This window comes from Magnolia sinica, chromosome 18 (genome assembly GCF_029962835.1).
Source record: "Magnolia sinica isolate HGM2019 chromosome 18, MsV1, whole genome shotgun sequence".
NCBI classification, from domain to species: domain Eukaryota; kingdom Viridiplantae; phylum Streptophyta; class Magnoliopsida; order Magnoliales; family Magnoliaceae; genus Magnolia; species Magnolia sinica.
Window position 1 is genome coordinate 7,182,515 of NC_080590.1, and position 62,130 is coordinate 7,244,644.

The window sequence follows — 62,130 nt, forward strand, 5'->3', positions numbered from 1 at the left end:
AAGCCCAAAATTCTGGCAAACCTGAAACTCAGGTGGGTCTCTCATGTAAAATCATGACCAAAAACTCTATAATTATGTGGTGTGGCCCACCTGAGTACCCGAATGGCATGATACCTGGGGTTGCCATTCACCTTGGAAGGCAAATGCAGAAAACATTGGGACCCATGCACAATTGGAATGTTTAATGGTGGGTATCCCCATCACAATATATAATCTCCATTAACGTTGTGACCCACTTTTTCTTTTTGTTGAGTTTTGGCTGCGAGTTGAAGTTTAAGGGTTGCACCTAATGAACAGATTGCATGTGGCCCTCAATCATGGTGGGCCCCACAAACTGCCTTGTAGGATAAGCCTATTCAAAGCATGTTGTAGGGGAAGCATCATCTAGAAAATATGTTAGAATCTCCTCCATTTTGCTTGCTTTTCCACCACGAGGCTTCGATGAGGAAGCGTACAATAATAGAAGAAGAAGGTTCGATATCTGAGTGGAGAAGATGTCCGGAGATTTTGAGTTTTATGTTTTTTAAGAAACTTCACAACAGCTATGATATGCTTATTAGAGTGGGCCCATAATTTATAATCCGTATTCTAAAATTCAATCCAGTGTGATTATTATGTGGGCCATGCATGTCGTCATTAGTCTCACTGAAGTGTGATTATGGGATTGTGGCATATTTATGGTTATATTCCAAAGATGGACGGTTAAAATCATCTGAGTAGCTGCAAAGGCAAAGGAACTCTTCCATGTAGTGTAATAGTTCATGCTAATGGACAACTTTTTTCAAGTGTGTAATACCCAAATTAAACTTTCATGTTGTGAAGCACGTTGAAGAGATAATTTAATTATACACTAAAATACACATTGAAGATAAGTTATAGACTAAAATATGAACATATCCTAACATGTTTTGCTTATTTAATTTGCAATCTTAATCATATTTTACTTAATATGTGTACGAGTCCACAAATCAAGAAATACATTTGATCTGAATTTTTGGTTGATGACTTATCTAAAGTGGGTCCCAACATTCTAGCTGTGGAAATTGACTTATGCAGTTCCACGTACGTGCATAAATTTTATGTACATGCGTATGAATTATCTTACTCTTTTTTCTCATCTATCATGTCCTGTGTATAATTGCCAGCAACATTCCAGATAATGGATATCAACTGTGTCTTATATATGATCTGTCCAAACTTTTCTTAGTGCACTTCGTATGTCCCCTTCTATGTTAATAGTTGTTAGAATAAAATTAAAATAAATGAGATTTGAAAATTCTAGAAAAATATTTTTTCTTATTATTTACTTATCCTAATTAATTATATATATATTTTTTCTTACATTGAAATATAGTTAGAAAAATTAAGCTTTTATATTAAAACAATTTAGTGATTCTTTGTATTGAAAATTAAAGAAGTAGCCATGAAGGCAAGCAAACTCTTTCATAGAGGGTAATAGTTTATGTTAATGCAAACCTTTTTCAAGTATATAATAGTAAAATTAAACTATCCAATTGTAAGGTATATTGAGGATAAGCTCCAGATTAAAGTAATATTAATGATAAGTAATTAACTACAATACATTGTAAACATATAATCAATGTATATTTGATTGTGTTAATTTGCAATGTTGATCACGCTTCACCTAATGTGTATATGTGTCCATAAATCAACAAATTAAGAAATACATTTGGTCTAATTTTTTGGTTGATAACTTATCTAAAGTGGGTCCCAGGATTCTAACGATGGAAATTGACTTATGTGGTTCATGTTCACAATTTTCCTGTGCATGTGTACGAATTATCTTACGTTTTTTTTTTTTTTTTTTCTCTTTGATTTCTTCATGTATATAACTGCCAGCAACATCCCATGTAATGGTAAATGGATTATTACTGGGTTTTAGAAAGTAGATATCAACTGCATGTTATGGTTTATTCAAACTTTTCTTAGTGCACCGTGTGTGTGCTTCTATGTTACAAACTGTACACAAATGACACTTCTTGCCATAGGTTCGAGGCATCTGATATGCTCATTGGAGTGGGCCATAATTTATAATCCTTATTCTAAAATTCAATCAGGTGTGCTGATTATGTGGGCCATGCATGAACAAACTAAAGTTAACTGTCGGATGAATTTGGTTAATTATAAGTTTAAAGTTTAAAGCATATGTTTATCATGAAAATGTCAGATTCCCAACCTTATGTTCGTTGAAAGAAATATATTCAATGGGCCCTTTCTGTTTTACTTGGCATTTCTCTTAGGAAACCTTGGCAAATAGGCAAAAGGGTTTTGATAGGAGATGGTGCACTCTACTACAGTAACGTGCAGGGTTGGTTTTCACCTATGATGCATCTCATATAATGATATGAACCGTTAATATTAAAAAAAAAAAAGCCTTATATAAGCTGTGATTTTATTATAATATGCTATATATAATCTTAACATTTATACACTTAAATTGAATATGAGCAATTTTAACTTTACTTTTCAATGTTTCAGATTGATTGTCATTGTTGATATTCCGTTCAAAAAATGTTCCTTAGGATGACCCTTTTATCATAAATTCCAGAATATGAACAGCTCAGATCAACATTTAAGATGCAATCTATCTGGGTGACAACCCACGTCCATACAGTAGCTATGGTGCGGTGCGCACCCAATCCTATTAAAACCCCACGCATGGTGGCGTATTCCAAAATTTGTGGGGCCATTAAAGTTGAATCACATGTCGTTTACGGTACGAATACTAACAATATTATGGAAGTATTTTCTTCTCTCGATAAATACGTATCTTTTCTAATCTTATAAAGTGGGGTACATGTTTAAGTAATCATAACCGTTGATCTTTGGCTCCTACCCCGAAAAACTACCCAGATGGAAGATACCATTGACCAATCTTTGGACATTTTTCTTTTACTGTACAACATCTCTTTTCAGCCGTCCATCTTTATGACGTCCATCTTTATGACATAAATAGAAAGGTTCATATTATTCTATTTATGTTTATCTCGACTCTCTTTCATGTATCATGCATGATTTGGCACAATAGATGAATGGGCTGAGTCAACGAGCCTTGGTTCCAGCTACCAGTGTGCACTGCGTCCCCCGGTTTATAAAAAAGCAGAAGAGTGGATGGCATATCCGATATTTCCGCAAAACAAAGGGGTAGCTTCGATCCATCTTCCTATTAGACAGGGCCGGGCGATGGAAAAGGATAGCGGTCTCCAGCAGTGAAAGCGCAGGTGGACTCCTCTACGACTGCTTCCATTTTAACAAAACAAAAAGAAAACAGAAGGCAGGAGAGAAACGAAAAGAAAGAAAGAGCACTTCTTGAACTGAGCGAGAGGGAGAGAGTTAGTTTCAGCGGATTCAACAAAAAGTTCTAGGTATTCTGCTGCATATCTTGAACTCGACATCGACAGGTATGTTCTCCTTCCCTGATACTTTTTTTTTTTGAACATTTCGATTTTCTGTATTCTCATCGAAATTCCGTCAGTTTCTCTTCGATCTGTTTCTTTTCAAGAATTCAAGGTTCGATCTCTCGTTTTCAGCCTGTTTCTCTGTTTTTTCTACACTTCGATTCGAATTTTCTCTGATGTTTATCTCGTAGCTGGAAAGTGGAACTGGAAGATGCCAGATTTCTGCAAGAAATCAATCTGAGTTCTTCCTTTCTAGCTCCCTTTGCTCTTCTCGATTTGTTTGATGCAATGAATGCGTGTTGTGTGTTGGCGGGAACTGAACTGTCTGCTTGTATGGAGAATTGCTTGATTTGAATTGCTCTGACTTTTTTCCCCCCTGTTATAAGATGATGTAGATTAACATTTCTCTTTACAATTTCGAAGTTTTGCAAATGGTTCGGAACTCTGGATTTCATATGCTTTGTGTGCATTTGTCCATGTAAATTTGTTTGATTGGATTTCTAATGATTTTCATACCGTTGAAAGCTTTGAGATAGTCTCTGATTGCATCAACGATTTTTTTTCTCTGATTTTTCAGTTTCTTGTTCATATATGGTGCGTGGAAGATTTTTACAAGTAATCGGAATCCTTAATCAACTGAGTAGTAGAGCGATTTGATGAACTTCAAAAGAATGCATACGTAAATTTGTGCTTATTATCCACGGTATATGATATACACCCTATTTTTGATGCGCATACATTCTTTTGTTTTTGTTTTTGTTTTTTTGTTTTTTTTTTTGTTTTGTTTTAAATGATAGAGCTTGGTTAGAAGTTATTTTTATCTAATATCCAGTGATTATCCTTCTTGCTTTCTAATCAAACAAGTACAGATATATTTAGGACTCTTATCCAAAATCATTCCTAACGTAGCAATAGAACTCTTATCTAACGAGTCTCTTAACATAGGTTGGACTCTATATAAGGATAAGCAAATCTAAGGGCATCACACCAAATAGAATCTATGTATAAAAAGATTGGGTGTAGATATTGGTTCTCGGTATCTAACTTATCCTTTTAACCTTGTTTACATTTTAAGCAGTAGTGTTCCACCCTGGTGGGACCTGCCCTCGTGTAATATGAATTTTCATCTGGTGGGTCCTGATTATGGATGGGCATGCCACCAAAATTTTTCTCAGAGGGACAACTTAACTATACTACTGGCAGCCTGAGAGTTTCTGGGGTATGGAATTTTCATGATGGGCCCCACTGATTGAACAGTTTGGTTCATGGAAAGATGGGGTCCACGTCCCACCTCTACCATTGCTGGGCAAGCAAAAGGCATTGATTTGTTTAGCCAAGCGTTTTTAATTTGCTCTTTACTCATGGCTGGGTAACGTAGATAGCTATGACGTGTTTCTTGGTTCTTTTGAGTGGTTAAGCCCATTGTAAATTGGTCTAACTGTCTATGCTTGGTGATTGCCTTTGTCATAATAAATTCTCTGTTCTCTGCTTTCAAATTCTTACTCTGACATCTTAGTTGGCGAATTTGTAGGTTTTTTCAGTGCTTCCATCAGATCGCATTGCTGTAGTATCCACCGGCTATGTTGATTTGCCAATTACATTCTTTATTTAATAGTTGGAGCTCTAGATGGTGGGACCATCAGCATTATCAGTGAGCAACATTCATAGCCTTCGGAAGCGTTTTTCTACTTGAAAACTTCTTATAGTCTTATATAAGAAAGATGGTTTGAAATTCAAGGAAGACATGTAAATTCATGCCAGGGGTCATGGTCAACTCCATTTTCTATACATAGATCAATGTTTACATGCCTCTTGACTGAATGGATGCAAAGGTTGCTGCAAAGTTCAATATAGACACAGTTGAAATAGTCAGTTCTCTGCTCACTTTAACTTTCTGGTGAATGGTGATGCATCCAGTGCTACACCATGTATACTTCTGTTGGCGCTTTCTATTTGGGCATCTTTTCATATCCATTATTCTTGTCAGTTTGGGGTATCACACAAGCAATGCCCTTGAATCCGAAGCACTGTTTCAGGGAAACTTTGGATCATTTCTGAGCAATGAGTATGAAAGTACTTTTCACTGTATTCAAAGGTCGGCTTTTTTATCCTCTTGGGAGAATTTGTGGTCTTGCGAGGATTTGAAAGGTGTTGGCTCATTGAACACAACCTGCCTGCTCAACTCTAGTCTGTGTTTGAAAGATGATCTGAACATATCTGGGTCAGGAAACCTCACAATATTGCCACATGTTTCTATTGCATGTCCTGTTAAAGGCTGTTCCATAAGCTTCAACTTATCTGGCATTGTTACAGTGGGCCGCTATGCCAGACTAATTGCAGGATCGATCATTGTTTATGCCACCAATCTAACTTTGGATGAACATTCCTCCATAAACACGACATCCTTAGGTGGACCGCCTCCTGCTCAGACCAGTGGAACACCAATCGGCTATGATGGAGCTGGTGGAGGGCATGGAGGACGAGGTGCTACCTGTCTCAGAAGCAATAAGACGAGTCTCTGGGGTGGGGATGTTTATGGCTGGTCCACTCTGTCTGAACCATGGAGTTACGGAAGCAAGGGGGGAAGCGCATTTGCTGATGAATCATTTGGGGGGAGTGGAGGAGGCCGTGTCATGCTTAAAGTTAAGGATATGCTCTATATAGATGGATCTGTGTGTGCAGAAGGAGGTGAAGGAGGGTTAAAAGGTGGAGGTGGGTCAGGTGGAAGTATCATTATTCTAGCAAAAAAGCTGTGAGTATGCCTGAAGTTGTATTGTTCAATTGTCTCTTTTGGTCTTTTGCTTTTTATATCATCAATGAAATTGATCCAAGTGGACCTATCTAACTGTAAACTAACTGCAATTATCGAGGAAGATGACAAAGCATTTAACAGTTCTTTACTTTAGTATTATGAATGTACCGATAGGGCCCATTTACACTTGGGCAGAATTGGTCGGATTGGGTAGGATCGGCCCTATTCTTTTCGTTTTGAGCAGTAGACAAGAGGAAGCCAATTGTAGAAGGCAGGCAGGCTTTTGACGTGTTTCCCCTTCAGGCCTGGACATTTTGGAGAAACCAAATGTCCCATCTTATTGGATTCAAATCCTTTCGGATGAAAAATCCTATAAGGTTGGCATTCTCCTCCATTTCAAACGTGCCCTCAATTAATTGTCATAAACTACCCTCGGGACTCATTTCTCAACATGTTGAGGTTCCTGCAGTGATAGGATTTAATTGGCAAAGATATTGCATCATGGAGCCATCATTTAGTCTCTGGTTGGTACTTAATGCAAGTCAGAAGTTGATGCAAATACCGGAAACTAAATGCCTATACTGATGTTTTTTGTAGAGCAATCTTGATGGTAACTCTTGTTTTCCTTGCCCTTCAGGCCTTTGGCATCATTGCTTGAAGAGACGTTTAGTATATGTTACGTAGAATACCATCACCTCATCAAGTGGATGCATGACTTCAACAAAGTGAATAATATTGACTGACTTCCCTGGTGTCATGTGTATGCCATAACGTATAATGCAGTCCTTAGAGTATCAATCTCTGGGTCAGCTGTCAAATCTTAGTGATTCCCTCTTTAGCCGACCTCAACTAGCTGGGATATGGCTTAGTTGATGATGATGCCTCCCTCTGCTGGAAAGATCAAACTTATTTTTGACAGCAGCAGCACACGAATACGAGTGATTGGGGGATAGGGATATTTCATTCAGAGGATGGATTCTTTCCCATCACACAGGAAGTCGAGTCAATGCATTGGGCATTTATTCGTGGCATTTTGTGTTAGATGGGAAATCCTCACTTTGTGGCAGTGGCACATGTGTCTTTCATGAGACTTTACTGTATTATTTCCTTAGGGATTCCTTTTCTTTGGAGTTAAATCTCCACAACAGTGGAAGTAGAGTCACTGCATGTGGGCTCCTATGTTTTACTCTCCTGTTCCTTTATTAGTGACATTATCTGTTCAGTTAGTAGGGGAATCCTCATACGCATTAGTGACAATATCTGTTGGGTTACTCTCCTATTTTCCAATTCACACAGACCTACATGCATACATGGACATGATTATGAAACACACCCAACTAAATACCTATCTTCCAAGTTCCAATTCACATACGTACATGCATACATGCACATGGTTACACAAAAAACACGCACACAATAATAAGACCACGCACCTACACCCCGAATGCTCATCGCTTTCTGGACCTTCATGATCTATTGTCTATTTGATTATAGCAGGAGTTGTGAATGCATCCAGTAACTGAAACAATTCCAAAAGAGAGCTGGATTTCCTGATGGCTCATACATGTCATATGTGATTTGTATATTTGTAAGAGCTTTGCTAGGCCTACATTCATGTGCAACAAAGCTTGTATATTTCTAAGAGCTTTGATGGTGTGGCACTATAGGTCCCCCAATCCAATCCATCCATTAGGTTGTTCTGACCTTATAGTTATACATGTCTTCCAAAAATAAAATCTAGTCCAATCAACATATGGGCCCCAATATTGGGAACAGGTGAGTGGGTTAGAAAACTTCAGCCAAATTTTTTCGGAGCTGTACATCTATTTTGCAAACTGTGGTCCACCTGACTAGTGGATCAACCTGATTCTTTGGGTAGGGCATTAATATAATGCCTATCTTTCTGATGGATGGATTGAATCGTGGACCTATTGTGCCATGCTGGCTCATGTGTGACGTGTACATGAGCTTTAATGCAAGCATGTGGGCTTAGCAAAGCTGACCACTTCATTCAATACAAGCCTTTTTTTTTTCCTAGAAGAATGAATCAGAACTTTGAATGCTCAGTAGCCTATTACTGCCGCTATAAAGTTGTAAAAATCTTCCAAATTCAATCTGCTTAGTACAGGAGTGATATAGAGTTGTTTGGTTGTTTATATCCAACATCTCCCAAAGAGGAAGTATATGCTACATCTGTAACATTATACATGGGTTTTCAGTTCTGAGAAGTGAGGCCCATGGTTTGGTAATTCATGCCATTGGGCTGTTGGGTCCCACCATGGATTGAGCATTCCTAGAAAATCTCCCAAATGGGAAGATCCCAGCAACCAATATTAGGATATTTTTTCAGTTGAAAGTGGACCATTCTTATATTCCCTTCATAGCTGTCTTATTCGTAAGACTACAAATCAAGGTGAAGATTGTCCTGCCGAGGAGATTATGGGCCCATCCATGGTGGAAAACATAGATCGATGCTGAACATGGGGCCCATTTTTTTGGATAGCAAACCTGTGTGCTGTGCAAAGATGCGCATCATAATTCCTCTCTAAAGTGCTTATGATATACTTTTTTTTTTTCACATGATTTTTGAAGTTTCACTTCGTGCTCAGTTATTATTATGTGTATATTTTTGGAGTTTGCCACTTTTCATTTTCCTTATTAATTGAAGTTTATGGAAAATACTTTCAATTTAATGAATTAGTTATTCAAGGACACAACGAGAATTTTATTTGGTAGAGAATATTAGAATCTTTGGAACTTGTATAAATTTGACGAGCACAGTTGATGCCACGTTATGTTTTTTTTTTTTTTTTTACTACTGTCCACTCTAATGTTCACATCACATTCAATGACTAGGAAAGGGACTGGTACCATCAGTGCTGCAGGTGGTAGAGGATGGGGTGGAGGTGGTGGTGGAAGAATATCAATGGCGTGTTACAGTGTACAAGAAGATGTGAAGGTCACAGTGCATGGTCTGTACTGACTGCATTTTTATATTTGACAATTGTTAGTAGAAGCAGCATTTAATCAAAAGTAATGATGCCATTTTTCTGTGATGTTAACTCATCCTCATTTACAATGAAAGATTATACTCTAGAATTGTTGAAATGGAGCTAATTTATGGTTCTTATCATAATTTGATTACACAGTCTCTGGAGCTGCATATATACACACACACACACACAACAAAATAGGGAGATATTGGAATCATGTCTAAAGCAAGATTTCCTCATTTGATTCTTTTACAAATTTGTGATAAATTATTTCTATTTGAGTTCTATAAGCAACATGTGGTTTTCTTTTTCTTTTTAAAGAAAAAATTCATCTCGTTGAGAGGTTGTTCTGAGCACAGGCTAGATTGGAAATATTTATGCAACAGAATTGCTGATACCCACTTTGTGTATCTTGTTAAACTTTGAAATGATGCATGGCGTTGGTCTTTTGGTTGTCTTTAATTTATGTAATTAAACAATATTTCACTGTGCAAATTGTTTGGTGCTTTTTTTTTTTAAATCTGCATAAATCTCCCTCAGGATTCAAAATCCATGCATCTGTAAGATGTAGCTTGGAGTTGATTTGGAGAATTGTCATAGCTCATGGAAGGGACAACAAATTCATTCCTAGTTTAGAAATGAAGCTTGCCTAATTTAATTTAAACACATCCCCACCATGAAGTGCTCTGTCACTTCTGCATATGACCTGATCCTCTGCTAACCACTGACATCATGATTCCAACATACTTGTTACTAGTAGCATTTTTTTTTTCTCACTTGTGTTGTGCTTCATATTAGACATCTTAAATGAACTTTCAGTTTCCTCTTCAGATTTGTTGTTTTGAATTATTAGAACTTTGTGAATGAAATTCACTCCATTTTTATTGTCTACGCTATGCAGTAGCCATTTGCAATTCATCACATGTCACCTTAACAAGATGGGGTGTCTATTGCTCACTGGTAGGGAACCCTAATTTGTATCAAGTTTTTACATGTGGGGTCCATGCTTCAGTGATCCAAGCCATTGATCTAATGACCCTTTGTCATGGATTGATCTTCGTCGTTGTTGTCATCATCATGATCACAGCTTTTGTTATCTGTGATGTCCAACATTAGTTTCTATGTACCTGATTTGTAAGTTAGTTCTTAGGGTTGTTAATGGGTACTTGAACCCGCAGGTACCCAGTGGACCTAACCGAATTTTAACGGGTCAGTGTCTCGTTTATTGGACGACCCGTTTAGAACTCGGGTTTGGTTTGGGTCCAACTACTTATATATATATATATATATATAAATATAAACCTAGCAAAAGAAATGAAGTCCCTGAGCCACACACATGTAAGGGAACCCGTTTACACCATGCATGTCTCAAACTGGTGTATATATGTGATATCTAATCCATCCTTTGGGTGGGCCCAACCATTTAAATGCTCTTGTTTGTCCGAACCCAACTTGAAACCTGATCCAAAGAGCCGATGGGTACTTGAAACCGATCTGATTTGGGTCTGGGTCTTCAAGATCTAGACCCAGACCCAGCAAGACCCAAACTTGGTTAACCCATGTATGGGTACTATAGGACCTGACTTGAATCCGACCTGCGTTGACAGCTCTATTAGATATGTTGGTTCATGAAAAATTAATGCACCATAAATAGAGTATGATGTCATATCTTTAATATTGGAATTCCATTTCATTTATATGTTTCTCTTAGCAGAAGCTTCAATTTATTGGCTTGACATACTGTTTTGTGCTAAGCAATGTAGCTGCTCATCTTTTGGCATATTCATTTTATGCATCATCTAGACAGTATTCTACCACATGAGAATTAAAAAATATTGTTGTTTCATAAAAACTTTCACTTCGGCAATGCTGGAACTTATGCTTTATTTTGTGTTGCATCAGGTGGTGAGAGCATTGGCTGTTCTGAGAATGCTGGTGCTGCAGGTACTGCCTTTGATGCCACACTGCTGAGTATTAGAGTAAGCAATGACAATGTTACCACAAGAACGGAGACTCCTTTGCTGGTTTTTCCTACAAGCCCAATTTGGTCAAATGTTTTTGTGGAGAGCAATGCGAAAGCTTTGGTTCCTTTGCTGTGGACCAGAGTGCAGGTCAAAATCTTGCTTCCCTTAACGGCTTCCTTCAGCTATTCCATGTGTAGATCAACATTTGCTTGCCTTTCAGAATACTATTATGAAATGGGTCCTGTGGACTTCTAAGTTATCTAAACTAATTTATTCGGTTTGTTCTGCACTTCTATCATACATGTCATGGTACTTGGTGTCACCTATGAGAAGTAATTATCTTCAGTGGGAAAATTTCTTGTACGATGCTCGGCAAGGCTGGTCGTTATGGGAGTCCTCTCTTGGGCTTTTGCATATGTCCTTCATATTCTTATGTGATTGCTTTCTTCTTAAGACCAAAATGCAGGAAAAACTCACTTCGCTGGTTAATTAATGCCTTCCTTTGTGAAGGCAACATGGCTAATCTGTCTTAATGATGTGCATTGTACAAATCTGCTCATAGGCCTCATGAAAAACATTTTTTTCCCACTTCAATACACATTTTGTCCCATAATTGTGAATAATCAAAATTCTCTGTTTGTGGAAAGTGAAAAATTACTCTAATACCTGTGTTACGGATAGTATTAATTTTTATTGTCTCTTTTGCATAATGATGGAAAACTAACCTTTTTAAGAACATGCATTGCTATATGTTTCATTTTATTATTTTGGAAAGATAACAGCAAATTCCATTAAAACAGGGCGCCGAGGAGGCGCACAACACTATTCAAAGGACAGGGGCTCCCCCCCCCCGCCCAAAAAAAAAAAAAAAAAACACCAAGAGGGCCATTCGGTAACCAAACCCCTCACTCTTAAAGCCACCCATCCCAAAGAGTTGCTCATATTTTGAAAGCAACTCCCATTTCTTTCTTCCCAAATCGCCCCAAAGGCCCGCCAATAAATACAACCACCAAATTCCTTTCAGCTCCTTCCCATCCTCCACACCGTTCCAAGTAGAGCTTGGAAAAGCCCAATAGACGTTTAACTTAGATAAGAAGTTATTCCTTAACTTGTTAGCAAACAAGCAATGAAGGAAAAGATTATCAACCGACTCAGGATTGGCCATGCACATCAAGCAAATGTTTGGAAGCACCATCCCTCGTTTCTAGAGATTATTTACTGTCAGCAGCCTTTCCCTTCCAACAAGCCAAGCGAAGGCCGCAACCTTCGGGGGAGCACTGTTGGACCACACAGTTCCTTGTGTATGGAGCATGCTATAAAATGAGCTTATGGAGAGCACCCAGATTTGCCCCTTTCGCCATATCATCCTATCCTTTTTCCCCACTAGCTGGGCAACTTAAGTTAATGTGATTTAGAAACAAGGCCAATTCCTTTATCTTGTCATCGGAAAGGAATGAGTGACATGAGGGAGACCACAAGAGAGTCACCGCACACCGAAAAACAGCGCGCTATCAAGACATTACGATCCACAAATATATGAGCAATTCTTGTGAAAAGCATTTGCAAGGGTTCCTCCCCAACTTACACATATTTTGAAAACTGAATATTCTCCCAATCCACAAGCACAAAACCTACCCCTTTGCTAAAGCAAGGTTTTATAGAAACAATCCCTTTCCAAATTGTTGAGGCCCTATACAAAGAGGAATCCTTAGTGTACCATCCACCTTCACTACAAACATATTTGCTAGTGACTATATCCCTTCAAAAAGCACCTTCCTTTGTCCCAATTTTCCAAAGCCACTCACCTAACAATGCCCTCTTTATCATTTTCAAATCTCTAATACCGACATCGCCTTCATCTTACCCTTTACACACCTCCCCCCAGCTTAGCAAATGAAATTATTTGTTCCTCTGCCCCTTGCCACAAGAAATCTCGCCTCAACTTTTTAAGTTTTGCTGAAACTGACTTCGTGCATCGAAATAATTACATAAAGTACACAAGCAAGTTTGATAAAGATGCTTCGATAAGAGTGATACGGCCCCCAAGCAATAGATACTGGTACTTCCACATTGCAAGCTTCCTTTCCACCCTTTCCACTACCACATCGCATAAATGTTTTGCTGGCTTTCCAATGCAAAGTGGCAAACCAAGGTAAGTGGAAGGAAACTCACTCCCCTCACAACGAAACAAAGAAGCCAACTCCAGAAGCTCCTCATGCAAGCAGACACACAACATCACACTCTTGGCAATATTGACCTTCAACCTCAACACATCTTTGAAACAATGGATGACCATCCTCAACTTTTCCACCGTAAGCGCATCTATGTTAAAGAATAAAAGCATATCATCAGTGAACTGAAGATGGGAAATTGGAGAGCTCAACATGAAAGTCGTGAAAAAGCCCAACTTCTTGCCCACATTCTAACATTTAACCAAGGGCTTCAGCCACAACCACCAAAAAAAAAAAAAAAAAACCAAGGGCTTCAGCTACCACCACAAAAAGAAGGGGAGAGAGGGGGTCTACTTGCCTTAACCTCCGTGAGCTTTGGAAGAGCCCTTTCGGCAACCCATTTAGCAAAACCAAGAATATGGTGAAATTAATACATTCCTTTACCCACCCCCTCCACTTCTCCCCACATCTCAATCATGTAGTCCAAGAAGCCCCACTTTACATGATCATAAGCCTTTTGGATATCTAATTTGCACACTTCTCCTAGCCCTTCCTTAAATCTGGAATCAATGCACTCATGGGATGTAAGTGCGCTGTCAAAAATTTGCCTGCCTTCAATAAAGGCCCCTTGAAAATTACACCCAACAACGACCCTTTGAACCTTGTACCTAGCAGTACTTTAACAAGGATTTTATAGATATTCCCAAGTAGACTAATGGACCAGTACTCTTTCAATTTTTTTTTGTTTTTTGTTTTTTGTTTTGTTTCCAACACCTTCAGAATTAATGCAATAAAAGAAACTCCTATTTCCCTTGAGAGCCTCCCCTGAGTGTAGAACTCTCTCATAAATTCTATAACAACTCTCTTAATACTCTCCTAGAAGATTTGGAAAAATTCTAATAGAAATCCATCCATCCCCAACGCTTTATCCCTATCCAAAGCATCCACAACTTTCTTGACCTCTTCATCGGAGAATGGCTTCTTTAGTGAATACACTTCCAACCTGGGCAAAGTATTGAATTGCAAGTTATTTAGAACATGCCACTTCCAATCTTTGTCCATGGGCAACTCCTTGTAGAATCGAACTATTGCATTGCACATTGTGGAGGAACCCGAGCAACTTATTGCATCTAGCCCGAGCGACTAGCTATACTATGGAAAAACCTTGTATTTCTATCTCCCTCTTTTAACCAAGTAGCTCGCGGTCTTTACTTCCATTTGATCTTCTCCTCTTGTAGGTGGTTCACATAATCCTTCCAAGCTTCGTCGGAGTCCATTTATCATCCTCTGATAGATCCATTTGCTCCGCTTTTGGATCAAATTAGTGAATCTGATTCAAAATTTCCTCGGTTTCAATGTACCTTCTACCTAGGACTTCCTTTTCAACTTCTGGCTTAACTTAAAACCTGCAAACCCCACCACCGAACCTGCGGAAGAGTTTTTGGTCATTGGGAAAGTTCGATGAAGATGGTTATAAATTTTATAGTAAAAAGAGTTGATTGGAAATTATAAAGGGAGCGATGGTGGTGGTGAAAGGAGAGTTAATGAGTCGTTTATATCATTTGATTGGATATATCGCGGTTAATGATGCTATCGTTGCTAATATTGTGACAAACTCTGCTACTATTTGGCACAAGCGGTTGGGCCACATGAGCAAGCGATGACTAAAGGTACTTCTTAATCGCAATTTACTTCCTAGTTTAAAGTCTATTAATTTAGATTTTTGTGGGGATTGCCTATTTGGAGAGCTTCATAGAGCTCGTTTTCCTTCATCCACTACCAAAAGTAAGGATATTTTAAATTTAATTCATTCTGATACTTAGGAAGCTCGAGTCGAATCCTTGGGAGGTTCGAAATACTCTGTTTTTTATTGACGATTTCTTTAGAAAAGTATGAGTTTACATGTTAAAAAGGAAAATTGATGCTTTTACTTTAAAAAAAATAAATTATCAAGTTTAATGTATTGGTTGAAAATCAAAAGGGAAAGAAAATTAAGTGCCTGAGAAATGATAACGTTGGAGAATACACCTCGAAAGAATTTAATGATTTTTGTAGTGAGCATGACATTGAGAGACACTACATGGTCCCTGGTATTCCACAATAAAATGGAGGTGTAGAATGTATGAATCGCACGTTTATAGATCGTACTAGGAGTACACTGAGTTCTGCTAGGCTCGAGTAGTGTTTTTGGGCGGAATATGTTAATACGACTTGTTACTTGGTAAAGCGTTCACCCACAACTGCACTAGATTGTAAGATCTCTGAAGAGAAATGTTCCGAAAAACCTGTTTATTATTCATTTATTTGCAGTTTTAGCTGTGACGCTTATTTGTGGATTCCCAAAGAGCATATGACTAAGCATGATGAGAGGTCCAGAAAGTGTTTTTTTTTTTTGTTATGCAGATGGAATAAAAGGGTATAGATTGTGGGACCATACTGGCCGCAAGTTAGTGATTAGCCGAGATGTGGTTTTTAATGAAGATTCGTTGTAAAAAGGCATAGAATTGTCGAGATCAGAGTCGTGAGAGATAATTGAATTGGAATCTTTAAACGATGTTCAAAATCGGTCCATTGATTCAAAAGGTCAACAAGTTGATGAAGAGCATGCAGATGAGATACATGATGGGGACATCAAAGGACCTACTCGGGTGTACCAGAGATGGAGACGACTACCGACATCAGTGTAGCTTTCTTTATGGGTGGGAAACGAGTTCTAGATGAGGCCCACCAGGCCATTTTGAAGAATCCACATGCATTGGATATGCATCAGGAAGATCCCACTTTGGGATGATGCATGTGAGTTGCTTAGGAGACCATTTTAGTCATATGATTTTTATTTCGTGTCAATCCGACCGTTGGATCTTGTTGATCAGGCCATCGGGCCACCAAATCTTCCTAATCTGGGCCTCTTGGACTATAATCTTGCTTTCTTTATGTTTTTTAATTTTTAATTTTTAGGATTTATTTAATAGTTGAGATTGATAATAAATGTTTTAGTTTTCTTATTTTGGATGATGGGTCACTTGAGTGAGTGGCATAGTTGTAATTATACTGAATTTTAATTCCGAATTTTTAATTATAAAACCACATGAGGAGTGGAGGTTCAACTCTAGTGGTGTTATTGAGAAGAAAGAAAAAAAGAGAGAAGCTCTCTTGTGTGAAGGAATTTTCCTGATTGCGTTTTAGGGTTTGTGAGAAACCCTCCATTCCAATTGAATTGTGGAAGGGTAGAAGCTTGTTTGGTGGTGGATTCCTCAAGGTACATCCTTTCTCATCATCTTTTTTGAAAGGTATTCATTTTCTTACATCTTTTCCTTTTCATTACAGCCTTCTAAACTCTAGATCATTTGAATCCTTAAAAACCCTATTCTTAAATTTCCATCCATTAATCCAAAATCCTAATCAAAATATGAATTTTTTTATTTTTATTTTTGTGAAACTTTTCCAAAACCAGAATTTTGCTTGCATCATTATCTATCCACGTGGTTATTGGCTTGTTGCACTACCCACACTAGATTGGGAGTTCCTACTTCCAAGTGGGCCACTCTTGAACTATTTTTTATTTTCATGCACTGCGTATATGAAAACCTGGGATCTTCATGTCATAAATCTGAATGTCTGAATCTATTGTGAGGATATGCTTGATTTTATATGTTGATTGCTAAAATTAATGTGTAATTGATCTCCCATCTTGCATCCTAGGATAGTTTCCATTATCTTGCATCATACTAGGTGCTGGAACTCAAAACTGACCGAGGTCGACCAAAGAGAGCTAAAAAACCTTATGTTTGGCTCAAGGATTATGTTACAACTTACGCTTGCATGACAAAAGAGCACGAGCCTTGTTCGTACCGAGAGACATGTGAATATGTGTATGTTAGTCAATGGAGAGTGTCCATGGAGGAGGAGATGAAAGCGCTACATAACAATAAGACTTGCGAATTAGTTAAATTACACAAAGGATGAAAGGCCATTGGTTGTATATGAGTTTACAAGCTGAAAAAAGGATACTAAAGGGAATGCTGAAAGATACAAAACCCGATTAGTAGTAAAAAGATATGCTAAAAAATCAGTTATTGACTTTAATGAAACTCTCTCTAGTTGTCCGTTTGAGTACTATTCGTATTATGTAGGGCTGAAAGTCGGGCGGGTTGGTGCTCAACCCTAACCCAACCCAAGGTTTCGACACCTCAATCCTAACCCAACCCAACCCAATCTCGGGTAGGGAATTCTCAACCCAAGCCCAACCCAAGCGGGCTCTGTCGGGTTGATCGGGTGTGTACGTTCTAATATTTTCATTATTACATTAGTTTATTATATTTCAATATAGGACTTATTTTTTGTATCTATGATTTTATTGATTATATATGTGACTATTCATTATAAAGAACTTCATTTTTTCCTTAAAAAAACAAGCTAAAATATAGGACTACTCCTTTAAAAGTCATGTAGCATAGCACGCAATCTATTTGGGAGAGAGAAATCCGGCATATCTTGTTAGCTTGAATCCTTGGAAATGACGTGAACAAATGAGACTTGACATCACTAGTGTGCCTTCGACACAAATGATCCACACTCAATTATAATTTATAAGTAACTAATATATTGATCGGGTTCAGGTTGGGTCGGGCAACCCGAGACCTCAACCCGAGCCCAACCCAAGTTTCATCGGGTTGATGTTTGTATAGCCCAAGCTTGAGATCGGACCCGATATTCCTGCCCAAGCCCAACCCAATGGTGGGTCGGTCACGGGTCGGTCGGGTTGAACCCACCCAACTTTCATCCCTAGTCTTGTGTTAAGTATAGTAGCCGTGCTTGACTTGGAGCTTGAGTAGTTGGATGTAAAAATTGCTTTTCTGAACTAAAATCTTGATGAAGAAATTTATATGACTCAACCTGAAGGCTTTACCGAAGAAAACAAGAATAAACTCGTTTGTCGGATGAACAGATCGCTTTACGGTTTAAAGCAGGCGCCAATGTGTTGGTATAAGCGATTTGATTCCTTCATTGTGAGCTTGGGATTTCAGAGATGTGAGGCAGACCATTATGCCTATGTTCGTTGCTATGGTGATGGTGGCTTTATTATCTTGTCATTATATGTGGATGACATGTCAGTTGTAGGTACTAGTAGAGATACTATTGCAACATTAGAAGCTCGTTTGGCCAGGAAATTTTATATGAAGGATTTGGGTGTCGTTAATCGGATTCTTGGGATGATCGTACTTAGAGATGGGAAGAACAGGAAAGTCCGGATAACCCAAAAACGTTATGTTGAAAGAGATCTACACCACTTCAACATGTAAAATTCTAACCCAGTCAGTACTCCATTCCCTATTGGTTGCAAGATGTGTTCATATTAGCATCCTAAGACTGAAGTAGAGAAGGCAAATGTCTCAAGCACCATATTCATCGACGTTAGGGTGTGCTCTAGACCAGACATTGCGCAAGCAGTGGGAGTAGTTAGTAAATACATGACAAACCTGTGGAGAGATCATTGAATTGCTGTGAAGTGGATCATTCGTTACTTGAAGGGTACTTCTGAGGCGGCTATTTGTTGTAGCGGCCAAAATTTAGAGTTAGTTGTATTTATGGATGCAAATTATGCGGAAGATCGTGATAAAAGAAGATTTACCACAAGTTATATTTTCTCTTTGGCCAGTAGTGCGGTTAGTTGGATGTCGGGATTACAGTCAATGGTGGCCTTGTCTACTATAGAGGTAGAGTACATGTCAACTACATACGTATGCAAGGAAGCTATTCGGTTGAAGAGGTTGCTAGAAGAATTAAAATTCAAGCAGAAAGTGGTGGTGATTCATTGTGATAGTTAGAGCGCGTTATGCCCGGCTAAGAATACGGTCTTTTTATGCTCGGACCGAGCACATTGATGTTCAATATCACTTTGTTTGTGATGTGGTGGAAGACGACCATATCTCATTGTGGAAGATTCACACTGACGACAATGTACCAGATATGCTAACGAAGCCTATCTCAAGGGAGAAGTTTGTCTGGTGCAAGACTTCTCTTGGGCTTATTGTTATCTAGCGATTAGCGACGTTTGGGTAACTGTTATTGGGAGTGTTTTTAATACTATTGGAGAAACTAGTCTTCAAGTGGGAGAATGTTATGGTGGTGGATGAGATGATGTCTCCCTCTCTCATACGCCCCTCTCTTTCTCATCCCTCCTGTGTATGTACAGTTGTATGTACAATTGTATGTATGTACGGATGAAGCCTAGTCTCTTATGTCTTTGCACATGCTCTCTCACGTGGTGTGGTCTATATAAGGAGATGCACAAGTAAAGAAATGTAATTTTAGGGTATTCGTCTTCCGGTGTATTCTTTGGTGTGGAATTCCTTGTACGAGTGGTAGAGAGGTAAACTTTGTATTTCTGTTTCTCTTGTTTCTAGTGAAAAATAAAGCTCTGTATTGTTGCCCCTTGGAGTAAGCATATTGTTGAACCATTTAAATCCTTGTGCCTTTGTCTCTTGTTTTGGTTTGACCCTTTCTTTTGTGTTTTAGTCTCGCTTACATTGATCACGTGCGGCCGCTTTTCCACAACACTGTCAATCCCCTTGCTTCATCACCACCACATCCCGAAACAAAACCCCTGCTCTAGCTACCCTTCCCCCATTCCCCCAATCCCCATGCCAACAATCCCGACCACCTTCCTATCCCCCAACCCCATGTTCCCACCCTTCTTCAAAGCCTTGCTTGCAATCTATTGGTTTATGAAATCGGGCCTATTCCTAGCTCTCTAGACTAATAGCTTTAAACCTTTTAATCTTCTTCCGTTAAGAGTTTTCATCACGCCCTTCACCTTTGCTGCATTTTCTACCTGAACAAATGCGAAACCCCTCATCTCGCTAGATCCTTTCCTCCTTGAGATAACTACGTCTACTACAGCTGCAAAGCTCACGAAGATGCACTTGAAATTAAGCTCTGTCCATCCTTTAGGAAGTTCTTGATGGACAGGGTCTCTAGAATAGGGCTTAATTGCACCATCGCTTTCTTCCTGGCTGCCTAATCCTTCTTGCCCAACTGCTTCTATACTTCATCAAGCGCCTCGTCTCTCGACCCATCTCCAACAAACCCCCTTGGCAATGATCCCCCCTACCCCCTCAAATCAATCGGTTACTTCCCTTTTGCTACTACTTCCTTAATGTGCTGATCCTTGCCCCTAATCCTCGACTTGCTTCGCCATTCCCCTATGCTTTGCGGATGCCTGAAGTTCCGCCTCACCTCTAGCACCTCCCTTCGGATTGATTCACCTCTACTAACATCACTCCCCTGAATATAGACCTTCTCTCTGACTTCCCATCTTTGAGACTTGCTCCTCCCCTGCCCTCTTGACTGCCCATGTGAGTCATCTCTGATCCTACCTTGTTTTACACTGATCTCGCGACCGCCTTTGTTGACTACCTCAATACAAAAAAAAGAGTGTCACATAAACCTCTAGATACTATCATACCACGAAACTACATGTTGGTCCTCAACATTAAATCCAAAGAGTTAAAATATATCAGAACATATAAAACATTAATGAAAAATTTTAAAGCTTACATTCCTTCAAGCATTTTGGACCTCGTCTTCACTTTCATTCTCCTCATACTCTTCAACATCGAAACTGCTACCGCCCAAAACTGGATGCAACCAATCTTACGTACATATCAGTGCTTCAACTGTATTCGAGGCGAGTGAGCTTCGATACTTGCTAACTACCCTGTTCCCGGTGCTAAAAGCTAATTTCGATGCCACGGTCGAAATTGGAATTGATAAAATGTCTCGTGCCATCACTGAAAGTCTAGGGTATTCACGAGCTATCGACTTCCACCACTGCAAAACATCGAAATCATCTTCTTGTAGCCTTATGATTGGCTCCTTTAGATACTTCTCCACTTCGGATTCAGTTTTATTCGTCACTGTTTCTTCTTCGTCTAAAAAAGACAAAGTCACGAAGTTGCTTGCCCGCAGTAGAAGAACTACTCATAGTTTGAGAAGTACCTACTGCACTTGATGTTTCTGCCGAATTATCAACATATGAAGCGAACAACTCTTCAATTGCAGCATTAATAATGGCGGTCTCCACTGAAACTCTTTCGGAATTGGAATAAAATGATCTGAAAACAAATCTAACCATTGTCATCTTGTATCGTGGATCCATGACAACTGCAGTGGCCATTAACAAGTGACATTCAACCTAATACTTATCAAATTTCATCTGCATTCCTAAAGCCATCACTTGTAACAAATCCAGACCATCAGCGGTACACTTTTTTAGCTCGTCTATAATGAAAATAATTTCAGGAAGAAATTGATTTGCCACATGATACTTATTTCCTGAAAAAAATTGTGTAATCGTAAAAAACTTTGAGAAACTGATAAACATCTTCAGCTTTCTTCCAGTCTTCATCACTTGCCACGTATGTGTACATTTTATCACGCGTCGCAAGTTCAGTGAATGAAACTTTAAATTCTAAAGCCGTATCCAACATTTCATAAGTTGAATTCTAGCGCATGCAGACATCTAACTTTAACTGCTGTTTAGATTTCAAATCCAAACGTTGGATTATATCATTCCACATACTCAGTCTTGAAGGTGACCCCCTTATATATTTAATGCTATCTCGTATGTTGGCAATCGTTGAATCAATTGCTTTCAGCCCTTCTTGCACAATCAAGTTGAGTATGTGAGCACAACATCTAACTTGGAATATTTTACCTGCGAAGAATAAATTTCTGGCAGCCTTGAACTGAGTACGTAAGAAATAAATTGAAGTATTATTGGAAGAGGCATTTTCTAAAGTAATTGAAGAAATTTTCTTTTCAATGCCCCTCTCAACAAGATAGTTGTAAATGCAGTCGGACAGTACCACACCAGTATAAGGAACGTAGCAGAAATTTAAAATCCTCTTTTGTAGTTTCCAATCCGTATCAACGAAGTGTGTGGTCAATGACATATATTCCTTTCTTTGATTCGAGGCCGTCCACATATTTGAAGTCAAACTTATTCTGGATACAGATGCTAGAAGAGCTTTCAAGTTAGCTTTCTCAATAGCATACATTTTCATGCACTCTCTTTTCACAATAATACGAAAGCCTTCTCACATTTGGGATTAAGAAATTTGCAATATTCCATGAAAACTTTGCTTTCTGCCATGCTAAATGGCTTCTCATTAACTATCATTAACCTCGCAAACCACTCTTTCAGTTTTTCCGGATCATACTTATACGTTGAGAGTGTAGATTGAGAGTCATCATCTTCAGAAATGGTAAATGAAAGCAGTTGCTGGATTCCACCCTTCAATGTTCTTGGTTTCTTCACACATTTATCAAGATGTCTCTGAACCAGAATGCTTGCTATAAAGAGTTTTACAAAACTTGCATCTAATCTTGACTAAACCATCTGATTGCATGATCTCATCAAAAGATTCCCATATCGCTGATCTTTTTTTCTCTTTCACCGAACCTGAAGCTGTTTCAACCTTGTTTTCTAATTTGTCTCCCTCCACAACAAAAAGAGATGTGATTGACGCACCAGGGCCAGGAGTACTTGGGTTTTCTTCACTAGTCATCTAAAAATCAAAAGATAACAACGGTATAGTAATATTAGGACTTTTATAGGTTGAAGTAATCAGTCAATCACATTTATATGTATATATAAATATATAATATAAACATTATCGGGCCCCTCCATAAACTGTAAGACACAAGTGTCTCAAATAGCCCCTTAATAAATAAATCCACCGGGATACATACATATACGTAACTATAAATTGTCCATAATTGTTTCAAATTTTGTTTACTAATAATTGTCTCTAAATATCTCATTCTTACTTGTCTTTATCTAGATGTGCTAATTGTCTCTATCCCATTCGGTAACATACCATGTATTATCCCCATACAATTTACATGCGAGCCGAAATTTTGACAGCACCTCCCTATATTCTCCAAATATATGTAAAATTCAATACTAATTAGTTGCCACACCCACATGTAATCCATTACACATGTAATGAAAACCAACTAGTAAAGAACCACATATCTAGAGAAAATATAGGGAAACACTACTGAAATTCCAACTACATGTAAATTAAATGATGACAACCTAAGTACATGGTATGGTACCGAACTGTCCAAAATAGGATAATTTAGGAATCCATAAAGAACAAGTATTTTCAGTGGAATGATTGTACTTGTTTGATATAAATTCTTAAACGGGGGGTATATTGCTAAACCACTAGGTGACTTAAATATTAATTAACAACATCAGATGACAAATAATCATGAGCATCAATATTTAAAGAACAAATATCAAAATATATAAGAAACAATTTATCCATACAACTAGAAGTCTACAAGTAAAAAATTTAAGAACAAATAAGAAAATGCATTTATGGTAGGCAAGTTAAGTTAGAGCATTATAGTAGGAAAGTTAAGTCAATGTATTTACTCCATACAAGTACAACTACGGTTCTACAAGACTACAACTAAAAAACTTAATACATCAAAGTTAAGTTTTAATATTCTCCTTATCCTATTCTAGATCAGATCTATAATTTTCGTCGTCCAAGCTCGGGCTGGTGGTATCCTCTCCAATATGCTCATTAACCTCCCCTGAATTAGAAGGTGGGGAGACTGTTTCACCATGCTCTTGTATAGATTCAATTAATTTTATGAGCTGATCTATATGGAATACCCAAGATCTTGTAGAATGAGGCGAGTTTGGAAATAAACTTTGATGGCTTCTTGTGTATTGAGCTCGGTCTTGCTTCTGTGTCATGTTGTCGAGGAGCACATCGTTGATATCTTGATGCATCTGCCTCTTCCTTGCTTAACTTCATGGTTATTTGTAATTACTCTTCTTCCAGTCTTCCTTGCCTCTTCACCCTCTCTGTTTCAGAATCTTCGTTGATTAGAATGGGTCCGTTATGGTATATCTTATGGCTAGTTGTATTCGGTGTGGGGGAGGGGGTAGAAAGCTTTTTGTTGGAGTTTACAAGAGCTTGGTATAAAAATCGTACCTCCTCTGATGCTTTAGGACGTGGTTTTGCATCTCCCCCCCGACCTGATAAGTATAGTCTAAGCCGATTTGTTTTGTTAACAAATCTGGCCCCACACAAATTACATTAGATTTTCATTCTTCTAGAGTTTGGGGAGTACACTTGGGATCCATTATCCCAAATATCAGTGGATGGATCATCTGGAGACATTGCTGCACACTATTTAGAATATTGTTAATTTGTTATAACTTATAATTCATAAACAAATATTGGTGTGAAGTGTTCGACTCAACCCCGCTCCCGACCCAAACCCCGACCACATAGCCACCATCGCCCAACTCGACCCAACCCTTAACCCAACTCAACATAGCGCCCAACGACCCCAACCCGACACAACCCAGCCCCCACCTTGACGACCCAAACCCCAACCCAACTCAAGCCAGCGGGCCAATGCCCAACCCATCCCAAACCAACACCCAACCTGACTCAAACTAGCACCCAACCCGACCCAACCCAGCCCCCCCACTCGACCCAAACCCCAACTCGACTCAACCCAGTGGGTCAATGCACAACTCGACCCAACCTAGCCCCCCCAACCTGACCCCAACCCCAACCCAACCCAACCCAACCCATCGCCCAACCTAACCCAATCATATTCAAAAATAAAAATTAAAAAAATCTACAATAAATCTACAATCATATATTTATTATACTAATATAAATAAATAAAAAAGTAATAATCTACCTTTGTTTGTGGTGGCCGAATGGGCTGACAGTGATTGCTGAGCGGGCCAAGTCGGGATTGGGCGCGGGTTGGCTCGGGGAGATCGGGACAATGAGAGAAAGAGAGAGATAGAGAGGGGCAGAGACAGTCTCTGGCCGGCGGAGACGGCGACCGGTGGGCAGCGGCGTGCAGCGTGCTGGGTGAGGCCGTGTGGGCAGCAGTGTGCTGGACTGCTGGGTGGGGTAAGGGAAAGAAAGAGAGGGAAGGTAGGGTTTCTTTTAAACTTTTAACCTTTTTTTTTTTAAAATAAATTTTAAGTATATTTTATATATATATATATATATATATATATATATATTATATACATATAATATAAAAAATCTTAAAAATATTACTCGAGTTGAGTCGAGCTTCGAGTTCGAGTCGAGTTGAAATGCACCATGCTCGAACTCGGCTCGAACTCAACTCGAGCTTTAGAAATTGAGCTTGACTCGCCCCGAGTTGGCCTTTCAACCCGAGTCAATCCAAACTGACTTGAGCGAGCTTTTCGAGCTAGCTCGACTTGTGTACAACCCTACTAACTACTTATATATAATTTGAAGATTTTCCTATATAAATTTGTTATCTTTCTCTTTCATACATCATCTTTATTTTGTACATGTATAACCATACGACACATCCGTCACCACTAACACCACCACCACCACCACCATCATTAGCTTTCTCCTAACAATTAGTGGTAATTTATTTATTGGTGGAAAGTTTTATAATTGGCCACAAAACATCAACATTCCACTTTTACTTGGAATTTGGAACCACCAAGGTATAGGCTCACCAAATGTTGATTGAGTGCCTTCAATCTAGTGCAAAAAAGGCACACTAGGAAATTGGTAGAATTGTTCAATGAAACTTCAGAGATTGTTGAAAAAGACATCAATACACACTTAGAAATCAAAACATCACAAAAAAAGTGCAAATAATAGGTTTCCTTTGTATGATGTCCTAATATATGCGTTGTCTAACTGAACTGATGCATGTATATTTTGAGTCTATTCACATAATTTATAAATATAAGAAGACGTATGAAAAAACAAGAAATATATTCAAAGGTAAAAGAAGTAGAAAACTAGAAATATACTTGTGAATAATCTGTGGCTATGATTCGGACCCACATAGAGCTGCGCAGTGGCTCAAAATCATCATCTCCATCTCGATGGGGCTGGGCATAGTATTGCTGTTCCACAAACTGACAATACCATGCCCAGGTCATAATATGATGATACTAGTGAAGATACTCTCTCATATAACGTTGTTACTCATCCTCTCCAATTTGAGAAAATTTGGAAATTTTTGATTGTTTCCCCAATTTTCCACAAGTTGGGCTATCTTCTCCCAAATTCCAAAATTACAGTGTATATGATGATGACTTCATCAAATACTCCTAAATACTCTAAAATGGGGGCCAACTGACCGCTAATTGAAGTGGGATTTTGAAAAAATATTTTTTAACAATTTTAATTAAAATAATTTATTTCAATTTTTTTCCAAATTACCAAAATCACTAGATCGGGTTACATACATATTTGATTTTGTGTTTGGACGCAACGATTACAATCGATTTGAAAGAAATTGGAAATTTCAGTTTTTCCCAATTTTCTGCAACTCGGCCCATCTCCCCCAAATCTCGAAATCGAAGCTCCAAATCCATAATTTTTTCATGTAAAACATGAAGAATCATGGATTCGTAACCATTTTACACTATTTTAGCATGATTTACAATAAAAAAAAGATCGAAAAATTGAAAATGCTCATCGGATCGAATTGGTGGGATATATCGGCATTACCTGTGTGTTTCATATCACACGGGTGGGATGCAAGATACATTGTGGGATATATCGGCCTACTTCCTTGATACTAAAAACATTGCCAACAATATGCCCATATAGTATAGCGTTCAAATATATGATCATCATCATTTAAGCCTTATACCAAGTAATTGGGATCGGCTACACGAATCTTGTTCCACCATTCCACTTCATCAAGGACTTTGTCCCCTTCTAAACCGTAGGTATCAAACCTTTTCTTACTACCTCCAATCATGTCCTTTCAAGCATTCCCCTTTCCCTTTAATATCCTTCGACTTGAACCCACTCACTCTTGATCGGTGTACTTCTTGCGCCTGATGCAGATGACCAAATCACCTTAGTCCACGTCCCTATCTTATTATGTATCAGGCCACTTCTAAGTTCCCTGGAATGTATTCATTTCTTACTATCCTTTCTTGTGTTGCCACTCATCCAACTCAACATCTTCATTTCAATTATACTCAATTCTTTGAAAAACGTTGTTCCTTGATTGCCAAACACTCCATCCCATAAAGCATGGCTGGTCTCATAGCTATAAAATCTTCCCTTCAGTTTGATTTTTATGCAGTGATCACATTACACTCTAGATGCACATCTCCACTTCATCCACTTTGCTCTAATTCTACGAGCAACTTCCTTCTCAATTATCTATTCTCATGAAATTATCAACCCAAGAAATTTGAAGTTGTCATTTTGGGTTATTTCTTGTCCATCAATGTTAACTAATTCCCCGTTTCCACTCCTATTGTTACTAAAATTGCATTTCATATACTCCTTTTTTGTCCAGCGAGTTTTGAAACCTTAATATTTGAAAGCATCTATCTGTAGTTCTAGCTTTAGTTTTGGATTCTAAAGCCGTTACCTTTAGATTCTAAGGCTGTTCAAATAGATGTTGCATCAAATGGCAATCTCCACTTCATTGACCTATCTATTGGACACATCCTCATTGATTTGAATAATCGATAACAGAATTCATTGCTTTGAGGAATCTCTTGACCATCAATTTTAACTGAAGCCTTGCATCTGTAACTATTCTCGCCAAAGTTTCATTCCAAATACTCCATTTGGTTTTGCTCATTTCTAAGCCCCTAGACTTTATAGCCTTCCTCTAAACCTACAATCTAGCATTTGCCTCTTGTCTAGTTTCCTCGACCAACACCATGCCATCTGCAAACACAACATATGTCAAGGGACCTCATCTTAGGTACCAGCAGTTAATTCATGTAGCATCTAGGATGAGGTCACTTGGTGCATGTTTTTTGTTGATGACATGATGTTGGCGATGAAAATAGAGAGGGGGCAAATGCACCATAAAATTATAGGTATTTTAATTTTTACCACATGGCATCTAAGATTGAAATTAGAGAGACCCATCTGCATGCATTGTTATATTGTTCTCTCTCTCTCTCTCTCTCTCTCTATCGAAATATGTATGTGTGTGTGTGCGCGCGCGTGTGTGCGCGTCTGCATCTGTGTAGATATCATGCATCTGCATGCGTGTAGATACACATACATTATCTGTTACTTGTTGGTGGTTCCTTTCCCCTGAAAAATGGCTGTACTATGTTCTATAATCTCATATTAAAATCTTGCATGTGTAGGTGGTTCCTTTCCCCTGAAAGAGAGAAAAAAGAAAAAGGAAAATCTTTACTCTCTTCTATAAACTTATGTTAAAATCTTTTCTTGTGAAGGTGAGAGGCCAAATTAGACTACTTGATGGTGGCTGCATCAGCTTTGGATTGTCTGACTATCCAGTCTCAGAATTTGAGCTGGTTGCTGAAGAACTTTTAATGAGTGATTCTGTGATAAAGGTATGTAACTTTTGTTAAATTATTTGTTGCTTTAGCATTTCATATCTAGGTGAGTAGGATTGCCGTTTTGTTTTGTTTTGTTTTTGTTTTTTAGTTTTTGGTATTTCTTCTTGTCGACAAACGTGGTGTTATATGTTACATCAGAAGCTGTGGCTTTCTGTTGGTGAAGTTTTTGTGTTCTTTCAATTTACTTTGAAATTATTTATTGTTATGTGAGTTTTAAGACAATTAATTCTAGGGAAATAAGTTTTTTTTTTTTTTTTTGAGAAATAATAATTTTGTTAAGGAAAAGCCAAAAGGCAAGAAACAATGAACAAAAACAAAAATAACAAAAGCTGGACTGGCCAACACCCGCAAGGCTCAGGAATCCCACTCCCTGAGCAGCAAGAGAACCTTCCTAACAATATTGACAATGGAACTGCTGCGGTTTTTGAAGCATAAGTTATTTCCCTTTTTCTAGGGAAATAGTTTAAATGTAGTGAAATGCAATTCATATAGTTTTTTATTTTATTTTATTTTAATTTTAATTTTTATTTTAATGGAAAATGTTTTATTATCATTTCCATGACGGTTTCTTTACTTGAGTGGGCTTGGTTATTATTGATTTAGTTCAAGGGAGTTCATGTAGTTCAATTAACTGCCTATGAAATGGCCCTATTAAGTCATAGATGTTCTTAACCACTTGATACTTACTAAATCAAGTGCCTATTACTGAGGTGTTTGAAATTGGGTTTGTTTGATTATAGATTTTTTGAGTTTTGAGTTGATCTTCTGAATGTTTTCACAAATTGATCACCAAGTATATCCTATGTTTGGTCTTGGATTTGGTTGTCACATTTATAAAACTGAGTTGTTGGTGCTGTTTACAGAGTGCAGCAAGGTTGCAAGAGAAACAAATCAATTGAAGTTGTGTATTTAGCCCACTTAATACGTAGTTTTGTCAAGTATTTGGGCTCTGCATGCCCCAAATTTTTTTTCCTGATTCAAGATTCGAGATTTTTTATTTTTTATTTTTGTTGTTGTTGTTGTTGTTGTTGGTATTTTGCCCATTTTGTGCATCTGATGATTCTGATCCTTTTGTTATCCTTGAACTTGTGAATTTGATCAACTTCACGTTTTTTGTTCTGGTAGATAAGTGGCATCCAGAAGTTGTGAAGTCAATCAGACCTCACCTTAAATTTGGTATTCTAAAATGTTCCTTTTGTCATTGAAGGTGTACGGCGCATTCCGAATGTCTATTAAAATGTTACTCATGTGGGACTCTCAGATTAAGATTGATGGTGGAGGAAATACTCAAGTTAGAAGTTCACTGCTTGAAGTCAGGAATTTAGTTGTTCTCAGGGTATGGTAATTTGAACTTTTTCTCTGCTTGATATCAGCACTTGTTCTTTTTCTGCTCTTAGTTTTGAAGATCATGCTACATTTTTTTCCTTCTTTTTGGCAGCACAATTCCATCATCAGTTCTAATTCAAACTTGGGTTTATATGGTCAAGGGCTTCTGAAATTGACTGGTCCCGGTGATGCAATCAAAGGGCAGCGACTTTTCCTGTCACTATTTTATAACATAGATGTAAGATTTTGTGTGCGAATTTTACATAAGATAAAGTTTTGATATCAGTACACAATGCCTTGTTTGCTTAGGAATGGAAATCATCCAGATAATCTCATGCTGCATTTTGTATTAAAGAATTTGTGACCAACCTTCACACTATCTAAAATATGAACTCTAACGAGCACCTTGAAGGAATGCTTGAACCTGATTCTCGAAGTCATTTTATACAAATTAACATGTAGCAAACGTATAGCTCGTCATCCACTTTGAACGTACACCCAGATGCACAGCTCAAGTGGTAGACTGAGTGAAAGATACCTTGTTTCAACACCGAGGTCTTGGCATCGATTCCCTTGGGGGTGGCTAACAGTGAAGTGTGATCTGACGGTGGGTGTACTAACAAGCTAAATAAAAAATGAAAAAATCCACTTTGAATGTACTAAGTTTGCCACTGATTCTATCAAGTATTGAAACAAGATTGATATGCTGATATTGCTCTACTATAGTTTCATTCTTCTATGAATGACAATGTCTTTCTTATTTACATAGACAATATCTTGTCACATTTCTTTACCATCTTTGACAGGTTGGGCCAGGTTCGTTGCTTCAGGCTCCATCTGATGATGAAAATGAAAGTAGTTCGTGAGTGTAAAGTTGTGTTAGTAGAGACTATGTATCATCTAGGCATCTACTCCCATTCTTATTTAAGATTTAATTTGTTTGAATTTTATTTTCATTTAGGGCAACTAAATCTCCTTGTGAGAGTCAAACATGCCCGATAGAGTTGATAACTCCTCCAGAAGACTGCCATGTGAACAATTCATTGTCTATGACACTTCAAGTAAGTGATCATTGTCATTTTGCACCACTGTTTTTCATGCCAATTTATGTCCAAGTACCTTGCTTTGCTTAGATTATTTTATTAGCTTTATACATGTATGTTTTCTCCCACATGAATGTATGGGAAACTCGAGTTCTTTGTCTCCATTTCCATTAACTGAATGTTGATTTCCTTTTCCTTACTGAGTTGAATATTTAAATCCAAGTTCAAGAAGAGTATGGACCTCGTTGCTTCCTTCTTGAAGCTTTTTTCAAATAATAATGTTAAATTTAGGGACTACATTGCAGAGAATTGTATATTTTTGTTCCATTCATAATATTATAATTATCAAGTAGAATACTATCTTAAGAGATCTAGAGATCTGTATTTACAGCTGTCAATACATATCACTGTGGAGCTTTTCTTTTATTCTTGAATAAATGTTCTTTGTGCCTTTCAAACTCAAGCTACTCCTTAGAGCACCTTGAGTTTTGTTTGTGCGGGGGTGGGTGTGTGGTGAGGGGGAGTAGATCTCTTAGTATATGCAAATATCCATCATTATATAAAGATATGCATTGACAGCTGTACATACAGCTGTCTAGATCTCTTGAGATAGTATTCTACTTGTATAACTACATTATTATGAATGGAACAAAAATATACAATTCTCTGCAATGTAGCCCTAAATTTAATAAATAGTATTAAACTCGATAGACCTCTTAACTTGTTCACATGTACTCGAGCAATTTTCAACTGTTGCCGATGTTAGAAAATTTTATAAGCTAATTTGTAGTCAGAGACCTCATCGACTGTGACCATAAAATTTCCTCTATGCATTCTTTTGGTACTATTACATTCTTGTCATCAATGGCCATCCTATTACTGTACCTTATATTGAGTTCATTTATTTCTTTTATATACCCATATTTGCCATTCCCAATTTCACACAGGATGCAATTTTTGGCAGATCTGTCGTGTTGAGGATATTACTGTCCAAGGCTTTGTTAAAGGAAGCATTGTTCACATTCACAGAGCAAGGACGGTCACTATTGAAACTGATGGGATCATAAGTGCATCAGAATTAGGTGATCCAGAGTATTCCAAGATTGATTGCATCGAAACAGTGCCCCATACACAGTTCAAAACTAATTCATCCTATTTTGTTTGCTTTTCTTCTTACTACTATTTTAAAATGTGTTTGTCACTGTTGAGCACATGAAATTGAATTATTTCATGTTTACATTTCCATCTTTGATCTCACTAGGACCTATGTTTCCAGGTTGCAGGGAGGGTCTAGGTAAAGGAAAGTATATAAAATACGGAGCGGTGGGTGGCGGTGGACATGGAGGTAGAGGTGGCTCAGGGGTTTACAATGAGATGCGTAGTGAAGGTGGTCAAGAATACGGTGATGCTGATCTTCCCTGTGAGTTAGGAAGTGGAAGTGGTGTGCCTAGTGAATTAAATGGACGTGTTGCAGGAGGGGGAATGATAGGTAAGGCCTTCTTGACATGTCAGTTTAATTATGAAAGAAAAACAGTTTATATCAGTTTGTTGTTTGCGAAATATGTTTTATTAGTTTATCGATCAGGAAAATCTTCATAGTAATGAGGATGAAAACAGATTGCCATACTTATGGGATGCCCTTGTGCTGTTCAAGTTAAACTAGAAGACAAATAATTAGTTCTCAAAAGCAGTCAGAATTTCCATTCTAGTTCTTATTTGAGTCAGATATGATCACCACATTTACAACTTGTCAACCATCCCATCATATTTATGTGGCTCCCTTGGAAGCTCATGTGGTTTCATCATTCTCTGCAAAAAGTTGATCGGCTTTCAATAGGAAAAATGGTTCTTTTGTCCAGGAAATGCCATCTTCACTACATACAGCAAGAGAGCTGAGTAATCAAGTTATCTATTAAAACTTCTCTTCCAATACTTTATCAATTACAACTTAGAATGGATCATGTCTTATCTCAATTTTCTTTTCCTTTTCACTCTTTTGATGTCATGCTTCTGTTTTACACAGAATTTGGATTCTTTTCCTCTACCTGGTCTTTGGGGTAATTTGTTTCATTGTGGACATTGAATGGAACCACAAAATTCAGGAGCATCTTCATATCTTTTTGTGAATTCTTTTATCACCAAATTCTGTGGTATTTTATAGGTTGACCATTCCCATACTCCATGAGGTCTCCCCTTACCTGCCAACATTATGTGGCAACTGTTCTACATTTAAAACTTTTCACAAAAATGGAATTTTGCTGGAGTTACCACGCACCCTAGAGCTTATATTTTAGTATTGAATAAGTCATCATTTAGTCTATCTAGGCCAAATAAGACACTTCAATGTTTCCAGATGCCATGGAAGTCGCTACATCGTGCATTACTCATGTATGGCATTTTCCCTTAGGCCAACCATGGATTCCATGCCAAACAATGGAAAGGGAAATGGTTTTCCTTTGATGTGATGATTTATGTTTTGGAAAGCAAAGAAAATGGTAGATAACACCCAACAAACATTACAGTTTTTATCATTTAGAACCTTGGCACAAGAAACTAGTGAGCATTGTGAGAGGAATTTGAGATTTCTACTTGCTATCAAAACAAGAACTCAAAATTGGAATCTATGTTTAATAGTTCTTATAGAAATCATCATTGGATAATTATTGTTTTTTTCCTTTCTTTTTCCTTTCTTTTTCTATGGATTCTATATATCCAAACATGCCCTTATCGTTTTCTAGGTTCATACTTTCTGTATTAGTAATACTTTCTGTTCTTTACATGTTGGTGGGTTTTAATTCTCATTTTTCTAGGTTCATTAAAAAAAATCTCATTTTTCTAGGTTGTATAGGCATAGTAGTGTCTAGTTCTCAAAATCTATAAAACGTGGGTGGGTAAATTTTTTTACATCATAAAAACAACAATCATTCCCCAATTCAAAGAGAGATGCTTCAACACCTTTTTTAAAAAAAAAATAATAAAGGGAGGTGTAGTGATGAGGACATCCGAGCACCATACCAGAGGATGAGCGCTGAGTCAGTCTCCTTATGGCTAGACGACCATTATATGGGGCCCACTTGGCCCAGTTCACATTTCTAGCCATGTTGAAGACTCCACATGTATGTTTATGCATCTTTGAAGACCCCAGACTGGGAAGATGCACATGGGCTGCATATAGGAGTTTGATGGACATGATGATCGGTCTATTGGATCATCATCATTGGACATCTTGATCGTGGACCCCCATGGGCCATGAACTAGTTTAGTTTAGATTATTTACATGCTTCATTATTTTTGGTATAACTTATATTTGTGTTGACATTAGGGAGTTAGGAACAACTTTTAATTTATCAAGTGTCTTTATGTTGAGAATCTTATCTGAGAGCGTTTTTTTTGTAAAAGGTCTTTTTTGAGACTATAAAAGAGAAAGATGGGTGTGTGAAGCCTAATGCCATTATTTTGAAAAAAAAAAAGAGCTGTGTTTTCTCTTTTTCATGTGATTTGAAGAATACTCCATGTGATTTGAATCTTGGGTGTGGTGTGATTCCATTCCCTATTCAACGGAGGTGGGGGACTTCCATCCATCATCTTCCTTCTCTCTTCATTTCTATCCAAAAGAGGTATTTTTTCAAAAACTTCGTCTCTCTTCTTCCCTTCCTATCTAAGACCATTTAAATAATCTTTTTCTTCAACTTTTCATCCAACCGAAATTAACCATCGAGGACCCAAAAACCCTAGCCAACGACCCACACGTGTGAGCCCCTAGGCTGACCGTATGGACAACCGCTCAATCCTTTGATTTCCTTTTGCTTCCCCCATCCATAACCCCACCCCAAACCCTAGATCCCCAATTTCCTATTTTTCCCAATATCTAAAAACTCTAATTCCAAAATCCCTAATTTTCATGAACCCTAATTTTTCAAATTTCATATTTCCTCTTTGATGCAGGACACATGATTTAATGCTAGCATGCAACATGGAGATTATGAAAGAGTCCATAAAGTAATTCAATTAACAAAAGACGCTAACCTACCAATTAATTAAGAGTAAACAATAGGAAATAAAATCTGATTTAACCTAAATCACATGCCCTCATGCTAAGAAATTACATAAATCAATTAAAAGTTGGACCGATGGAAGGATAAAACTTTCAATTTAGCATAGACACGTTTCACACTTAATGGATATATTTGTAGGTCTTATGATTAGGGTTAGGAAGGGGAAAATATAAAATTTGAAAAATTAGGATTCATGAGAATTGCGGATTTTGGAATTAGGGTTTTTAGAAATTGGGAAAAAGAGGGAATTGCAGATCTAGGGTTTAGAAGGTTGAAATGGGAAGGAAAATAGGAAGACAAGAGAAGAAGAAGAAGAATACCTTTCGAAGATAAGGAAGATGAAGGATGTACGTTGGAATCCACCACCAGGCAAGCTTCTACCCTTCCACAATTTAATTGGAAGGGAGGGTTTTTTTTTTTTTTTCTAAAAAACCATAGAAAACAATGAGAAAAATTCCTTCACACAAGAGAGCCTCTCTCTCTCTCTCTCTCTCTCTCTCTCTCTCTCTCTCTCTTTCCTTCTCAAATCTCCACTAGGGTTGGAACTCCACCATTCCTATGCTTTTAGAATTAAAAATTCAGAATTAAAATCCAACATAATTACAACTATGCCACTTACTTAAGTAAAGTGACCCATCATCTAAAATAAGAAAACTAAAACATATATTATCAATCGCAACCATCAAATAACTCCTAAAAATAAAATAAAAAGCATAAAGAAAGCGAGATCAGAGTTCAAGGGGACCAGATCTAGAAGATCTGGTGGCTCGATGGCCTGATCGACAAGATCCAACGGTCGGATCGATACGAAATAAAAATCTTCTGACTAAAGTGATCTCCTAAGCACCCCACATGCATCATCCCAAGGTGGGGTCTTCCTGATGCATGTCCAATGCATGTGGGGTCTTCAAAATGGCCCGGTGAGCACTGATGTGAGTGGTTGTCTCTGTCTATGGTATATCCGAGTATGTCCTTTGATGTCCCCATCATTCTTCCTAACCTTAATAATAAAACCTACAAATCTGCCTCTTGAGTGTAGAGCGTGCCTATGCTAAATTGAAAGTTTTATCCTTCCATCAGGCCTAGTTTTAATTGATTTATGTGATTTTTTAGCATATGAGCATGTGATTTAGGTTATATCAGATTTTATTTCTTATTGTTTACTCTTGTTTACTTGGTGGGTTAGCATCTTTTGTTAATTGAATTACTTTATGGACTCTTTCATAATCTCCACGTTGAATGCTAGCATTAAATCATGTGTCCTGCACCATGTAGATATAATTGGCTTAGAATTTTAGAAATGACATACTTTGGACCCCTACAAATAGTTTGCATCTGGGCTAAAGTTGACCATCCTGCAGTCATAATTTTTATTTGTTAGGGCACACATATTTGTGTACTCTTGCAGTGTGCCATATATAGGATTAAAATTAGTAGGATTGGTTTTTATGTTTCCTAATTTGTTTTAGTCTCTCATACGTGTTTTTCTTATCTTGCTTGTCTCTTTTATACTCCAATTGTCATCAGGATTTAGTTTAATTATCTATAAATAAAGGATTAAGGAAGAGGGGGTGATAACAGCACCCTTCTCTCGTCCTCCTCTCTTTTCCCTATTTTTTCATCTAAACTTTCATAATTGAATGCATTTTCAAGAAGGGGCATCACTTATGAGATTAAATGAGCTAGACAAGTGTTATATTTTCTGATCTTTTAAGATGAGATCATACTATTAAGAATTTTTTACATGAATTCCTCCATCACGAGATTGCCATATTTTTAAATGGCAAAAGCAGTTCACATTTAAGCTTCAAGTTAAGCATGATGCTGGCTTCATTGTAGCTGAATGAATTGCAAGTTATTGGTTTCTTTCTTTCTTTCCTTTGTTCTTTATTTGTTTTGTTTTGTTTTTGTTTTTGTTTTTTTGTTTTTTTGTTTTTTGTTTTTTGTTTTTTTTTTTTGTCTTTTTATTTATTTATTTATTATTATTTGTTTGTTGGTGCATTCCATCTCCAGTAAGTTCATGATCATCTGGTTGCATATTGATATTTTTCACTAGCCTTGGACATTTTGTTGGGACTCTAGCCATAAAAGGGTTCTTTATTATTATTATTTTTTGGTTAGTCAACGCATTCTTCATATATTTATGTTGCCGATTTCTTTTCCTCCAGTGATGGGTTCCACTCAATGGCCACTGTTAAGGTTAGATATTTATGGATCATTAGAGGCAGATGGTCAAAGTTGTGGTGAAGCACGAAGGAACAGTAATGGTACATTAGTTGGTGGGCTGGGTGGTGGTTCTGGTGGGTCGATTCTTCTTTTCCTTCAAGCACTTACACTCAGCAAAAACTCGTCTTTGTCCATTGCTGGTGGTAGTGGTGGCCAAGTTGGTGGCGGCGGCGGCGGCGGCGGCAGACTTCACTTTCATTGGTCTAATATTGCCACCGGACATGAATATGTTCAGATTGCTATGGTGAATGGGACAATTGACAATAGGTATGTCAAACTCTGCCTAGCAAACTAGATCAAAATATCATGTTATCCATATTATGTAATGCATGTTGATACAAATTATAATCCTGTGAAATAAGTGTCATTGGTCTACTACATGATAGGGCAAATACTATGCTGTCATGAATGACAATTTTATGGTTGAATTAGCTGCATGACAGTGTGTTAGGCATAAGGCTTTGTGCCTCTAATCTTTTCTTTTCTATGAATTACAAATTTAGTAAAGACCAAAACCAAAAATTTAAGGGGGCAGAGTTTTTCCTACAGATAAAACATTTCTATAAATGCGACTTTTCACAATGCTGTTTGCTGTCATTGTTCCTTCTCTAATAAAATGATGAAAATACACATGGAGATCATCTGCAAGATCTCTAATTTCTATCATACTGACGGAATATCATAGTTCCATTAACTGCTTCAAATTTAGTCTAGATATCGGTACTTTTTAACTCTTAGTTATTAAGAACCAGATGATCTGTGGGCGCTATTGTCCTTTTTTTTCTTTTGTTTACTTAGTTTTTTGGTTTATTTATTGAGTTCTCAATGAAAGGTTACACCACTTCATTGTAGCTCATTTGGAAGCTTAGTAATCCTGAAGGCCTACATTTGTTAAACACATCCTTTACAAAATTTCTAGGGGGCAACATTTTCTCATAAATTGGCATTCCCACATCTATTGTTTTCTTGAAATTGGTTCTAGGATTTTGCTCTATCATGTTGTCTATCATATTGTTTCCCTCTCCATCTCTTTGATGTTCCATTGCCACCTCTCCTTTCCCATTATACTTTCTTCCATTTTAATGGTTGAAGTCGAAAGGACTACAGCTGAGCACAACAGATCTTGATCGCTGCTTAGCATTTCTAGAAGAGAAAAGAACAAAAAGGGCATCTGCTTACATATGCAACAATTTACAGTGCCATGCATATGAAGGAACATTTATGCAATACTTGAAACATAGCATAACTGATGCATGGTTCATACAGAGATAGGCACAGCATATGTTATCCCTCTGCCATGAAGAAGAATTCTGGGAAGCCATGTGTTTTATTTTTTACGTATTTAATAGCATGCTTATCTTTGGCCAATTCCGTTAACTTGAATTTCTCTGGAAGGGGTCTACAGTCTCCACTCTTTAATTCAACATATCAAGGAGTTATCCTTTTCATGTAAAAGAGACTGTGCTTATATTTCTAAAGCTTTATGTTCTCTTTGCCTGCAGCCAATGTTTCAAGTCTCAACCCATTGAACCAGTTATCTTGTTACAAATTTGCCATTAACATCTAGTTGATTTTTATTCCACTTAGTTTCCCTTGACTGCTTTTTCTGCTGGTAAGGAAGACTCTGAATTCAGTCTGCTATCCAGATTCCTTGTCAAAGCTATTGGTTAGTATATCCTCAACAACGTTCTGTTAAAATGACCATTTACCATTCATGATGGAACAGTTAAATGCTTCATCATCCATCAAAGCCTTCTCACTGAGAAACTCCATTTCATTATTCAATGTCCTGGTGATGGCTTTATCTGAGTCATCCCGGGTTCTTTTTGGTTAAAAAGTTAAGTTTTAACATTGATGTCAAAAGATTATCCATGCAGTCTCTATGGAGAATTTAGCGGTATGTTCCTTTTTTTTTTGGGAAAGATGAATCATTTTATTTAGGCCAGAGGCCAAACAGAAAAAACACAAAAGAAAACCACAACAAAGGAAAAGAGAAAAAAAAAAAAAAAGAAGAAAGAAAGAAAAAATACCACCTGCTGAGAAAACAATCTACCCATCAGGAACCCATTCATTTAAATACAAAGACCCGATTAAAAACCCCAAAACTAGATCTGCTAATGTTGCGAAAGCGTCTGGAATTTCTTTTGCCCCAGATGGCCCACAACACTGCTAAAAGGGACAACCTCGATTTCCTGGTGCCAAGAATCCCTCCACCACCACCATGCCACAAAATGAAAAGATCCAAAATAGAACTAGGCGTGACCTAGGAGATCTTTGCCTAAGCTAGGATACGAGACCATGCCTCTGAAGCGAAAGGGTAGTGGGTAAAGGGATGATCCACTGATTCCTCGTTCTTCAAGCAAAGGATGCAGACATTAGTCAATATCATAGTTCTTTTCTAGAGATTGTCTATCATGAGAATTCTGTTTCTGCCTGTGAGCCATGCAAATGCTGCTATTATGGGAGGGGTTCCATAGGACCAGACTCGACCAATGAACCTGCATGCACCAGACAGACCGGACTGAGCCAGAATACATCAAACGGACAGAACAGACTCCCGATTTACTACAGCTCCATCGAAGAGAGGTGGCTAAATCCCCTTCAGACAGGAGAGCAAACGCTCTAAATCATCCACTTCAGCATCCCACAAACTATGATGACACAAGGGAAGCCACACACCTCTGGACCATTTCCTGAAAAACAGCAAGCAACAAAAATGCCCTCCACGGGACACAGGAGGCCAAGGGAGACCAAGTGCAAGGGAACATACCCACACCAAACGTCATCCCAAAACTGAGTCCTAGAGGAGGGAGTCTTCAGCTCCTAGAGGCGGCTAAATCCCCTTCAGACAGGAGAGCAAATGCTCTAAATCATCCGTTTCAGCATCCCACAAACTATGATGACACAAGGGAAGCCACACACCTCTGGACCATTTCCTGAAAAACAGCAAGCAACGAAAATGCCCTTCACGGGACACAGGAGGCCAAGGGAGACCAAGTGCAAGGGAACATACCCACACCAAACGTCATCCCAAAACTGAGTCCTAGAGCCATCCAGATAGGAAAGATAGAACCATCTAAAACCTTAGGGGCTTCTTGAGCTATAGCTTTCCATAGAGCATAGGCCTAATAGAGGGACGAGCTTTTGGTCCACCATCCCTTGGAAGAGGTGCCATTCTTAGTAGCCATAATAGATCTCTAGAGGTTGGAGTTTTCAGACCTGAATTGCCACACCCATTTTACCCAAAAGGGAGGAGTTAATCTGCCGCCCAGAGATAAAAGTTTACTTTTCCAAGGCGAAAGCTTTCGCTCCATCCTCTCAATGATCTTGTCCCAGAGGTGAGTTGCAGGCTTACCAACGCAACGAGGGAGTCCTAGATATAAAGACGGAAAGGAGCCTACCAGGCAACCAAAAAGATCCGCCAGCCGGGAAACCTCCTCCTCATCCAAATGGATACCCAAGAATTCTTACCCTAATTAACCTTTAACCCCGAAATTACCTCAAACCAACAAACAGTGGGAATTATCTGTAATTACTTCGTTGATGGAAAAACAATTCCCCCTGCTTTCCTAAAATGTAAGTGGAGTAAGAGCAATTGTTTGCTTTCACAAGCACCTCACTTTTTTAGCTAACTTTCCGAGGCATTTTCCCTAATCCCACACCAAGTTATTAGTTCCTTATCTTTGTTGCCCATTCATTTGGTCAGTGTTTGTGTTAAGACAGACTGACTGTAGTTTACCTGGTCTGAGGTTATCCAATAAGCCATTAGATGCTATTTTTATTTCTCATTGATGCTCTTTGTTCTCGAAGGAGTTATTGTTGGCCCATATAAACCCATAAGGTTTGGTCGCATGTTGTAATCGAGCTTCTTTCCAGCTTTGCACCCACTGATTCAACTAATCCCATTCGAATATTAGTTTTTGGACTTCAGAATTTGCTAGGTAGGTTTTGTAATGTTTATGAGATTTGTGTATAAATATTCATTCCTGTCGCTGATCATATAGCCTTGTACTTGCTACACTTGGGTCAATCATGTCCTCATTTCCTGCTTAGTGTCATTTTCAATTTGGGTCCCTTTTATTCTTTTTTATTTTTTAATTATTATTCTTCTTGTTTTTAGAATCTGATCTCATCAGCTTCTTTGCTGTTATCTCACCTTCATTTTTTTTATAAATTGGTTTGGAAAGAGAAAGTCTCCTTTCCTTTTCTTTTGTCGTATTTCTTTTCTACGGATCCTGTTATGTCCCAAGGGAATGGCTGCTATGTAATTTTGAATCTTATATCAATAAGAGTTTTGTCCAAGGCACCATACGTTGTCTGGCTCTCAATCCCATTTCTCTTGTTACAAATTGTGCATGAGTAATATTCCGTCTTCAATGATAAGGGTTTAGTTTTTGTTCGAGAACAGTTTTATAGAAAATCGATCAGCATCTGTAATTTCACATTTTCCTCATCTTGTTACTGAATATAAAATGCAATGGTTCATTTTCTATTAAGCAGCTAATATTGTCTACAACTTCTAACCTTTAATAATTTCTCTTAAGATCAAGGATATATAAGGTCAGTTAATGGTTATTTCTTTTGATTTTATCCACATAACAGTGGAGGAGCTGGGAGCAGTGGTGGTCACCATGGAGAGAGGGGTACAGTCACGGGAAAGAAGTGTCCCAAAGGGCTTTATGGCACATTCTGCACTGTATGCCTCATTTAACAGTCCTTACAGATCCACTTTGTTTTATTCTTTATTGAATATCTGTTACCTTCTTGCAGTTATAGCTCCTTCAAATTATAATGCATTTATTTACATATTATGTTTAAACTATATGTTTCCTTTTTGATATTTTGGGGAATCACTACAATTTTGCATTTTAGGTGATCATTTGGTCAAATTCTTGTTTATTAGCATTGCCACGGATTATCTAATTCTAATTTGTGCTAATTATTTAGAAACGTTTTACTGATCAATTGTCCTTTTGTAGAAACAGCTTATGTTCCATTTTAATCACATGTTTGTGACTGTGACATTAACATTATATGCATGTAGTATGTGATAATGTGTTATGGATTTCTTGAATCAATTCGCATCCGTAGAAAATCATCGCTGCCATTATCTTAGCCTTTCTACCAGCAAATTGAGTTGACTTTTAAATGGTAGATTGGCAAAAGTTTCATGATCAGCTGCTGACCAGGAATATACCTTCCTCTTTCCCCCTGTTTCTGGAACTGGCCATGGAGAGGTCACATTGACAACACTTGCATGCCAACATGGGTGTGGGAGTGGAAAAGCAACTGTCTAATGTTGTCGAGTATACAAAAGCTAGGAAGCAGGATCGGGAGCATGATTCCAAAGCTTGATTTGAAGCAGGAACGGCACCTAGTTAGAAGGATAGTAAGGGATAGTCACTATGATACACTTGAGTAACAATGAGGACAACCATTTTGAGGCATCAGGGTAACAGCATTAGTAACTAAGCTGCAAATTCATAATATGCAAAACACTAAAATATTTGGCTGGAAAGTAATTGCAAAAATGATATTTACCAAAAAATTAGATCATGATGTCTGTAAAAATCTGAAACTTAAGTCTAGAAAATTTGAAGACACTTTTGGACATTTAAAAATTAATACTTGACCTCGGCAATTCTAGAGACTAGGTTCATGCATGGAAGAGTTGAGCATGAAAATCAAGGTATTCAAAATCATTTATGTATCGGCCGTAATGGTAACGGTTGATACCGTTAGGCCCCGAAACGGGGCATCTTTGTTTTTTGGGTTTGTAACGGCCGTAACAGCAGTTACGGGCCATAATGGCCGTTACGGTACCGTAACAATTGTTATGCAAAATAACCCTAAAGAAAATGACAAAAAAATGAAAAAAGAAAAGAAAAAGAAGCATACCTTTCTTCTCTTCTTCTTCTTCTTCTTCTTTTTGGGCTGCTGTGGCGCTATTGTGGCTGCGGTGGCAGCAATTGCTGCTGCTCTTCTTCTTCTTCTTTCTTCCTGTCCCTCTCTCTCTCTCTCTCTCTCTCTCTCTCTCTCTCTCTCTGTCTCTCTCCCTCCCTCCCTCTTTTCTGTTCCCTCTCTTCTTTCCCTCTTTTTTTTTTCAGTTTCCCTCTCTTTCTCTCTTCTTCTCATTTTCCCTCTTAGAAAAAATCAACGGATTGCCACACACTTATATTTTTTAAATGCTCTGCAGTGCATGCAGCGCGATGCACTTGCATTGTTTTGTTACGTGGGGTCCACCTTGATTTATGTGTAGTATATCCATGCCGTCCATCAGTTTTTCAGATTCATTTTAGGGCACGATCCTTGAAATGAAGGGATCCAAATCTCAATTGGACCACGCAATTGGGATTGAATGCCCACCGTTAAAATCTTCCTAGGCCCCACTATACTGTTTATTTTCCATCAAACCCATTGATAAGGTCACACAGACCTTGATGAAGGGAGAACACAAATAGCAGCTTGATCCCCAAAAAAAAAAATGCCCTAAGAAATTTTTAATGGTAGGAATTAAATCCCTGTTTTGTGGTCCACCTAAGATTTGGATCAGCCTCATTTTTTGGACCATGCCCTAAAATAAGTTGGCAAAAAGGATGGACCACATGGATATACAACAATGTATTGAGGTGGGCCCCACATTTAAAAGGATACTCATTAGTGGTCCACTGAAGATTTAGATCTACCTGAATTTTTGGACCATGCTTAAAATGAGTTGGAAAAACGGATTGACACCATGGATATACAATTACATCGAGGTGGCCTGCCTGGCCCACTAGTGGTCCACCTGAGATATGGATTTACTTCATTTTTTTACCGTGCCCTTAAATGAGGTTCTAAAATGGATGGATGACATAGATATATAATACATAATTGAGTGGACCCTACGTAAATGGCCCTAAAAATTTGTACATGATGTATATATCAACTCAAATTAACCAATTAAATTTTAGGACCATTGTTGCCAAGTCACAATCCCAAAATTAAATTGTTCGAACAATTTTCACCATTAGTTTGTGGACACTTGTTTTTTGAAATAGGGCCATTTGATATTTTTCATTTTTCACTGTCCAATAAATGCCCACCAATTCATTAATGGGATAAGTGCCAATAGATTGCATTAATTTGAGGCCAGTTTAGGGCATCGAATGGTCCCCAAATCAGCCCCGAATCGACAACACTATTTACCCGAATTTAATTTTAATTTTTAATTTTTAATTTTTTAAAGATCTATGGGGGAAAATAATATCAAATTGTTAGGTATATGAATTACATTATAGGATAAATCCCTAAACTCTATATATTAAAATGAAATGTGTGCGAGTCACGAAGTATGCGATGCACTAGCACTATAAATAAAAGTAAAACTTGGAAATATAAGATGTTTTAGTATTACATTCATTATACTAAATTTATGTAGATATTATATAGTTAGAAAACTAAATATAAGAGGTTTGCAGTTAATTCTAAGTTGTCAGGTTCATAAATCTGTCAGACAGCCCGATATAGCATTCTACCATGGCCAGGAAATACGATAATATTTTTTATTGTCAATTTGAGCTTCTACCATGGCCAGTTCTAATCATGGATAAAGGAGCAAGACTGATTTCCGGTGCGCATGCATGAACTTGTATAACTTCTGCCAATCTACCATTTAAAATCCGACCGCAAATTCCTTGGAGGATAATGATGATGAGTGTCATAAACTTGCCCCACACTCATTGGAGAACTGTGTTGACCAATCAAAAGAAAACCCTACTCCATGGGTGGTTAACTTTTCAGCGAGAAGTCGTAGGATGATGAAGATAGAATAGTGGACAGTAATGTATCTGAGGTTTGGAAACTTACCATGGTAAGGAGATAGCTTATCAATGTTTGTAATTTGAATGTCAATAGGAAATATTTTTCAAGCCCAGTCGTGTTGGCATGAAACATAGTTTTAGTTTGAAGGGAAAAGGTGGGGGATAGATTGAACTGTGCTTTATGTAGGAAATCAGGGCACGACTTCACATTGCCTGCGCGGAATGGAAAAAAAAAATGACAGTCAAGGTGGAAACAAAATTAGATATTTTCAATGCACAGTTGTTCATTTTCTGGGCAGTTGAAAGGATTTTATGGGCTATGACCTATGATGCCTGGATACTTCAAAAGAAGCAATGCAGCCAAGTCATATTGTTGGATACTTCAATTTTGATGTGTAACATTCATACCCATGACGTTTCCTTGCACATCCATGGGGCATGTGGGGATCATACTTTATGGGGAATCTATAAGCATATCAGCATTCTTTGTTCAGCTTTGTTGCTCTCGATGTTATCGGTTATGAAACGAGGTTCTTATTTCATGTAACTTGAATTATCACTTTGATCCGTATGTTGAAATATTCTGGACTTAAAAGAGTTCCTTCTTAACATCTTTCATGTTTTTAAATATATTGCCAGGAGTGCCCTGTTGGCACATATAAGGATGTTGAAGGTTCTGATCCATCACTTTGCATTCCTTGCTCATTGGAACTTCTTCCCCAACGTGCATCTCTTATATACATACGAGGTTTCTTTTTTTGGAAAGCAGTTGTGTTTTGATACACTTAATTGTTAGTATTATCCACTCCATCTTGGCACTGAGGTGATAATTTTAATCTATTCACTGTAGGAGGAGTCACTCAATCAAGCTGTCCATATAAATGTGTATCAGACAAATATCGGATGCCAAAATGCTATACACCCCTTGAGGATCTGATATATACATTTGGAGGACCATGGTCTTTTGCACTTCTCCTATCATTCACTTTAGTCCTCCTCGCTGTTCTGTTGAGTGCTTTACGGATTAAATTGGTTGGATCAGATTATGCTTATCAAGCCTCAAAAAAATCAATTGAACGTCACGGTCCGCATCCTTTCCCACATCTCTTGTCCCTAGCAGAGGTACCTCATACATTTATTGTCAGGCCTCCCCCTTATATCTTACACATTTAGAAGCAGGAGCTTACAGTTTCTGGACATATTGTACTGTCATGACTCATGATGCCACTATGTTGTTAAATGTTGTTTGTCCCATGATATTCACCTCAGGTGCGGGGTACCAGCAGAGTGGAAGAAAGTCAAAGTCATGTGTACAGAATGTATTTTATGGGACCCAATACCTTTCGAGAACCCTGGCATCTTCCTTACTCTCTACCTGATGCAATTATTGAGATTGTGTAAGAATGGATTTCAACTTAAGAAGGGCCTTGAGCTGAATATATGAGTGGTTTAATAAATCAGGTGGTTCAATGAGTTTTCTAATTGTGTTATTCTGGCCACAGATATGAGGATGCTTTCAACAGGTTCATTGATGAGATCAACTCTGTTGCTGCATATGAGTGGTGGGAAGGGTCGGTACACAGCATTCTTTCAGTCCTTGCCTATCCTTGTTCCTGGTCTTGGAAACAATGGCGTCGGAGAAATAAGATTCATCGCCTTAAGGAATATGTCAAATCAGAATATGATCATGCATGCCTCCGTTCATGCAGATCACGAGCTCTTTACAAAGGGATGAAGGTTTGGCTTACAAGTTCACTAACGAGCTTATTTTTACTTTCTACAGTAAGCTATTTTTTTGCTACCTTTTGATGTTCAGCACAGAATTACTCTAACACCTAATTGATCCAGGTTGACATATCATTTATTTGACTCATCCTGGGTTCATATTTATTTTCAATACCCAGTTTCTCTAAACATAAGTCTCTGGATACAAAAAGCTATGGAAACAGGCATATTTTCATGTGGTCAATTTACTCTTAGGCTGGCAAAGAATGTGTTTAATTTTCAATATATATATAAAAAAAAGGCTGGATTGTGTAGATTTTCTGTTGAATATTTTATCAACAACCCAGGATTGGAAGATTTGATTTATGTCTTATGTTTTAGCCTCAGTGTTTCTGTAGGGCAGAAGAATCATTATTAATTTTCTGATCTTTGATTTTCTTTTATAGATTATATATTTAATAAAATTGAAGGAAGAAAAATACAACTTTACAAGGGGCAAAAAATGCTCGTTACATAATGAAGAAATAACTACCCTCTCTTTCACACGTGTCGGAACATTGTTTCCCTCATGCCAAAAATGATGAAATAAAACCTTGAAAAAGATACAGGTGTTCAATATTAAATCAACTATACAAGCCAATTTCCTCGGGCTTGACTTATTCTTTGTTGCCCATGGGATTGTTCATTGAACACTGTCAAGAACACCTCTAGACTTCGATAAAGTGGTCTAGCCTCAGTATGGCTAGAAATTTGCTCCCCAGTAGGGCTGGAAATGGCTGTATGATGTTCTCCTCGTTGTCTCTAAAGTTTTAATAACCCAACAATTCCAGCAGAGCTCAGATTACAAATTGACATGCCATGATGCAGGACATGAATTTAAATATGATATGCAAGATTTCAAGCTTAGATCACACCATTTCAGAAACAATCACACAAATTCCACATCCCACATGAAAATCCAAACATTCAATTAAAGGGGAATCTATGCAGATCTAGGCCTACACACGTTAGGGCTGGATCAATGAAAATTATGAACCAAACAATACTCAAAAGGAAATAGAAATCACCCACATGTGCATAAGAATCAGTCCCTAATCCAAGGGATTTCCTAATCTCAATTCAAGGAACCCTAGGATGAGAAAAAGGGCAAGTCAATTAGGGATAATGTAATCTAGGGTCAGGATTTATGAAATCATGTATAAAAGAGAGGAAAATAGGAAGAAACCTGAACTCAAGACAGTCCCTGCGTGTGGGCAGCGAGCCAGGTGCGGGAGCACGTGCGCCTGAGGCTGGCCGCACGTGTGGTGGGGGACGGAATCCAGAAACGGATTCCTAGGCCTTGGTCGGCTAGGCTTGGGCTGCAAAACCCCCAAATATGACGTCGATCCGAGCTCTGGTCTGAGTGTGGTGCTCCGCCGAAGTTTCAGCTTGCCTGCGAGCCGAAATCTGGAAACCTGCTGTAATGAAGAAATCTGATGCAACAAAAGGGACGAATTTGAAGCACGGATGGTGGGGGAAGATGGAAAAAAAAGATGATGAAGGATGGGGGTGAATCGGGATTGATGTGACTTCGCACCACGATAGTTAGCCCCTCGAAAAAGGAGGGCTTCGTACCTACTTTTGAATTCTTCCACAACTCATGAAGAGAACAGAAAAATAAAGAAGGAATTTTTTTTATTAACTTCAATGAATCAAAAGAACTACAAGGGGTGCCTATTTATAGGGAAAATCCTATACCCCAAAACTCGCACCATGTGCGCAACCTATTACTTGGCGATGAAGTAAACTAAAATAAAAACCAAACAGAGAAATCTAAAGCGTTCATAATGTTCTAAATAATAACAATAAAGAAAACCTAAAATATGAAATCAATTTGACGAGTGGGCCACGATCATGAGATCCCATGATGGGATTTTCTTGATTATCGGGCCTAATCTTTTGAACCAAACTTCTTCTTCTAGGTAGGAGGCCCTCCCTGGACGTCGTCATCGAGACAGATCGATGGTAGGGCCCTCCTACTCCGTGCATACGTGCGTAGGTGAGGCGGCGTGCGTGCACGTATGCACGAGATGTCCCCATCATGCCATCAAAATTTAGTTTGACACAACCAAGTAGAGATGCTTTCAGAGACTTCCCCTCACTGCCTTTGATATGCTGCCATTGACTACCTCTTCCAACTTCATTGATATCATGTGTTTATTCCCCTCTTCAACCATGTATTCGTCCAAAGGGATGCAATGAGATTGAGGTAGTGAATGCTCTCCATATTTTGTAATATCTACATTCTCTTGACGAAAAGTGAAGTAGACTCTGATTGGCTATTCTCAAGGTACTCCAAAATGGTTACATAATGGCCATAACACCCGTTATGTAACAGTAATTGTGATAGTTATGCATTATGGGGTCATAACGGCTGTCACGGGTAGTTTTTTTTTTTTTTTTTTTTAATAATAAAAAACCAACAAACAAACGTAACGGCCATCATGGCTAGTATTTTAATGGTAATGGTGGTGGCTGTTATGGCCATTGATACCATTATGGAGGATCCTTACTCTTGCTCGGGTGGTAGACTCTCAGGAGTTTCAACACCCGGTCAAGGGTTCGAGTATCCGTAGGTGGTGAAATTCCACTAGCGTGAGTGTGTGTGGGTTTGTAAATAAATAAATAAATAAATAAATAAGAAAAAAAAAAAGATACCATTATGGAATACCTTGGGTATTCTTCTGTTAGAAGATGCCTAAAACTTATGGACATTGCATGTGAGCTAGTGAGCATACAGTAGAGAATGATTTGATGATAATAATGTGAAAAAAAGAGGAGAAGATTGAGAGAGGAGGAGAGTTTGGGAAAGATGTTGTGTTGGGCTTGCTTGCCCTAATACATAATATTTTATTATAATAGAGCATATAGTACACTGTAGGAGAAGAGGGAAGTGTACACATGCACTTACACTAAAAGGGCCATTAACCACATACAGGCCACATACAGGGCCACTAACCACATACAGGATACACTAGCATTCTCTATACTCCCTCTCAAGTTGGAGCATAGATGTTGATAATGCCTAACTTGTCACGAACATGATGAAGAGCATCTCAACTCAAGGACTTTATAAGAACATCAACAAGTTGATCCCCAGATCGAACAAAAGGAGTGACCATTTCCTTATAAGCTACTTTCTCCATAATAAAGTGACAAGCAATATGGATGCTCTTTTTCCACGGCCAAGGAGATCACAACGCGAATTAAATTAAGCTTAGCCACTGGAGAGAATGTCTTGAAGTAATCCACACTATGAGTCTGTGTGTAACCCTTAGCAACAAGACGGGCTTTATAGCGATCAATGGAGCCGTCTGGAAGAAACTTGATCGTATAAACCCATTGACATCCAACCGGCTTATGGCCTAAAGGAAGTGACACAAGGTCCCAGGTATGATTCTTCTCAAGAGCAGACATTTCTTCTATCATCGCCTTTGTCCAGTCAGGACTTTGAAGAGCATGTGAGAGAGATTGAGGAATAGTCAGTGATGAAAGGGAAGCTGCAAACGACTGAAAAGACGGTGAAAGGTGATCATATGAAACGAAATTTCTAATAGGGTGTTGAGTACAAGATCGTGACCCTTTGCGCAAGGCAATAGGGAGATCTAAACTCGAGGTAGGAGAGTCACCTGAGCCAACATCCAAAGTGAGCGGAAGGGTTGATGGCTGAGCGTGTGAAGATTTATCTCGACGATGATATACCCGATGATATACCCGTAGAGGCTTAGGCTCACCCAAATCACCAACAGGATGTTGAATGGAGGGGAGAAGAGTTTTCCCATGATTACTAGTGGAAAGAGGAAGAGGATAAGAGTCATACTCCTCCTGACTTACAAGAAGATCACAGAGGGATCCGCCTGGAGCTGAGAAAAAAGAAATATCCTCAAAGAAGGTTACATCGACAGAGACATTTCTTGCAAGTCAATGGGTCAAAACATTTATACCCTTTCTGACTCCGAGTATACCTTAGAAAGACACATTTAATTGCCCTAGGGCTAAGTTTATCATTGCTTCCATTCAAAATTTGAACAAAACATGTGCAACCAAAAACTTTAGGTGGTAGAGGAAATGGATTATCATGAGGATACAATATAGTAAATGAAGATTTGTAAGACAGGATACGCGAGGGTATACGATTAATAAGAAAAGTAGCAGTTAGAAGAGCATCACCCCAAAAATGTTTAGGTAGATGCATACCAAGCAGAAGGGTGCGGGCAACTTCAAGAAGATGACGATTCTTTTGTTCTACAATAACATTTTGTTGAGGTGTGCGAGCACACGACATCCTAGATAAAATACCATGTTCCTGCAAGAAGGACAGAAAGGCAGTAGACATGTATTCCCCCCATTATCAGAATAGAGGGTTTTGATGAAACATTGAAATTGAGTGCACACTTCATGATAAAACACTTTAAACGCATCAAACACTTCACTTTTAGATTTCAAAAGATAAATCCAAGTCATGCGTGAATAATCATCAATAAAGGTAACAAAATATCTAAATCCAAAAGTGGAGGTAACCGGAGTTGGTCCCCAGACATACGAGTGAACCAGAAGAAAAAGGTTAAAATCTCCTTTCAAAAGAGATAGGAGGAAACGTAGCACGATGATGTTTAGACAATTCACAAATATCGTAGCATAACGGTTTAGTGACAGATAAGGAGGGAAACAAAATTCTCAATCTAGCTATTGATGGGTGGCCTAAGCGGCAGTGCCACCGACTTATGGACTCTCGATCCAGAGAAATGGTACTAGAAGTGGCAACGGGTGTATCATCGAGAAGATAAACGCCTCCTCGCTTATGCCCCCCACTAATCACTCTCTTCGTTTGTAGGTCCTGAAACAAACAATAAGAAGGGAAGAAGGTAATGGAACAATTTAATGACTTGGTAATAGAGCTAACAGACAATAAGTTTAATGGAAAACGAGGTACATGCAAGACTGAGGACAGGGACAAGGGAGAAAGAGGGATGAAACCAATCCCAGAGATGAGAGTTTGGGTTCCATTAGCGACTTTGACATACTGAGTGTGAGGAGAAGGAGAATAAGAAGAAAAAGAATTGAGACTTAATAGCCATATAGGACTGGGAGGAAACTCCGGAGTCTATGACCCAAGAGGTAGGAGAGGATGACGCAAGAAGAGCAGTACCTGAATGGGCCGAAGCTGCGTGAGATGGCTCAGGAATATCACGAATGTGAAGCCGCATAAGGGCATCATATGCAGTCCGAGAAATGATAAGAGACTCCCCTGAAGTAAATTGCTCAGCTGTCGGGGTGGAAGACTGTATTTCAGGAGCAACTGTGGATGCAATAGTAGCAGTGGCATATGTAGGACGATCATGTATCCGCCAACAATAATCAACAGTGTGATTAGTTTCACTGCAATGTGAACAAATGCGGGAACCATCACGTTCAAGTCCAACACGATCACGAAGACTACGGCCGCCACGACTGCAATCTCCCTCGCGGCCTCTACCACGACCACCAAAACCAGAAATGCGCCCTGAATTCAAGGATGACACCCGAAGGCCAAGAGAGGACTGCTCGCCAACAAGATATGCCGAACACTCAGGTGACACAAATGAATGAGAAGGAAGAGTAGAGACAGTAGCACGCTGACATATGGCATAGACTCGTCAATGTGGGAAGATCCTGCATAACAACCTGATCTCGAACATGAAGATAATCGGAATTCAACCCAGCTAGGAACTGCATGATACGAGTATCATTCCGCTACTTATGGGCATGTTCATGATCCTCTTGACATTTGGAAGCAAGAAGCTAATACATATCCAACTCATCTCACATACCCCGAGGCGTCGAATAGTAATCTTTTAATGATCTAGAGTTTTGTTGGAACTGACCAATTTCCAGAATAAGCTGGAATACCCGTGAAAAATTCTGAGATTCCAAGAACATATTATGAAGCGTATCCCAAATGCCTTTAGCCAAGGATAAAAACATCGCTGAGTGGCTAATCGAGGAATCCATACTATTCAACAACCATGCAATAACTTGATAATTCTCCTTTGTCTAAGACTTGTTGGTAACATCTATAGAGCTTGGGAGATCATCCAAAATATTCGACAACTTCTCACGGGCTCCTAAGAATACTTTTATAGATTGTGCCCATTGAAGATAGTTGTCATCATTCAACTTAGTGGAGGTAATCTATAAGGGGTTGGATTCAAGAGACCCTATGCCAGGAGAGTCCAAGAGATAAACCTATGCCAAGAGAGGCCTTACGCCAAGAAGGATTGATTCAAACAATTCTATTTCACTCAATCCTTCAAGATAATAAGAGATAAACCTCAAACAAATAACAGTTATCCAAAATACCATGAAACTTAGTCAAAAAAGGCCCAACCGAGTGAAAAACGCCCCAGCCACATGTCCGTTTGAGGTTAAAAACCTCTCAAACATTGATCTTAAGTAAAAAAATCCTTCATGGGTAGCTTGGGAGGAAGATTTCGGCCCATCTTGAGCAAAGAAACCAAAGAAAAGCTTACTGATTTGAGGTAGATCGAAGAAAAACGGAAGATGGGCCCGATTTTCGAATTTCTCTATTTCGCCGAAAATACCATGAAAGAAGGTCCAAAAAATTCTGAAAAAATCATGATAAATCTTCTAAAATCAAGATCTATCAAACCCCTAAACTTTTAGCTCAAACGGAGTCCATGTGTCCGTACAACACTGACGTTAGTTGTACGACTGCTGACGTCAATAAGGCAACGTGTTGCCTCTCAATTTGTTGGATGCAGAATGCCTGGATCTATTCTTTGATACCAAGTAGAGAATGATTTGATGATAATAATGTGAAGAAAAGAGGAGAAGATTGAGAGAGAAGGAGGAGGAGAGTTTGGGAAAGATGTTGTGTTAGGCCTGCTTGCCCTAACACATAATATTTTATTATAATAGAGCATATAGTACACCGCAGGAGAAGAGGGAAGTGTGCACATGCACTTACACTAAAAGGGCCACTAACCACATAAATGCCACATACAGGGCCACTAACCACATATAGGATACACTAGCTTTCTCTATACATACAAGGCCACAATGTTATAGAACTTTGCATTTTTCGCCAGCCACGTTAGAAAAATCTGACTTCTAGAAGGGCATGTCTTCTGCTTCTTTTCAACATTTCTTCATTCAAGGCGGTCACAATTGCAGGTTGGTTCAACACCAGATCTGATGGTTGCCTACATTGATTTCTTCCTTGGTGGTGATGAGAAGAGGCTAGATATCGCCTCCAATATTCCGCAAAGATTCCCCATGTGCATCGTTTTTGGTGGAGATGGAAGTTATATGGCACCTTACAATCTCCACAGCGACACGCTGCTGACCAATCTTCTAGGACAGGTATTGGTTTTTGCATCTCCATTCTTCCGAATCATAATAAAGTGAATAATCAGCCTTAATTACATTTGTATTGCATCCTTGATAAAGAAATGACCTTGTTCCCCTCAGTATGTTCCAACAACAATATGGAATCGGCTAGTTTCTGGCTTCAATGCACAATTAAGGACGGTGAGGCAAGGGCGCATTCGATCTGCACTAGTTCCTGTGATTAATTGGATCAGTAGCCATGGTAATGCCGAACTGGAGTCCCATGGTGTTAGGATTGAGCTGGGATGGTTCCAGGCCACAGCCTCTGGTTACTATCAACTAGGCATCTTGGTGTCAGTCGGTGATTTTGTTCTAAACCACATGCGCCAGTCTGATATATTCAACAAAAGTACTAATGACCATCCAAGGTATCTACGAAAGTTTGTACTCTTAATATGTTTAAAAGCAAAGCAGTTCTTTTTACAGTTTATGCACCATCTGATTTCAACTCTCCCATATATGTCACAATCAGTTAGCCGGTTTATATAATGTTGCTAACTTCATATTCCAGGAAAAACACTGCAGTTGCACGTAAGAACCCAAAGCAGTTGCAGCAGAGTCAGCCATTCACCAGCCATGTGTTGTCCCGTAAAAGGATAACTGGAGGAATGAATGGAGGGGTAATAAATGATGCTACGCTGCCATCACTGGACTATAAAAGGGACTTCTTTTTCCCATTTTCTCTTCTATTGCACAATACCCGGCCCATTGGCCTTCAGGTAGTGGTAGTATTTCTATGATGATGATGGTGGTGATGCGTAGTTACTGCTATAAATTGTATGACATAGCTGCCCTTTGTCATCATTTATGCTTGTTCTATTGATTTGTTTCAGGACACCCTGCAGCTGCTGATAACCATTATGCTCTTGGGAGATTGTGCTATAACTCTTCTTACATTGCTTCAGTTCTACTGGATTTCCATTGGGGTCTTCCTTTCTGTCCTGCTCATTCTTCCTTTATCCTTGCTTCCTCCAGTTCCTGCTGGTTTAAATGCTCTTTTCAGTCAAGGGCCGCGACGATCTTCACTTACTCGTGTTTATGCATTGTGGAATGTAACATCTCTGTCAAACATTGTAAGTAATTTGTTTTAAGTGAGTTTGCCTTGCTTATTACTGTAGAGGGAGAAATGGAGTGAATTGGAAGGAAGAAGGGAAAAGAAAAGGAATGGAGAAGGAGAAAACAATGTGGATGGATCAATCCCTCCTTGATACCATGTTAGTGCTCAACGTTAGACAATGAGAATGAGATGAGAAAAGTAGAGAGGGAAGAGCAGAGTTTTGGAGAAGAAAAAGGCTGTAAAGAATTGAATCTCTCACGGGCATAATGTTCTCTTTACATGAAACCCTAAACACAAAATGTATGGTTCACAGGAGCACCCAAAGATAAATATACCCTCACCCAGTAATATCCCATAACCCCCCGCGCGCAATATAAAGAGAAATTATACTAGAATATCCATGTTTTTCATGTTATAATTGTTTTTCAGTTGAAGTTGCACGCGTATTGTTTCCCATTTCAATGAAATAAAAAAGGCACTTCAATTTTAAAAAAGTTCTATACAGGTCATGGGTTCAGGTATCCGTTGTGGTAAAATCCCACTGTGGTGTGGGTGTGCGTGGGGTGTGAGTGCGTGTTTCTATACAGAGTGCCTATTGGCAGAACTTAGCTTCTTACCCGGCATCGTTGGTTAATTTCTAATAGAGGCATTCTTATTTATTTATTTATTGGGAGAACGAATGAATTTTATTAAGATGAAAGGCTAGAAACAACAAACATTAACAAAAGCTAGAGAAGCCAAACACCCAAAAGGCTCAGGGATTCCACTGCAGTTTCTGAAGCACCAAATAAAGAAAAAAAGCTAGCAGGGCAAGCCTCCATTTCTACCCACCTTTGGATCGGGGACCCCCCTTCATTCCACGAAAGAAAGAAGACCCTCATTGATTTCGGCATAACCCACGGAACCTTGAAAAGTAAGAGAATGTCATCCCACTTCTCCTTAGCAGAGGGATAATGGATGGAAATATTCTCCACCGATTCCTTGACTTTCAAGCAGAGAAGACAGATGTTTAGTAACACAATCTCCCTCTTTGGCAATTCTTATGCACAATTCCTAGAAATTGTTGCATTTATATATGAATTACACATGGACAGTGTCAAGAATTCAGTGAGTTCCATGGTATGTGTCGATGTCTCCTGGAAATGTTCACCTCTGGTACTTGGCCTTTAAAAGGTTTTTGCGCAGAATCAAATCCCTTTCCAAGACTAATGTTTCCAGTTTCTGTCAAAGAGTGAAAACTTGTCCGTGCTACTCCCATGCTTTTTTTCTCCACTCTCAGTTGATGCATTAAAACATCTTGTTTCTCCAGCATGAGATAATTGTGAGCTTCTTGCAGATTGTGGCTTTTGCTTCCGGGATTCTATATTATGGATTTTTTTCATCCCAGGTGGTGCCTGAGAAGACCAACACATGGCATGTCATCAGAAGGTGCAGTTTTATACATATCCATGGTCCATAGTATAATTAAGCAAAACCAGACTTCTGTAACTAGGGCATGTTAATTCTTTGAGACTGTCTGGTGTTGATCCATGTCCATGTCCACTCCTCCACTCTCAAACATGATTCATATCTTTTATCTTTTCAATAGCATCCACCAGGTGGGTCTGACCTAGAAGATGTTCTAGCCCATAAATCAGGCTAGTCCACAATGTTAAAAGCAGGTATGTGGGCTTAGAAAACTTCAGCCAAGGTTTCTTCAGCCATTTTTTTTTTTTTCATGAACTGTAGCCCACCTGATTGATGAACCAACCTGGTTATTGGGCTAGGGCATCTTCATATGTTCTGATGGATGGATTGGAACTGGTAGCATGTGCCATGCTGACACATATGGTGGCATCTGCATGAGCTACCTTGTACATGCATGCAGGCGTAGCAGACTTGATTCTTACTTTATTATTTATTTTTCAGGATTTTTTACATATAAATAAGTGCAATACTCTATTCAAGTATAATACTTCATTATTTTAAATATTTTAATGGAAAATTTGGCAAATCCTACTTTTAAAGGCCACTACATCTGACACTTGTATTTATGTCTAAGTGTGGACCTTGTCCAAGTTGCATAGAACCAGAACCATGCAGGGAGTAGAAAACGGAAAAATGGTCAACCACTTATTTTTTCAAGCATTGGAGTCTTTCAACTAAACATCATCATTGTTTTTAACTGTGCCACTAGCTCAATTATGAAAGCATAAAATCTTTTGGCCATTTGTGGATTTAGGTAATTTAGATTCCTTTTGGGTTGTCCAAGTGATTCCCGATATGTTGGGGATCCAAGCCAGCACCCTGTACGGATGGAGATCCTGTGTCGGGTTATCACCCAACTCAAAGCTCCCATTGATGAATTGAATTTGACCCTATAGTATGTCTTTTATTAGCAGTTTGGTGACACTTCAACATTAGGTTATCATTATTGCACTACTATTGCATTGAGTAAGTATTTTCTTCTTTGATTGATTTGCATAACAGTTGCAAAAACATAGCACTGAACAAGCAACCTCATGGTTGTAAAAGCATAGCTCCAACCAATCGTGCTACGGGTTTGATGCTCATTTCTTGAATATTTCTCGTTTTTAATTTAATGAATTTTACATGCATTAAAAAGAAAAAGAGAGGAAAACTGAGTCTTGTGATGGGTTTTTGGACAGGGAGGGTGAGAATTGGTGGGTTTTGCCCACTGTCCTTCTCCTAGTTAAGTCAGTGCAAGCTCGCTTCGTGGATTGGCACATTGCAAATATAGAGATTCAAGATCCATCTGTCTTCAGTCAAGATCTGAAGACCTTCTGGGGGGATTGTGGACCGCCTTCCCCAGCAAGAATAAATTGAAGAAGGCTATTGTGGACCCAAAAAAATGTGAGCACTGTCGATTATATTTTCCATGGAAATTGAAAGCAAGCTGAGAAGATATGTAGAGATTTTCTTGATGTTTTCCCCTTTTCTGTAAATATGTCCAGTGTAAAGTGATTTATTCGTGTGTTTGGGTTTTTCTTCAGTTTATATCCTGTAACATTAGCACCAGTCGGCATATGCATAGAATTTAGGTGGAAGATTTATAGAGGAAAGGGTATAGTGTCATTCTTTTGAAAACTCATTATTGAGAAAGTTTGTTATTGACAAACCGTGGGTGTTTTGTCATGAATGCTAAATTACTAGAGGCAGTGTCTTAGTTTTACCTGGGTTTGTGAGAATGTAATACCATGGTATTGTTGCATATATTCTACAACTTGCAATGGTGATACAAATTGATAATGCTATTAATTGAAATAAAAATATTTATTCATAACCTTGCTTCTGGCATGCTGACCTCCATACAGGACTTCCCATCGCTTATTTACAATGTATGATGCTAGAAATGACAAATCTAATGAAGTATCTTAGTATCTATATTAAACCTAATTAGCATTATTCTCTTCTAAATCAATGGAGATAATTTTACATTTAAGATATTGCATGCTTTATCATTCTAACTAGATTTGAATTCTTAATTTAGAATCTAAAATGTGGGTTTTTTATTTTTATTTTCTCGACTTTGTTATTCTCTTGTTTTTACAAATAAAACAAGTTTTGGTTCCCAATTTTTGGTCTGTTTTTATATTCCCCAAGAATTCCTTTCCCCATTTTCCTATTAAAGAAAAACTGGCGCTCGATTTTTGCTAGGGAATGGAAAATATGGGAAATTTTAAATTTTAAATGAATTTATTCTTCCAAAAAACTTATTTCTATCAACCAAACAAACTCAATTATTCCCCAAGAAATACTAAGGCAAATGTAGGCAGTCATTTGGCACCTCAGATTTTATATTCTAAATTAAGAAGTCAAAAATAGGATTTTCAACATTTGGAATTCAGGAGTTACACTGTTTACCTTCGCAAGATAATGAATTTGAAGGTAAATCATTTTAAGTATTTTAATATTATACAAGGCAATCAATATATTAAAATTATTGTAAAATGGTATGGGTAAAAAAAAAAAAAAGTCAATTACAAGCATCATGTGGCTTATAAAAGTGAGCCCAATGACTTATAATTCCAGTACAGCCAAAAATGTCTAATGTCTGTTGAATCCACCAAATTAAAGGGTGCAAAACACTTCACGTTCTTTCATTTTATTTATTTATTTATTTTATTTATTTATTTTACTGGATTTGGATTCCAATTCCGAACCACTCAATATCCATGATACCAACAACCCTTCCCCAACAGCTAAACATTCCTGAAATATAGAAATAAATAATATGCGGTATCAAACAACGGCATTACTGGGTAGGTCAATTTATATCTTTTGCTTCCAAACCAACAACACTCCTTGCCTTGGACAAGCCTTTTTACCTTTCTTTGTTGAGAAAGTTATAGAATTATATTTTCTGTAAAATATGGAAACTGTAAAAATCAAATTGATCATAAATAAGGACAGGTTGAAGCACATTTGGAATGCTGTCCTTAAAGCGTTATTTGCCCCTACTCAAGTAAATTGAGTTTGTTGAAAAGGTTACAAGCAAATTGCTTCTAGGATACGATGAGCCTGGTGTGGGTTTGCGTTCAGCAAACACAAAGACTCACCAATGGAACTCTGTTACACAGTATCTGATAGAAAACAGAAGGAAAAATTCCAGAAGAGAGAGAAGAAGAAGAATTGTGAATTAGACCACTGCACTGGTCTGTTCTTTAGCAGATGGTTCAGATGAACCATTCTTAGGCCACACTACTGGTCTGATCTTCAAGCAATGATTTAGATAAACCTTGTTGTTGTGTTGAAATTTCCGTCTTTTAAGAGTGGAGTGGCTATGGTTTGTATGGGTTCTGCTGGAGTGAGTTGAGATGTTTGGAAACCTATCCAGGCCCTGTTTATATAGGCATTGGTGGCTGAGGGTTATGGTCCAGAATTCTTTTGTTGATGACATTTGTGTGTACAGATGGTACAGACGGTTGGAGAGCGCATTCAGAATGTGTCCGACATAGGAGTTCATCTTCAGCTCGTTTGGTGCGGACAACAACTTATTCAGGTGTGTCCTTATCAGATGCTTTAGGCAATGACTGCAAATTTGGATCTAAGATGTAGAAGATCTTCAGCGTTGTCAGAAGAAATTTAAGTTTGTCTTGTCATCTCGTAAAATTGGTTCCCTTAAACCAGTTAAGGCGTATCAAGTCCTGATTCATCAACTCAATAGATGATATACCATTGGCTTCCATCAATAAATAATGCTTTAAGATTGTTGAGAAAATTACAGAATTATATTTTCTGTAAAATATGGAAACCGAAAAAATCAAATTGATCAGAAATAAGGACAGGCTCAAGCACGTTTGGAACGTTGTCCTTAAAGCGTTATTTGCCCCTATTCAAGTAAATTGAGTATGCTGAAAATGTTACAGGCAAATTGCTTTTAGAATACGATGAGCCCAGTATGGGTCTGCATTCAGCAAACACGAAGACCCACCAATGGAACTCTGTTACACAGTATTTGGCAGAAAACAAAAGGAAAAATCTCATAAAAGAGAGAAGAAGAAGAATTGTGAATTAGACCACTGCACTGGTCTATTCTTCAGCAAATGGTTCAGATGAACCGTTCTTAGACCACACTGCTGGTCTGATCTTCAAGCAATGGTTCAGACGAACCTTGTTGTTGTGCTGGAATTTCTGTCTTTTAGGAGTGGAGTGACTATGGTTCATATGGGTTCTGCTGGAGTGAGTTGAGACGTTTGGAAACCCATCCAGGCCTTGTTTATATAGGCATTGGTGGCTGGGGGTTATAGTCCAGAGAAATAAATCTCAAGTGATCGTTTTCTCATGGTCCAGAGAAATAAATCCATCCCAAGTGACCATCGTTATTTGTTGTTTCTAGCTGTTGTGCATGAGACATATTGAGGAACCTCATTTAGTCCTCTAGTCTTCCAAACTGTCATCTGGCTTAATGCCAATAGCACCTTTACAGCCACACTGCCCCCATGCCCTCGCACCGAACCTGAGATCGTGCCCAAGCGCGGGCACGCGCATGTAGGTGTTACTCCCTGGACTAGGTGAGTGAATATTATAATACTCCACCATTCTCATTTAAACCAAAAATTTCTCTCCTCTTTTTCCAATGTGGGACTATTCCCAAAACCCACAAAAAGGCATTTTTGCAATCATTAAATATATATTAAAATATTTTTATTAAAATATATTTAAAATCAATATATTACAACATTCCTCACAAAAGCTTTGACGTGCTATGGTTCCTAACTGCATCGCATACATGTATGTTACTGATTTAAACAGTCCAAACTATGGCCCACCCCAAATGGGTCATTAGCTCATAAACCACATGGACTCAGGCAGGGTCTCCATGGGACCCACCATGATGTATGGGTTGTATCCACACCGTTTTCCATATCATTTTAGGGTATTATGCTAAGAATGAGGCAGATCCAAGGCTTACTTGGGCCACACAGTTGGGATTGAACACCCACCATTAAAAACTTCTTGGCAGCCACAGAAGTTTTGGATCAAGCTAAATTTTGTGTTCTCTCTTCATTCAGGTTTTTTACCTTGTCAACAGGTTGGATGGCAAAAAAACATGGCCCTAGGAATGTTTCAACACTTGGTGTCATTATTACCGTTGCTTCCTGTTGTGTAGTCCATTTGGACCTTGGATCTGTCTACTTTTTTGTATCATAAACTAAAACGATCTGGAAAAATGGATGAACGGTGTGGATAAAACCCATACATCACAGTGGGCCTCACAGAACCCATGTCCACACCCCTTCACTTCCAGCCGGTTGCTTCC

At 38.3% G+C, this 62,130-nt stretch overlaps 1 protein-coding gene across 9 annotated transcripts; it reads left to right on the forward strand.

The window, feature by feature from the left end:
* Nucleotides 1-3,216: 3,216 nt before the first annotated feature.
* On the forward strand, nucleotides 3,217-58,580 carry LOC131233017 (uncharacterized). 9 transcript variants are annotated; one of them, XM_058229572.1, is made up of 24 exons: nucleotides 3,217-3,422; nucleotides 3,997-4,122; nucleotides 4,951-6,171; nucleotides 9,028-9,143; nucleotides 11,067-11,275; nucleotides 28,580-28,699; nucleotides 29,913-30,041; nucleotides 30,144-30,269; nucleotides 30,838-30,893; nucleotides 30,993-31,092; nucleotides 32,039-32,156; nucleotides 32,351-32,563; nucleotides 37,298-37,622; nucleotides 41,958-42,051; nucleotides 45,797-45,905; nucleotides 46,008-46,279; nucleotides 46,427-46,554; nucleotides 46,660-46,939; nucleotides 54,095-54,283; nucleotides 54,392-54,678; nucleotides 54,822-55,032; nucleotides 55,144-55,383; nucleotides 56,704-56,795; nucleotides 58,016-58,580. In XM_058229572.1, exons 3-24 carry the CDS (start codon nucleotides 5,321-5,323, stop codon nucleotides 58,191-58,193), a joined length of 4,443 nt encoding a protein of 1,480 aa, XP_058085555.1. In that variant the 5' UTR covers nucleotides 3,217-3,422; nucleotides 3,997-4,122; nucleotides 4,951-5,320; the 3' UTR covers nucleotides 58,194-58,580. The 9 variants fall into 9 exon arrangements, with proteins under 9 accessions (XP_058085555.1, XP_058085554.1, XP_058085562.1 ...); XM_058229573.1 differs by having other exon boundaries at nucleotides 3,218-3,386; XM_058229571.1 differs by lacking the exon at nucleotides 3,997-4,122.
* The last annotated feature ends 3,550 nt before the right edge of the window (nucleotides 58,581-62,130 follow it).

What these genes read in the sequence shown, in the direction of transcription:
- LOC131233017 (XM_058229572.1), top strand. Translation starts at nt 5,321, where the DNA reads ATGGTGATGCATCCAGTGCTACACCATGTATACTTCTGTTGGCGCTTT. An exon ending in AATGGGACAATTGACAATAG is followed by an intron (nt 37,623 to 41,957) that starts GTATGTCAAACT and finishes TCCACATAACAG; the next exon opens with TGGAGGAGCTGGGAGCAGTG. An exon ending in GGCCCATTGGCCTTCAGGTA is followed by an intron (nt 55,033 to 55,143) that starts GTGGTAGTATTT and finishes GATTTGTTTCAG; the next exon opens with GACACCCTGCAGCTGCTGAT.